At 40.3% G+C, this 65222-nt stretch overlaps 3 protein-coding genes across 5 annotated transcripts in view; all 3 read right to left on the bottom strand.

Moving 5' to 3' along the window:
* The window catches only part of LOC126487847 (interferon-inducible GTPase 1-like), a 16010-nt gene extending 12705 nt beyond the window's left edge, over positions 1-3305 (bottom strand). For both annotated transcript variants that reach the window (XM_050120880.1, XM_050120879.1), the window contains exon 1: positions 3212-3305. The gene's annotated coding sequence lies outside the window, so the exon portion shown is untranslated. The remainder of the gene's footprint in view (positions 1-3211) is intronic.
* An 8668-nt stretch (positions 3306-11973) lies between these two features.
* LOC126487850 (interferon-inducible GTPase 1-like) lies at positions 11974-38664 on the bottom strand. 2 transcript variants are annotated; one of them, XM_050120883.1, is made up of 2 exons: positions 38564-38664; positions 11974-15798 (listed from the first exon to the last, which is right to left on the bottom strand). In XM_050120883.1, the coding sequence occupies exon 2, from the start codon at positions 15776-15778 to the stop codon at positions 14522-14524; it is 1257 nt and encodes a 418-aa protein (XP_049976840.1). In that variant the 5' UTR covers positions 15779-15798; positions 38564-38664; the 3' UTR covers positions 11974-14521. The 2 variants fall into 2 exon arrangements, with proteins under 2 accessions (XP_049976840.1, XP_049976839.1); XM_050120882.1 differs by lacking the exon at positions 38564-38664 and adding an exon at positions 21330-21815.
* On the bottom strand, positions 28436-38688 carry LOC126487849 (interferon-inducible GTPase 1-like). Its single transcript, XM_050120881.1, has 2 exons — positions 38564-38688; positions 28436-31561 (listed from the first exon to the last, which is right to left on the bottom strand). The coding sequence occupies exon 2, from the start codon at positions 31538-31540 to the stop codon at positions 30281-30283; it is 1260 nt and encodes a 419-aa protein (XP_049976838.1). The 5' UTR covers positions 31541-31561; positions 38564-38688; the 3' UTR covers positions 28436-30280.
* Between the last annotated feature and the right edge of the window lie 26534 nt (positions 38689-65222).

Raw genomic sequence — 65222 nt, forward strand, 5'->3', positions numbered from 1 at the left:
GGATTTATATTTGTTTGTTGAATATACAAAGTTATTTGCTTTCCTATGACGTGTCACAGCTCAAACTATCATGATTAACTCTTGATAAGATAAAGTTTCTAAAACAGACAATGGCGGTTCTAGCTTAACTAACAAAAACTCCGACCTCAGCACAGTCACTGCTCAGAATGGCATCCACAGATTTGTTTCAGTCTCTTAAGGCCAATAAATGGTTTGAGTTAGAATTTCACTACTTTCTAATTTAAATGCAAACAACCATTCTGTTTGTCTTCTTGGGTATGAGCTGTGTAGCCTCTAGTTTAAAGAATCTGTGTGTTCTGTTTTCTGTCCCCTTCAGAGCTCTGACTGTTGTATTGGGGGACATAATCTCACGTATGGTAACAGTTCCTAGAGCCTGTTCTGTCAAATTGGTGTGATTAAGCTTAGGACCCTATGAAAAAGCAATCAGTTTGCATCCGTCCCAGTTTGACAGGGCAACAAATACCATTTCCATCTAAAAGTTGTTTATTTATAACATCATGTTTCACAATATTAAAAAAAAAGTAAAGCATCATCCAATAAGTAGGAGATAAATATTTAAAAGCTTATACATATGCTGATATGTATTTTTAGAAATGATGAAAAAAGAGTTTCAATTGGTTTTGTTTTAATGCAGAGTATGTCTGAAGATTTTTAAAAAAAGTATATGGGTATGACTGAGTCAGCTATAGTTAAAGGTTATTAAAATACCTAAAGCCAAACTTCACTACAATGATACAAATCTAAAATTAATCTTATTTATATCAACAAGGTTCTTGTAAGATGCTGATTTTCTTTGGGTAACATTTACAAAAATAGACTTTAACCAAAATAATATTCATCAGAACCATAAGAAAAATGTTGTCGTAATTCACAAAACATCGTGTCCATGTTCATGGCTAGTACATAATACATTTTTATACACATTTATGGGATTAGATGTTTCAATACCTAAATTTGTATGCACATTTTTTGTATAAATTTCTTAACTTTATGTTTCCTTAAGGCGGTAACTGTTCCTGTTTCCTGCTGACGGCCTGACTGCTGACAGGGCCAGGCCCTCAGCCCCAGCACCACTAGCAGCACAGCAGAGCACTGTCCACAACAGCCACAGAGCCAGACCCTCTTCCCCACACTCAGAAAAATGATGACTCTACAGGGTAGAGGGTTGCCGCTCAGCTCCTCTCCTCTTGGCTAGGCAAGTCCTGTTATAAAGCCAGGGCCCCTCTGAGTTTTGTTACTTGTCTGTCAAGCTGGACAGACACCCAGGTTCAACTCTCAGGCAGCCTCACTAAATCTAAAGGAGGTGGTCAGGGGTGGGTGCAGTGGGTGGTAAGGTGGGGTATAAGATTTAAGCTATTCTGATAGTGACTAAAATTAACTAGTTGGTAATAATTTGGCCACTCACAAAAGCTTACTGGACCCGGATGAAATTGAAAGTAGTTGGATCTATCAGGGCAACCATGAGCCTGTATCCTCTGCATTTATCCTGGGGGAAAGTTCTAAGAAAAATGTTGCTGGGGATCTTTTACAAAAGCCTCCCATCCTTTAGGTCCCCATGTCTTGGTCTACACATGCACACTCTAAAACTGTCTCGGGCCAGCTAAATGACTGAGCAGGCAAGGGTACTTGTCTCTATGACAGATGATCTGAGTTCAAATCCCAAGACTCACATAGAAGACAGAACTGACTTCCACACCTTGTCTTTTGACCTCCACAAGCATACTCTAGCATGTGAGCACCTAGCCCTGGTGTATGAGGACACAGAGTATGAATACGTAAATGAAATAAAACATAAATTAAACGCACTGTACAAAACTCTCAAAGAACTTCAAAAACAAGAAAAAGAAAAATAAACAAGAAAAATTTGTGTTAAATGTCTTACACAGAGTATGACTAGTGCAAAAGATAGTGCCATGAAATATTAATCAGTACCAAAGGATGCCTTTCTTCACTGGTGCCCCAACTTCATGATAAAAGCCACCAAGATAAAGAGGATTCCCTCATTAAAAATGGCCCTCAGCATCAAGCGCTGCTGTTTTGATAAATGGGCCAATTTCCTTCTAAATATTTTGGACTATACCATAGATTACTGATGATCTCAGCCTTGCTCAGACAAGGATTTTGTGGTTGTTGCTTACTCCCCATTTGGTTTTTCGTCTGGTTTTTAAATTTTTATTTATTTCTTTGAAGTGGGTAGTGTTCTAATGCACAGTCTCATAACTGGTCAAAGTGGTGAGAATAAGTGATGGTTGAGGGCTTCTTCTTAAGTAAAACAGCGAAATCTATTAATCCCCCACCCTAACCAGGTTTAGAAAACACCACAGAAAAACCAGAGGATGGGGCAAGGGGAGTGGCGTGAAGTAATTTTTTTCTGACTACGACATGGCACTTGCAGGCGTAAACTCCTGGCATCTTGGGTTACTGCAGGAGAGTTACATAAGATTTAGCTTGTTCTCATTTCAGCAGGAACAATATCAGAGGCACATGATGCCTTATCCTTCGCTTAGGATTAGAAACTGGTCGGGGGCGATTGATTCATTTTTCTTTAAACGTATGATGACTAGACAGTTGAGCATGATCAAGTAAATAACCCCACACCAGAACAAGCAAGTGATCCTGATTAAAATCAGTGAGTATTAAAAAAAAGTGAAAAAGACAAGAAAACATAGGGACATCCATGGGAAGAGGAAGGATCCCAGAGAGAATAAGAATATGAAAATTCTAAAACTGTTCCCCAGCAAGTTATAGCAGAAGCATCTTACAGAGGGCATCTTTCACCCGAGTCTAGCTTCCACCAGAGTTTAAAATAAATATGCTGACCTGGGTAGAAAGGGAAAAGAAAAGAAAAGAATAACCAGATTGACACCACAATTTTCATATGTTCTATAGTTATAATTCACAACACATATACACCAAAAGGCTCATTTTCCTCTAACAAACAAACAAAACCCGAAACTAAAGCAACTGGGTAAATTTTAATTAACTTGGTTATTTGCTTTAGGTCTATCTAAACTTGAATAATTACCTAAGAACATCGTTAAGTCAATCCTGCCTGCCTCCAGTCAAAGACCCCCAAGCTTTCAAACTGAGGATCCCAGCTCTGAGGATTCCTCTCTAAATGTCTTGTTATTCAGAGGCTCCCATTAAGAGACAGAGGAGGGTGAAAATTCAGATCTGAATGCCTAGTTACCAGGATATCCTGTATCCAGGGGATGCTCTCACTGCTCAGGACAGGAATAGCTCTCAGCTGTGCTGGAATCTTTGCAGCAGAAACAAGGAATTTGGGTAGCTTCTTTGTCTTGACTTTTGTCCTACCTTCAGAGTGCGCTAGCCAATCACATAGGAGAGTGGGCCCAGTTTTTTTTTTCTGAATTTCCTGCATTTTTAAGAACAGGAAAGTGAAACTAAACTAGCTTTTATTTTTTTCTCATTGATTTCACAATTGAAGGAAGTAGAAATCTCCGTAATAACAAAGGTGCATTTTAGCCTAAGGTTTAGCCAGTTTGAGGAGCCCCAGAATCAATTATTAACGAAGTTAGAATATCTTCCATGACCCATTAGAGTTTATTTTCTCTTGATCCCTGTTTGCTGGATAGTTTTGTCTACTTGACATAAGTCATAGTCATCTGAGAGGAGGGAACCTCCGAAAAAGAAAATTTCCTTCAGAAGTGTGAGTTGCAGAAAAACCTGTACAACATTTTGTAAATTAGTGATGTATGGTGGAGGACCCAGCCCCTGTGGATGATGATTCCTTGGGTTGGTACTCTTGGAGTCTAAAAGGAAAGCAGGTAAAAAACCATAGCAGCAAGCTAGTGAGCAGTATCCAGGGTCTCTGCATCAACAACTGATTCCAAGTTTCCTGCCCTCTTTGTGTTCCAGTGCTGGGTTCTTTGATAACAAACAGTGATATGGAAGTGTAAGCCAAATAAACCCTTTCTTCTCCAGCTGATTTTTTGGTCATGGTGTTTCATCACAGAAATAGAAACCTCAAAATAACATGGTAACAGGATCATGGGCTATGGTGAGAGATCTGACATGTTGTTTTGAGAAAGACTGTGCAAAGACCTTGGAACTTTGGTCTAGAAATCCATTAGGAGTTCAAAACTTGATGACATTTTCTTTGGTAGCATGGAAGATAAGAATGTTGAGAGTAAAGCAAATAGTGGAGGCCTAACTTGTGAAGTTCAAGAGGGAGTTTGTGATTCACTTCAGGACCAAAGATGAGATCTGAGTATGGTGAGCTGGGACTGAACAATTAGCTGTAATTAACAAGAACAGAGATAGTGAAGTAAGTCTTTGCTTTACTGGGACAATAGATGCTGGTCAACTGGAGCTAAGAAATTAGCAATGATTAAGAAGTGGCCAACATCACTTAGGCAAAGACACTTAGGAGAAGTGGTTTTTCAGAGTCGGTGCATAGAAACTGTGTTCCAGAGCCCATCAAAGTTTTATATCTTACTAGCAGCCTAACCTGGTAATTTATAAGACTCTCTCAGGTGGTTTGAAGGCATGAAGGGGTCATGGAGAGCAGCTGTGGTTTGGCACTGTGAGAGGCCCGGATAGGCGATTGGAGAAGAGGCAGCCTCAGTATTAGTGAAGCCCTAGGATAGAAGGGCTCATGGAGAGAAGTGGAAGCTTGGTTGGCACCATGAAGAGAGTCCTGGTGTAGCTATTGGTGGCAGCCTCATTGTACCAAGGGCCCCCGTCATTTTTTGAGATGTCAGACCATGGGATGACCAGGAAGGACAGTAGCAGCAGTGGGTTGGAGCCAGTCCTATCAATGCTGCAGAGGGTGAAACCAGAGAAGGGACCTAATCTCTGGAGCAAAACAGAAGATTGTGAGTGGATTCTAGACATTGGATATTGAGTTATTATAAGGACATGTTAAAATTTTAAGGAACTTTTTATTTGCTTAATAGCTAATTAAGGAACTGTGTTCAAATGCAAGGCTTCTAGGGCTGGTTGAAAACAGGATGTCTAGCTAGGGCACAGGGCTAACCACAAAGTACTTCTGCATCCTGGCCACAGACCAGCCGTTAACTCCTAGCTCTGTGGTCTATCAGTAAGCAGAAATTTGGGTAGGGCTCTGGGGAGGGCTGCCCTGCTAGACAGAACCGGTACTTGTAAGACATAACCACTTTGGGGAGGGGGCTTGTTAGAGATAAGGCACACCTGTTGTTATGTAAGACTAACCCCTTTGACCCAAAATGAACCTGGCTTGTGGTTTTTGCCTATATATTGTCAACCCCAAATGATGAGTGGGCTCTCTTCCCTACAGCTCTGTGACCAGTATGGGTGGAGACCTCAGCCTGCCTGAATAGAACTCCGAATAAACCTTGCTTTTTTATTCTGGACTTGAATGGATCCTGGTGGTCTCTGGGGGTTGCTACTTGGACACAACATTTAGTGCATTGGCCAGGAACTTCGGAGCCCCCAGCCGGGAACCCCAAGGTCTAGATGTTCGTTCTAATACCGGTAAGGTGAATATGTATGTATGTGCTGACTGTCTGATATATATGCTCCTCTAAGCTCTTCAGCAGAGGGAAGGAAAGGCTCTCAGGGGGAGAGTAACTCTCTGATTGATAGAACAAACTCTGGCTCTCTAGGTGAGAGCAGAACCATGAACTTGGGCTCTCTGGGAGAGAGAGAAGACCAAGTGTTAACCAGGCCCTCACTGGACAGATGTGTCCCGACAGTGATCCTGGAGCGATTGAAAGAAGTCTTCGACCGTGTTGAGGTTGTAGCCAGTGAGACTGGCTGCTGCAAGCCTTGAGATAGCTGAAGTCAGGTTTCAGCCAACTCTGGCAGGGATAGATCAGGAACATCTTTGTGGAAGTCCGGTTCCCAGTCAGGACTGTTTTTGGGGTTCTTCCCTTGCCAAGAAAAGAGGAAGTATCTTGTTCTTTGTCCGGGACATTGTCAAGGTCTGGTTTTGTTCCTTGTTTGCTTTGATCAGAGTCTGTGTCTTTGTTGCTCTGTTCATTCTAAGCCATTCCACCTCTCCCTCTACTACTATGGGAAAAAACCCCTTCCACCCCTCTGGATCTAACTCTTGCGCACTGGCAGGACCTTAAGGATACAGCCAACCACAGACTGTTTGTCCAAAAGCAGAAATGGTTCACCTTCTTCTCTGTCTACTGGCCCTCAATCAATGTTGGATGGCAAGCAGCAAGGACAGGGGGTGAACCTTCGACCTGTAGACTATTGATAGAGTGGCATCCATGGTCTACCTCCCTGTGCTGGTCTACCTGACCAGATCCCTTACATTGAGGTGATTTGTGCAGAAACACTGCCCCCTGACATATCAGCCCAGAGGCCAAGCTAATAGCCCTGGTAAAGGCCTTGGACTTGGGAAAGGACAGAAGAATTAACAGTTATGCAGATAGCAGCTAAGCTTTTGCTACCTTATATATCCATGGAGAGAGGCTTTCTCATGGTACAAGGAAAGACTATCAAATATAAACAGGAAATCTTAAACCTGTTGCAGGCCCTATGGCTCCCCCCAAAACTGGCTGTGCTGCATTGTCTGGGCCATCAAAAGGGAAACGACTTGGCCACCCGAGGAAACAATCTGGCAGGCAGGACAGCTAAGGAAGTGTCAGTAAGTAAAGCATACCACACCCTACCAGCCCAGAAACACCCGGGCCATGCTCTCTTTCCCCCACCCTCTTGTTACAAGCAAGAGGAAACTGCCTGGGACACACAAGTTGAAGGGGCTCAAAAAGAAAACCACTGGTGGTACCTTCCTAATGGGAAAATTCTTCTCCCACAATTCATGGGGCATCATTTATTGTATTGGCTCCTTTGCTCTTCCCACATGGGGGCTAAAAAACTTAAGGATTTACTCCAAAGGTCATCCTTATGGATTAGGCATGCCAGTCAGCTAATTGACCAAAATATTCTTATTATTAAAAAATGCGAGGCATGTCAATTGGTAAATGCTTACCAAACAAAAGGAGAAAAAGGTACCCGAGGAACAGAAATTTGCCCTAAATACATTGGGAAACAGACTTCACTGAAGCGAAACTGAGGAAATATAGATATAAATACTTGCTAGTCTTTGTAGATACTTTCTCAGGATGGACGGAGGCATTTCCGTCTAAACATGAGACCACACACACTGTAGCCAAGAAGAATCTAGAATAAGTTCTTCCCAGTTTGGTGTCCCACACATGATAGGGTCAGATAATGGACCTGTATTCATTTCTCAGGTTAGTCAGGGACTAGCCACTGCACTGGGAGCCAAATGGAAATTACATTGTGCATACAGGCCCCAGAGTTCAGGACAGGCTGAACAGATGAATCGAACCCTAAAAGAGACCCTCACCAAATTAGCCTTGGAGATTGGGGAGTAATGGGTGGCCCTCCTTGCCTATACTTTATTTAGGGTTAGGAATTCCCACTACCAATTGTGTTTAACTCCCTTCAAGATTATGTTTGGACACCCAACCCCTCTAATCCCCAGTCTGTAGTCTGAACTCATTGCATAGGACAGTAAAATAGACTTAACCCAAAGCTTGAGAGCACTCTCCCAAATTAGGGTGGAAATCTTGCCAAGACTATAAGATATTTACTCTACTGCTTACCTCCCTAAGACCAATAGCTTCCAACCCAGAGACTGGGTTCTCATCCGGCCACATCAACATTGCAGTCTTGAGCCACGCTGGAAAGGCAATTCCTGTAATTCCTGGTAATTCTCATGACTCCCACCCCACTCAAAGTAGACAGATTTGCATTCTGGCTTTACCACACCCACTTCCACCAGTTGCAGGTAGAGGAGACCTGGAAATCTCACCCAGATCATAGCATCCCCTTGCGATTAAAATTTCACTGCAATGACAACCCTTCTTCTACAGTCGATTTCGCTCCTGCCCTGGACACCGATGAGGAGCCACGTGCTTTTAGAGGATCCAATTCTACATCAGCCTATGAACCTCACTTGGGCACTATTTTATGGCCACTGGCAAGGTCCACCACAGGACATCAAAGACAGCACCTCCAGGGTCTTGGTTTCCAGATATAACTCTTGACCCTTGCAACATATACACCCAACACATACAACCAAGTGATCATGGGCCCTTATTTTATGTCTGCCCAGAATATCATATAAAGGGGAGGCTTAATGCTTGTGGGGGGGCATGATTACTATATCAGACTTAGAGCTGTGGCTCCATGGGGCAGTTGCACTGTCACATAGAAACTACAGGGGACTGCATCAAGGTAAGCCAGGAAAAATGCCCCTATTGTGCCTGGCCCAACCTCAACACTGCTGCTACCATTGATCTCTGCATTTACCCCACTTATAGCCCTAGTAAGATCCAATTTACCAAAGAAGGCAAAGAGGCCACTGTCTGGAAAGCCAGCTATAGCTGGAGAATGTGGATGCTCTCCAAACTCAGATGGTTTTTCAAGGGGACGGACCCAGAAGTTCTTTGTGCCATCTGGCTAGATGAATCAGAACCTCAGACAGCAAGTCCACTAGTGGCTATAGGACCAAATGCTATTATTAAGAATTTCCAGCAACCGGTGAAAATGCCCCATCAGAAACTGCTTGCCACAGCCAGACAGTATAAGAAGCACAGACCTCACCCCCGTGTTCCCACTGACTTTCTCCCAACCTCACAGTCCACATTAGATATGAAAAGTTCCATGTTACAGGTCCTACAACAATTCTTTTTCTTAATTCAACCAACCCCAGTGTTACTAAAGATGGCTAGCTATGTCACGACATAGCCCCTCTCTTCCTTTTGGAGATTGCAGTTGGGGTAGCTATTCAAGCCAGACAAATGGCTCTGCATGTCTATGGCGATCTGGCCGCAGGCTCACACTTAGCCAAATAAAGGGCAGAGGACTATGCATAGGGTCAATCCCATTGTCCCACCAACATCTTTTTTTTATTTTTATTTATTTATTTATTTATTTATTTATTTATTTATTTATTTATTTATTTATTTATTTATTTATTTAAGATTTCTGTCTCTTCCCCACCGCTGCCTCCCCTTTCCCTCCCCCTTCCCCAATCAAGTTCCCCTCCCTCGTCAGCCCAAAGAGCAATCAGGGTTCCCTGCCCTGTGGGAAGTCCAAGGACCACCCACCTCCATCCAGGTCTAGTAAGGTGAGCATCCATGAAACTGCCTAGGCTCCCACGAAACCAATATCCCACCAACATCTTTGCAAGAAAACTGACTCTGTCCCTGTCCAGGACTCCCACAGTTATATATTTCTTCATGATGACACTTGGGGCACCTGGGTTTATGTTCTTATACTTCTTGAATTCTTTGATGAAGTTTGTGATTGTTCTTATAAATATCCCGAGTTCACCTAGGTCATTTCCATTGGCAAACATTTCTATAGGGCGGGTGGGTTTTTGAGAGAAGAGACTAACTTTGTATTTTTTAAAATTGTTTTATTGTGCTATACATTTTTCTCTGCTGCCCTCCCTTCCTCCCCTGTTCCCTTATACCCTCTCCTGTGACCCACACCCCCAATTTACTCTTTTACATTGTGAAGAAAAGAAAGTCATGTCAACATACACTGAACAAATGATGCTATTCAGACATGCCTTCTCTGTGAGGACTTCATGTTGTTATCATTTGCTGTGTTTAAAGACAAACAATTTGGAGGACACTTCATTAGAATTAGGGATGGAGCCTGAAAGAATGAGCGAGGAAAGCATGCAGTCTGATGGAGAGGAGCAAGCATCCCTTCAGCACTCTGTATGTCTGGCGGGAGTCCACGTCTTTTCTCAGTGGCCCATGATGCACTGTTTATTTTGTGGTCACTTTCAGGCTTGACTCCTCTTTCCTGCACTCATATCATCTATGTGCTCTTGGTTAAAATTGAGTGATATTCTTGCCATTGGACTTTTGTGGATGATTACAATCAAGTAGTGTTACACTAGCTCAGAATGGCGTATAATAAAGTGTTCTTTGTTTAGGGGTAGACTTACAGTCCAGCAGCCAAGACAAAGGGGGGGGAGAGTGCCCACACAAGCTTTGCATATTTATTTATAGTACAATAGCCCACACAAGGTATTTAGGGGCATCTTAAACTACTATATTAAAGGCTATTGGCTAAAGGAGTTCCCACAATAGACTTTGGGAACATTGTATATGATTGTATATGAATATTACCTTCACACTTGGCTCCTCCATGCCCAGTGTTTTCATATGCTTAGAGACTGGATCCAGCCTTTGAAGGTTACACAGCCTACTGGATTCCCATAAACAAGCAGTACAAGTAGCATCGAGGTAAAAGATGTTGGGCGGCCTCTCCTATGTTTTTGTGGGCATCCCCAGCATCTAGTCTTCTCTGGGTACTGTTATGAGTAAAATCCTCCTGTGGCCATCAGCAGTGTAAGTATATCCCTCAGGGTTTGCAGTGACCCTTCTCTCTGTACTCCAGCACACTGAGTGTCCTTCACATTTCAGGGTATGTGTTTTTAACTAAGTGATTGGTGCCTCTATTAATGATGTCTGCTGCAGGAGGCATGCCCTGGCAGGTCACATGTCCTGGAGAGGAGACAAGGAGTAGTCAAGGGACGAATTGAGCCAGGCCAAGTTGATGGGGACAGTCATGTAGCCTGACAGATTAGTAGTCAGAGTGCTTCTCTCGTTATACAGAATTCAGTAAGCAGCAATAGATACAGGTTTTTTCAAAATGTAGATCTTTTCATGTTTCTTGAAAGACACATGTTTAACTTTTTCTCTTTAATATCTGGAGTCATATATTTAGTTATTTTGATAAACTCTGACAGAATAACATTATCTTATATAATCCCTTCCCCTCAATTTAAGTCATCATTGATAAACAGAATCCTCTTTTTCAATTATTTCTGCTCATCAACCCCATAACCCCAGTTCTTTTTCTTTTTTCTTTTTTTTTTCTTAGCAATATGGGTTTTTTATTTGAAATCCAATGATATCATGCTCCCTGCTTCCCTCCCCTCAGTCTCTTCTGGGAAGCCTTCTTCAAGACCCTTTACCCATTCCTCCCCCACTCTCAACTTGATAGCATTCTTATTATTACTATTATTGTGACATATAAATATGTTTACGACTATATGTGTATATGTTAAAACCTACTGAGTCTATTTTTGTTGTTCCTATCTGTAGGGTATCAAGTCAGACCACTCAACACTGAATAACTAATAAGTTATTATTATAATAACTAATAATTAGCATTTCTTTGGGAAATGCTAATTCTTCTTCCTTCAGCAGTCCCTAGTTGCCTATTCAGTTTTTCAAGATTTCTTTTTTGACATGTAGTACTATAAATATGTGTTTTAGCAGAGCATCTGAAAGTTCATTAAGTTGCCTATAATTGTACATGCAGAATTACTTTTCTATTTTCTATATTTGGCCTCTGACCTCCAAATGCTGTGGCAAGTGCTCTTTTGCTTGCATCTCTAATACCATAAACCCTATGCCCATGAATATACACAATAATAAATAGTTTTTAATTGTGAAGCAACAATGTTTTTTTATTCTTGGTCCTTCTTACAATATTTTGTCTTCCATAGTTTCTACTGCCCTTAATTTCTTGTGTCTCTTTTCCACTGCTGTAAGAACAGTAACTGGTGTTGCTCAGAAATGCCACCAAATATCACTGATTCTATGGGCTCTTAAAACAATTTAAGTGGAAAGAGATCATATTTAAATACAGTTTGTTATTTTACCTTTTTTGAAAGGTGGTACGATCGACATTATTCCTAAGTCTGCACAGATTTCTTGTATGTTTGCCAATTTATTTATTTTTTAAGTATAAATTTCTTTTTATTATTATTATTTATTAAAGATTTCTGTCTCCTCCCCTTTCCCTCCCCTCTTTTTATTTTTTTCTATGTGTCTTTTTATGATGAATCTTGATCCCAGTAATTTCCCCATTCCTTTGCATCTGTGCTCCATACCTGGACACCACCCCCCAAATGAAACAACATGTAAGAGAAAAAAATAGACAAGAGCCAACAATAATATTTTTTTAAAAGGAAAAAATTAGAAATCTTGTCATGGAAGCTGTTATGTGACACAGTGAGGCACACAGTAAACCCCGTTGTTCATGTATCTTTACTTGCAAGTCTTCATTGCAAAGAGTCATTGGTATGGCTACTCCACTACTGATGCTGGGCCTTCACTAGGACACTTCTTGGATATCATATTGTTGTCCTGTACTGTGGAGATCCTGCAGCTTTGGGTCTGTGAGTCAGGTTCCTTCATGTGATCTAGCAGATCATGGCTGGGGTTGAAGTTGGGGCAGGCCAAGTCATAACCGTGGTTCTGCGCATGAACAGCTGCAGGGTTTGTCTGCCCACCAGTGCTCTCCTATCCTCATTACAGGGAGAGCTCTCCATCATTTCCCTGGCTAATTCACATCTTGTAGCCATGTTGTGTGTATTCGGACCAGTTTTTCTGCATTCATGCTTTGAGGATCAGCTCTTCCACACCTACACCATCAAGGCCAGCCCTATTGTGTTATCCCTGCAAGGTACAGGTGCTACTCTTTTGAGTGCTGCAGCTGGTGAGGAGTACGGACTGCTCTCCTGCTCTTATGACCCTAGGGCCAGATCCTTCACCTATCTCAGGGTTGATTGGCATGGAGTATGAGATGGGCACCTCTCCTCTGTCCATACCACGACATGTCAGATGAGTAATAAGGACTGCCCTCCCTTGCTCATAACATCGGGGGTGGGTTACCTCACTTCCAGATAACATAAATTTACAAGTGTAAGATGGAATCTCAGAGTTGTTTTGATTTACATTTCTCTGATGACTAAGGATGTTGAACATTTCCTTAAGTGTCTTTTAGCCATTTTAAATTCCTCTGTTGAGAGTTCTCTGTTTAGGTCTGTACTCCATTTTTTTTTATTGGATTATGTGATCTTTGGATGTCAGTGTGGTGATTTCTCAGAAAATTTGGAAACAACCTCAAGACCCAATAAAATGACTTTTGGGTATATATCCAAAGGATGCTCAATTGTGCCACAAGAACATGTGCTCAACCATGTTTGTCATAGTCAGAACCTGGAAACAACCTAAATGTCTCTCGATCGAAGAATGGATAAGATAAATATGGTACATTTGCAGAATGGAGTAACCACAACATTAAAAAGCCTATGAATATAAAGTAGGAAATCCCTTCATCATCACTGGTACAGAATTAAAGAGCTTCCTTAATATTTTCTCAAAGATTCTGACTAAATGGGATTTTTAGAATTTGGTTATTGGAGGACTTTTATGGTTATTGCCTCCCTCTCTCTTGCAGTCCTTTTTCAAACACGTATCTCTTACATTTTTCTTTAATTTTATTGTATGAATATTTGTCTTGCATGTGTTATCATCTATTAACCACACGTGTTCCTAGTCAGGAGAGAATATCGGATCCCCTGGAACTGGAGTTATAGGCTACTGTGTGCTACTATGTGGGTTCTATTATATGGGGACTGAACCCTGGGCCTCTGCAAGAGCAGCCAGCATTCTTAACCTCTGAGCCATCTCTCCACTTTACCTTTTACCCTGTTTCTAGGGTGCTAGGGCTTTAACCCGAGGTCACATGTGTGTGTGTATTATACCACTGAGTTACCACCTCACACTTTCCTTGTTAGTTTTAAAGAAAATATTTTTTGTGCGAGTGCATTTGCATATGTGATGACTATGACATGGCATATATACAGAGCTCACTGGATTTTGCTTTTTACCTTCCATTTGCTTGTGTCAGGGTCTCTTTTTAACATCTGCATGTGTCAGGTTAGCTGGCCCTACAGCTTCCAGGATTCTCTGTCTCTGCCTCCTGTCTTTCCAGGAGTTAATGGATTTCAGGTGCCTAGATGGCTTTATGTGGTCTCTGTGCGTCTGAACTGAGGTCTTCAGACTTGCAAGGCAATGGAGCCATCTCTCCAGCCCAGTTATGTCTTTTCCTGTGGTTATACTATGAAGAGAGGACATAAGTGTGAAACTCAAAGTTATAGAGGAGTCGCAGCAGCAGCTGGGGGCAGCTAGTCCTCCTCCACCCACAGTAAGAAAGCAGAGAGCAATTCATGAGTGCAAGTGTTCTGCGGCTTGGCCTCCCTTTCCATATACACAGTCAGGGATCAGTAGCTATGGAATGTGCCCACCCACAGTGGGGAGCGCTTCCTACCTCAATTAATGTAAGCAAAATAGTTTCCCAAATACAAATCCAGAGGTTCATCTCCCATGTGATCCTAAAGTCTGTCGATTGTATCACCCATCACAATGTTAAACCTAAAAGTCGATGTGGACTTATATGAAATAAACTTGTATAAAAGTGCAATGACACAATCTGATGGGTTATTCAAAGTGAGTAGATATTTTAGCACCAGATTATTTACACACATCTTATCCCCTTGCTCCAGCAAATCGGATGTATGATTTCTAAGTATGGATAAAGCCTCCATGCTTTGAATAACCCAGTATGTTGCTTTGCAATATTAGTGTCCAATTTTTCTGTCATTGATTCTGATTTTTGACAGCTACAAAATTTCAGCCTAATCAGAAACCAAGTTATTTTTTACACATATCTCTCTGAGAAGAGCATTAGCATCATCTGTCACCATATCAAGGAAATAAAATTTCAGGTAAAACAATTTTTTAACATAAACATTTTTAGGTAATACGTCCCCCTTAGCCAAATGAAACACTTCATAAAATATTGAAAGCCTTTCTTGTATTGTTTCTTCCTTTGTAGTTTCAAACACATGAGGAGATTTCATCTTTGCCTGGAGCTGATCCACCGACACTTGCCATTCCTCAGCCAAACCCTGTAAGGATGCATCATCCACCCCAAACACAGCTCGATAGTGGTTTATGCTGTTCCTAAGATCCTCCACATCTTTGTCCATTAAGATGGTTTGTGAAGGATTCACAATGAGTAGGCCAAATGCAAAAGCTTGAATCCAAATTTTCTGCTCCAGGAAATGCCGCTTCATTTCAATGGCCGCATGTGTAATTCTTGGCAAGGAGAGCATAAAATTGTGTCGTTTGTATACAGAGAGATCATTCACCACCTTGTCCATCAGGATTTGGAAATCATAGTCAGATAAGATGTTATTAGAGATCAAGAAGATGGGTGGTTCTTCAATGTTATTCTCCTGAAAGGTCCTCACACAGCTGCTGCGGATCTGCTGCAGGACCTTTTCTCTGTCAAAGGTTCGTGGTTTGAATTCCTTTTCATTTTTCACATCAGAGTCCACCTTGGTTCTCACTAAATAGAAATCTTTCTTCATCCTGCGGATTGCTTTGACAAGGTCTATATAATTTTTCTTAAAGCGTGTGGCAGAAAGAATGATGAAGAATTCATACTCGTTGAATTTCATTTTCTTCAGATAATCTTTGGGTGGGAACTTTGTGGTTCCAATCCCAGGCAGGTCCCAAAAAACCACATTGGGAATCTTTGGGTGGTTGTAGGGATGCCTCTCCATGGTAGTTTCTACCACACCTATTTTAGCTGCACCTTCCTCTTCAGGCCCAATCCCCCTCAGGGCATTGATGAAGCTGGACTTCCCTGTTCCAGACTCTCCAATCACAGCAACATTGAGTGGGGTGCTGTCAATTTCTTTTAATGCATTAGTGATCAAAGAGTTTGCCACCTGAATGTTTCCTTGTGAGAGACTTACCTCAATTGAAGCTAAGGTTTCTTGAGGAATGATTTTGTTTTCTACTGTAAACTTCTTAAAAATTTCTTTAAAGGTGGAGGCCAAATCTTGGTGGCGCTCATTCCTAGATGAAGAGAACCGCTGACCCATGACTGTGAGCAAGTAATGCACTGAAAGAAAGAAGGAAGAGTCAAGAGGATGTTTATGAAGTTTAAGATCTGTATTTTAACAAATGAACACGGATGACATGTGCAGGAGACAGAAGAAAGAGAAGCCAGGACGCTGAATTGATAAAGATAACAGCAACTCCTGAAACCTGAATTTCTTGATATGTATTGGCTTTTGGGTTATTTTTATAAGCTTGACATCGTAGATGGCACTGTAGGAAAGAGTGATCTGGCAGGCACTAGGTCAGTTACTGTAGGTACAACAGTAGATGGACATGTATACCTGAGTTCTACAGCACTGATTTCAGCTGGAAGATTTTCATGCATCATTCCATAGCCCACAGAGTCCTGGAAACCAGGAAGCAGAGGCCATGAGCAAAGAGGGCTACTAACCTTCAGGTTCCACAAGACTATCTCTATTCTTTGGATTCATGGAAAATCTGGACACAAGAAGCAATCATGAGATGAAAAACAGGTAAAGCTACTGGCCTTCCTATGAAATTATTTGGGTTCTCTGAATGCTGTACAGCCATGTGAGATTAGCCTCCATGTGTGGATGCTCAGGTAGGACAAGGACATCTATCATTCTGTTATTCACTAATCAAGGCAGGTACCTTCATGGACAGATTTCTTCCTGCATTCAGTTTCTTCAAACTATCATTTTCTTTATTTTCAGCAGAATATTATTGTGGAAGTAGGCGAATCTGAGAGGCATTTTTGTCCATCACTTAAAAATTAGCATGCTGAGGTAATGTAATTTTAAAAAGAGCATGCTTAAAATCAGGCCTACACCTATATGAATATGTATGGACCCAGTGATTAAAATTGCTATGCTCTTTTTGCTGTGTTGTGAGTTAAAGTATCACTTTAGAAATAGCTACGTGCCTGCTTTGCCTAACTTAGGTAATAAGTATTTACTGAATCTGTTAAATTTTGCTTGTATAATTTTGCCCTGTGTGCACTAAGGTGTGGATTAAATGCAATGAATTTCTATTGTTGGTTAAACTAAAGTGGCCTGTCTCAGCAAGGACCCTTTTCCATTGCCAGAGATAAAGCCGGGAAGGGAGACATCTCATGGACCGAGATTTCAGCCGGGAAGGGAGACATCTCAGGGACCTAGATTTCAGCTCAGGGACCTAGGTCCTGAGTAAGCTTTGTGGCCTTTCTGATTCTTCACTTTTTTTTTTCCAATCTGGCCAGTATTGTAGGACTCCTGTGCCAACACTTCAAAAGAGGTCTAAGAAGATTTGAAGAAGCCCTGGGCCTAAATTCTAGATATCAAAAGTGCTAACCAGGGGCACCTCGTTTTGTAAAGCAATCCCATTTTGGTTGGTGATCATATCAGAAATGATAGTACTTTGGTTTATATGACTAAAACCACTTTTTTCCTTAGGATCCTTGCTTTTGTATCCATTGAGTCATTGACTGCAAGCATCCATTATATGCTTCTCATCAATCACATGGCACAGGTCTGTAAGAAAGGATTCCCTGTTCGGCTACATGGGACTGATCTCAAGTCTCTGCCATGATGCTGTGTGCCTGTCTTTCTATGGCATTCACAACCCTTTTAACAAATCTCCTACTCAAACAACAATCTTCTCCAGTGTGCTTCTAGAAATCCAGATTTTCCTAATGTATAAAAATGGAATTTCTCATTCTATAGACATGTGTCTCAGGGGGAAAGACTAGGATCCGTGTTTGTTTTCCTGATTAGAGCATTTGTGCTTTCTATGTTTCAGAAACTTCCAGATGTGTGATTTTACAACTTAGTTCTGTAAGCAGCCAAGTCAAAATTTCAGTTGATTAAAGAAAATAGTTTTCATGTTGACTGATTTGTTTTCCACCTTCACCAACATTCTGTTTAGTCATCCTGTTTAAGGAACTATAAACTGAGACAGAAGTTTTCTAATTTGCTTCAATAGAAAATTAAAAATTTTTAAAGATCAGCTTTAAGATTAAAGCTCACCTAGAGATACGGAAAAGACAATCAGAGCTGAAGACTTTAAAAAAAACCTGTAGGATAAATTTCACAAATATTCCTTGGCTGTGTTAACATGTATTTGATATAGATTTATTTTATGTATATATTGTGTTATATCTACATCCATGCTTATGCTCATATACTGCTTCCATGGCACCAAATTGCCTTATAGAGGGGATTAAGCTAAATTGAAACTATTAGATGAGACTAAATCTTTTTTTAGTGCACATAAATTAAATAAATCTTTGGCAAAAGATTTGTTGGTGAAAGCTGAGTTTACCTTATGTATTGTTAGTGCATATTTTTCCTGAGCTCCTGGCCAACTGGGTTTATATTTGTTTGTTGAATATACGAGGTCTTTGCTTTTCTATGACACGTCATAGCTCATACTATCATGATTAACTCTCGATAAGACAAAGTTTCCACTAAGAGACAATGGAGGTTCTAGTTTAGCTGACAAAATCTCAGACCTGAGCACAGTCACTGCTCAGAATGGCATCCACAGATTTGTTTCAGTCTCTTAAGGCCAATAATTGGCTAGAGTTAGGATTTCACAACTTTCTAATTTGAATGCACACAACCATTCTGTTTGTCTTCTGGGGTATGAGCTGTGCATCTCTAGTTTAAGGAATCTGTGTGTTCTGTTTTCTGTTCCCTTCAGAGCTCTGACTGTTATACTGGGGGACATAATCTCACTTATGGTAACAGTTCCTAGGACCTGTTCAGTCAAATTGGTGTGATTAAGCTTAGGACCCTATGAAAAAGCAACAGTTCACATCCTTCGAAGTTTCACACGGCAACAAATACCATTTCCATCTAAAAGTGGTTTATTTACAACATCAATTTTCACAATATTAAAAAAGTAAAGCCTCATTGAAGAAGTAGGAAATAAATATTTAAAATGTTATACATATGCTTATATGTATTTTTAGAAATGATGAAGGAAAGGAGTTTTAATTGCTTTCTTTTTAATGCAGAGTATGGCTGAAGATTTCTCAAAAAAGTATATGGGTATGACTGAGTCAGCTAAAGTTAAAGGCTATTAAAATTTTTAAAGCAAAACCTAACTAAACTGATAAAATCTAAAATTAATCTCATTTATATCAACAAGGTTTTCTTAAGATACTGATTTTGTTTTGGTAAAATTTACAAAATTAAACTTTAATTAAAATAACGTTCATCAGAACCATAAGATAAAGGTTGTGATAAGTCACAAAACATTGTGTCCAATAGCAGTTCATGGCTATTACATAATACATTTTTATACACATTTATGTGATTAGGTGGTACAATACCTAAATTGGCACGTACATTTTTTTTGTATAAATTTCTAACCTTCATGTTTCCTTAAGGCGGTAACTGTTCCTGTTTCCTGCTGAAGGCCTGACTGCTGACAGGGCCAGGCCCTCAGCCCCAGCACCGCTAGCAGCACAGCAGAGCACTGTCCACAACAGCCACAGAGCCAGACCCTCTCCCCACACTCAGAAAAATGATGACTCTACAGGTTGCTGGGGTGCCGCTCAGCTCCTGGCGTGTTGGCTAGACAAGTCCTATTATAAAGCCAGGGTCCCCTCTGAGTTTTGTTACTTGTCTCTCAAGCTGGACAGACATCAAGGTTCAATTCCTAGTCAGCCTCACTAAACCTATTGGAGGCAGTCAGGGGTGGGTGCAGAGGGTGGTAAGTTGGTGTATCAGATTTAAGTTATTCTGATAGTTACTGAAATTAACTATTTGGTAAAAAGTTTGACCAATTACAAAAGCTTACTGGACCCGGATGAAAATGAAAGTAGTTGGATCTATCAGGGCAGCCATGAGCCTAGATTCTCTTCATTTAGCCTGCAGAAAAGTTATTAAGACAAAAGTTGCTGGGATCTTTGACAAAAGCCTCCCATTTTTTTTTTGGTCCCCATGCTTTGGTCTACGTATGCACACTCTAAAACTGTCTAGGGCCAGCTAAATGACTGAGCAGGCAAGGGTATTTGTTTCTATAACAGATGATCTGAGTTCTAATCCCAAGACTCACATAGCAACAGAACTGACTTCCACACCTTGTCTTTTGACCTCCACAAGCATACTCTAGCATGCGAGCACCTAGCCTTGGTTTATGAGGACACAGAGAATGAATACTTAAATATTATTAAAAAACAAATAAATACAAAATTCTCCAAGAACTACCGAACAAGAAAATAAACAAGAAAAAATTGCATTAAATGTCTTGGACAGAGCATGACCTCAACAAAAGATAGTGCCGTAAAATATTAATCAGTACAAAAGGATGCATTTCTTCACTAATGCCCCAACTTCACAATAAAAACCAAGAAGTTAAAGAGGATTCCCTCATTAAAAATGTCCCTCAGCATCTACTGCTGCTGGTTTTCTAAATGGGAAAATTTCCTTTTAAGTATTTTGGACTATACCAGAGATTAGTGATGCTCCTGGCGTTGCACAGACAACTGTTTTGTTGTTTTTGCTTATTTCCCATTTTTTTTTGCATTGAGTAGTGTTTTAATGCACAGTCTCATAACTGGTCAAAACTGGTGAGAATATGTAATGGTTGAGTGTTCATTATTAGATAAAACAGTGACATCTTTATCAATCTTCCACCCTAACCAAGTTCAGAAAACACCACAGAAGAGCCAGAGGCTGGAGCCGGGGGAATGACATAAAATAATGTCTTTTAAATATGACATGGCATCTGGGGTTACCCAGAGGAGACACACGTAAGATTTAGGTTTTTCTCATTTCAGCATGAATGAGATCTGGTGCACATGAAGCTTTATTCTTATTTTAAAATTAGAGGCTGGTAGGGGGAGAGAGAGCCATTTTTCTTCAGATATAGACCACTAGAAAGGAGCAAATGATCAAGTAAATAACCTCACACCAGAACAAGCAAATGATCCTGATTAAAATCAGTTGAGTATTAAAACAAAAAAGAAAACATAGGGGTAACAATGGAAAGAGGAAGGATCCCAGAGAGACCGAGAATGGAAAGAGAGAGGAATAGTGAGTGAAGATGATAAAAATGCTACAGAGATGCATGAATTTGTTGTACAGCAAATACAAATTTTTTCAAACAAAAACTATCCTAAAATTGTTCCCCAGCAAGTAAGGAGAAACATCTTACAGAGGGCATCCTCACCCAAGTCGAGCTTCCACTGTCGTGTAAAACAAATATGCTGAACTGGGTAGAAAGGGACAGAAAAGAATACTGGGCAATAACAAGATTGACACCACAATTTTCATATATTCTATACTTAAAATTCACAACACATATATACCAAAAGACTCATTTTCATCTAACAAACAAACAAAATCCAAATCTAAAGCAACTGGGTAAATTTTAAATAACTTGGTTATTTGCTTTAGGTCTATCTAAAAATGAATAATTACCTAAGAACATCTTAAGTCAGTCCTGCCTGCCTCTAATCAAAGACCACTAGCTTCCAAACTGAGAATCCCAGCTCTGAGGATTACTCTCTAAATGTCATGTTACTCACAGCTCCCTAGGAAGAGACAGAGGAGGGTGAGAAGTCAGATCTGAATGCCTAGTTACCAGAAACTCCTGTGTCCAGGGGATGCTCTCACTGCTCAGGACAGGAACAGCCCTCAGCTGTGCTGGAGTCTTTGCAGCAGAAACAAGAAAGTTGGGTAGCTCCTTTGTCTTGACTTTTGTCCCACCTTCAGAGTGTGCTAGCCAATCACATAAGGATAGTGGGTCCAGTTTTTTTTTCTGAATTTCCTGCACTTTAAGAACAGAAAAATGAAACTAAACTAGCTTTTATTTTTTTCTCATTGATTCCACAATTGAAGGAAGTAGAAATCTCTGTATTAACAAAGGAGCATTTTAGCCTAAGGGTTAGCCAGTGTGAGGAGCTCAGGATCAGCAGACTAACAAGGTTAGAAGTTCTTCCATGACCCATTAGAGTTCATTTTCTCTTGATCCTGTGTATCAACTTGTTTTTATATCAAACTGACAAAGTCATAGTCATCTGACAGGAGGGAACCTCCAAAAAGAAAATCTCCTTCCTAAGAGTGAGCTTCAGGCACCCTGTACAACAATGTATAAATTAGTGATCAATGGGGGAAGGAGTAGCCCCTTGTGGATGGTGTCTGCCTTGGGTTGGTGGCTTTGGGGTCTAAAAGGAAGCAGGTGGAACAAGACATGGGGAGCAACCACTAAGCAGTATCCATGGTCTCTTCATCAACAACTGTTTCCAATTTCCCTGCCCTGTTTGTGTTCAAGTCCTGGCTTCCTTTGATGGCAAACAGAGATATGGAAGTGTAAGCCAAATAAACCCTTTCCCCTCCAGCTTATTTTTTGGTCATGGTGTTTCATCATAGAAATAGAAACCTTAAAATAACATGGTAACAGGATCATGGGCTACAGTGAGAAATCTGACATGTTGTTTTGAGAAAGACTGTGAAAAGACCTTGGAACTTTGGTCTAGAAATCCATTGCAAGTTCAAAACTTTATTTTATTTCCTTTGGTAGCTTGGAAAATAAGAATGTTGAGAGTAAAGCAAACAGTGGAGGCCTAACTTGTGAAGTTCCAGAGGGAGTTTGTGATTCACTTCAAGACCAAAGATGAGATCTGAGTTGGTGAGCTGGGACTGAAGTATTAGCTGTAATTAACAAGAACAAAGCCAGTGAAGTCAGTCTTTGCTTTACTGGGACAATAGATTCTGGTCAACTGGAGCTAAGAAATTAGCAATGATAAAGAAGAGGACAACATCACTTAGGCAAAAACACTTATGTGAAGGGTTTCCTCAGAGTCTGTGCATAGAAACTGTGTTCCAGAGCCCATCAAAGTTTTATATCTTACTAGAAGCCTAACCTGGTAATGTATAAGAGTCTCCCAGGTGGTTTGAAGGCATGAAGGGGTCATGGAGAGCAGCTGTGGTTTGGCACTGTGAGAGGCCCAGATAGGCCCTTGGAGAAGTTGCAGCCTCAGTATTAGTGGGAGCCCCAGGATAGAAGGGCTCTTGGAGAGAAGTGGAAGCTTGGTTGTCTCCAAGAAGAGAGTCCCAGAGTGGCTATTGGTGATAGCCTCATGGTATCAAGGGACCCCATCAGATTTGGAGATGCCAGTAACAGGGACAGCAACAGCCTTAGGGTGGAGCCAGTGGAAGTCAGTGCTGCAGAGGTGAAGCCAGAGAAGGGACATAATCTCTTTGGAGCAGAACAGAACATTGTGCGTGGATTCTAGTTACTGTATGGATTTTGAGTTACTGTATGGACAGGAAAGATTTAAGGAACTTTCTATTTGCTAAATATCTAATTAGGGCATTGTGTTTAAATGCAGGACATCGAGGGCTTTTTAGCTAGGGCGCTGAGCTCACCACAGAGTGCTCCTGCATCCTGGCAGCAGGCCACCTCTTAACTCCTAGGTCTGTGGTCCATCAGGGAGCAGAAATTCGGGTAGGGCTCTGGGGAGGGCTCTTGGGAGGGGTACCCTGCTAGACATAACCCGTACTTGCTAGACATAACCACTATGAGGACGGGGCTTTTTAGAGATAAGACACACCTGCTCTTATGTAAGACTAACATGAACCTTGCTTGCAGTTTTTACCTATATAACGTCAACTCCAAATGATTAAGGGGGGGGGCTCTCCTCCATACGTGACCAGCAGGGGGAGACCTCAGCCTGCCTGAATAGAACTCAGAATAAACCTTGCTTTTTTATTCTGGACTTGACTGGATCCTGGTGGTTTCTCTGGGGGTTGCGACTTGGACACAACATTTAGTGCATTGGCCAGGAACTGTGGAGACCTCTGTCGGAACCCCAAGGTCTAGAGGTTTGTACTAATACCAGTAAGGTATGTTTGTATGTGCTGACTGTCTGATATATATGCTCCTCTAAGCTCTTCAGCAGAGGGAAGGAAAGGCTCTCCTGGGGAGAGCCACTCTCAGAGAGAAAGAGAGAGAGAGAGCAAACCAAGTGTTTTCCAGGCCCTCACTGGGACAGTGATCCTGGAGGGGTTGAGGAAAGTCTCAATTGTGTGGAGGTTGTAGCCAGTGACTGGCTGCTGCAAGCCTCGAGATAGCTGAAGTCAGGTTTCAGCCGACTCTGGCAGGGAGCGATCAGGAACATCTTTGTGGAAGTCTGCTTCCCAGTCAGGAGTGTTTTTCGGTTTCTTCCCTCGCCAAGAGAAGAGGAAGTATTTTGTTCTTTGTCCTGAAACATTGTTAAGGTATGGACTTGTTCCTTGTTTGCTTTGATCAGAGTCTGTGTCTTTGTTGCTCTGTTCATTCTAAGCCGTTCCACTTCTCCCTTTACTACTATGGAAAAAAAAAAAAAAACCTTTCACCCCTCTGGATCTAACTCTTGCTCACTGGCAGGACCTTAAGGATACAGCCAACAACAACAGAGTGTCGGTCCAGAAGAGCAAATGGGTCACCTTCTGCTCAGTAGACTGGCCCTTGCTCAATATTTGATGGCCAGCAGGGGGAAACCTTCGACCTGGAGACTATGGATAGAGTGGCATGGATGGTCTACTGCACCATGCCGGTCATCCTGATAAGATCCCTTACATTGAGGTGATTTGTGCAGAAACACTGCCCCTTGACCACTGCCCCTTGACACATCAGCCCAAAGGGCCAAGCTAAAAGCCCTGGTAAAGGCCTTGGACTTGGGAAAGGACAAAAGAATTAACAGTTATGCAGATAGCAGCTAAGCTTTTGCTACTTTATATATCCATGGAGAGAGGCTTGCTGACGGCACAAGGAAAGACTATCAAATATAAACAGGAAATCCTAAACCTGTTGCAGGCCCTATGGCTCCCCCCAAAACTGGCTGTGCTGCATTGTCTGGCCATCAAAAGGGAAACGACTTGGCCACCCGAGGAAACAATCTGGCAGGCAGGACAGCTAAGGAAGTGGCACTAAGTAAAGCATTCCACACCCTATCAGCCCAGACACACCCGGGGCCATCCTCTGTTCCCCCCCACCCTCTTGTTACAAGCAAGAGGAAACTGCCTGGTACATGTGTCTTTATTGCCAATGTTCATTGCAAAGAGTCATCGGTCTGGCTCAGGGTCTCTGGTTTCTGCTACACTCCTGATGCTGGGTAATGGGGACTGCTCTCCCTTGGTCCTAACATCAGGAGTGGGTTACCTCACCTCCAAACAACCCAGATTTTAACAATCTAGAAGTATATAATTGCCTGTTCTCAGTCTGGCAGCTCTGTGACTTCAAGGATGCTAGACAGAGAGAAAATCTACAAGCCAGCCTAGGCAAAGTTTATTGTTAACTCTTGATTGTTAGAGTGCCCAAAAAAATCCTCAGCCAATGTTGCTGTATTTATTATTGAATTTCTGTCTTAATACAATGTTTGTATTATATATCTCTATAGGATTATTTTTATATCTAATCCTGGCATTCTTTTGATCCTTGGTCATATGACATCCTAGTTGCCTTACATATGTTAACTTCTCTATGAAAATGAGGTCCTGATACCTCATTCTCTTATTATCTTTCTGCGCCATTCTTTGTCCATCAATATAAGTCCCTGTGGAGGGCAGAAGTAACTTCAACTAATCTCACTTTGTTGCTGTATATGTCATGTAATCGCCTGAGCCTATAGTGGGAAGAGACTTGCAATCTGATCTGCAACCAGTTCCCCTCGCCTATGGAATCTTGTTGACTTTTTAAAGTTTACTTTGTTCTGATTTTCTTGTTCCTAAGTACAGTGCAGATGTTCAAGAATATCTCGTGACTTATAAAGAGATCTCCGGCTTCTTTATGTATACTATAACCTCCAAGGTGTAAGGAAGACCTTCAAGTAGATAAGGATATCTCCCTAAAAGTGGGATGGGTAGTATGCTTAGGACTTTTCTGGAGAAGCTTAGAAGCAGTACTCCTGGGAGAAGTCATAAATGATTCAAAAGAAATTTCCCGTCAATCCAATATCCCCAAATTATACAAATATTAAATGTTTCCCCAGACATACAACACACAGAGATCCAAACCAAAAGTGGTACTGTGGCCATTATGTGGCTCAACATTTCTGGATCTTCATCAAGCAGGTGTGCTGGCTTTATGACCTTTGTCATTCCCTTCAGATATGGCTTCACCAGTCTGCCAGTGAGACCTCTGTGAATTAGATAGGCCAGGGTTACCAGGGATTAGTGACCACAGAAATAAACAATACATAAAGCAGGACAAATGGGATCACTGAATATTTCCATGGCCCAAGTTTCCTGAAAAGTTTTGTGTCAAAGGTTTAGTAACTGAGGGGTATGATAAGACTTTAAGGGTACTTATGAGAGCACTGAATGGTACTGAGAAGGGAAGTTTCCATATTTTGCATTTAACAGTATCCCTAGTCTCTGCACATGAAATGCTCCTGCCATCTCCCCTCCCAGTTGTGAGAATCACTAATGTTTCCAGGATTTGTTCAGTGTCTCAGGCGGCCACAATCACTCAAAACATTGTGGCAAGTACTTAGAGTTCTACATACTGACTTCACAGTTATTACTGGATATATCATGTGTCTTGCAGTGTTGATGCCCTCTCTTAAATGCCTTTTCTGTTACTTTGTATTGATATGATTCTACAAGCCATACTACACTATTAGTCAATATTCCAGTATCCAGATGGCTAAACTTACCTGTAAGTCAGTGGGCACTTCCTACTTCCTACCACAGTGTTTGGCTTTTTTCTTTCTACTAAAACCCTGTTCTTTGAATCATGGGCTTACTGTCATATTTATCTGGTTATGCATTTGCTATGTAGCTCAGAGTGGCCCCAGATTTACTATCCTCCTGTCTCTGCCTTCCAAGTGCTAGGATTAGAGGTGTGAGGTTCCACACCCAACTAGATTTTCTTCTTCTGATTTGTGTGAATTTTGTGCATATCTGAGCACTAGAAATGTGTTATTACTTTTTAGCTTTTCAGATTGCCCTTTCATTTATTTAGTGTATATATAGTTTTATAAAATGGTAGGTACCATTATGATACTTTCACACATGAATACAATATACTTTGATTGTATTACACTCCTACACTATCCTGTTTTCCTCTCTCCACCTGCTCCATTCCTCTCCCCTCAAAGTCTGCTTTTTTTTTTCTCTATTCTCTCTGGATTGTACTTGAGAGAAAATGTGGCGCTTGCTTCTCTGAGTCTGTTTATTTTATTTAAATTTATGATCTTCAGTTCCATTTGTTTGATATGCAAATGACATGATTGTTTTTTATGAATAAGTAACATATACACTGTTTTGAATATCATGACTTCCTTATTAATTAGTTTGTTGATGACTACCCAAACTAGTAAGACCACTGAGCACAGAACTGGGTGTAGTGGTGCACACCTTTAATTCCAGCACTTGGGAGACAGAGGCAAATTAAAGAAGACTCTAGACCAATGTTTCCACCTATTGATTTATGATGGTGAACTTATCAACATAGGGAAACCCCAGAAGATATGGGTGTAGTGTTTGAAATGACATTTGACCCCAATGGGTTCATATTAATGAGTACTAGATGCTTAATTGGTGGAACTGTTGGAGAGGTATTAGGAAGTGTGTCTCATTGGAGGAGGTGTATCATTGAAGGTGGACTTTGAGGACACACTATCTCAAAATATATTGGGAAAGTTAGCTTTATTGGGTTGTCCATGTGGGTAATTCATTTTCACCATCATGTCAGTCTCAATTGTGTTTCTCATCACCCATCTCCTGGATGTGCTACCCATCCTCCCCAGCTCAACTGTGGTTCTGTTAGTTCTTGTTCAGGTTCCAATGTGATTGTGTGGCTTTTCCTGGTGTGATGGTTTAGTTCAGTTACCCACTTGCTGAGGCCTAGAACCAGCTAGAAGATCAGCCTCTGGGCATTTCATGCGGGATTTCTGGACTCTGGTAATTGAGGTGGAAAGAACCACAATAAACATGAGTGGTGCCCTTCCTTTGGATGGAATTCTGGACTGTATAAATTGAGAATGAGGATGGAATTCTGGACTGTATAAATTGATAATGAGGATGGAATTCTGGACTGTATAAATTGAGAATGAGGATGGAATTCTGGACTGTATAAATTGAGAATGAATGTTCACTATTATCTGCTTCTCCCTTTCTGATGCAATGTGACCAGCTGCCTCCAAGATTTCCACAAAGGCCAAGGCATTGAACTGTAGACCCAAAAAAAACTCTTCCTCTAACATTCCTTTTGATAGGGTATGTTAATAAAACCACAGGATAAGTAACAGAGAAAAAAAATTGGCATCAAGCTGCGGGGCTGTTACTGTCATGAACCTAACTATGATTAAAAAATCTCTTGGTCTTGCACATTACCCTTTGATATGATATCGCATTCCATTTGCTAAAAATACTGTCTACTATTTTTTTTCAGATTCATCTTTATTATTGTGTATGTACATGTATATGGGAGAGTGTATGCCATGTGTGCGGGTGCCACACGAATCCAGAAAAAGGTACTGGATCCTTGGAACTGGAGTTACTGACGGTTGTACAGTGTCTACTGTGGGTGCTCAGAAATGAGCACTGACTCAATAAAGGAGCAGCAAGTGCTTTAGACCATCAAACCATCTTTCCAGCCCATGCTTAGGCCTCTTGCATCACGATTTATTAGAAATATTGTTCGTGATTTTATTTTCGTGTAATATCTTTTGGTTTTGTGTCAAAGCAATGACAGTCTAAGAATGAATTTGTAATTATTTATTATTCTTTAATTTGGTAAATTTTTTATACGATTTTTATTCCTCTGTAAATATAGTTTGGTACAGTTCACAAGTGACATCAAATGGGCCTGAAATTATTTTAGTATTAGGTTAAAACATTAAAAAAGTTAAATGTGTGAATGTTTGTGTGTATGTGTAAGTATGTGCTGTGGTACATGTGTGGAGGTCAGATGAAAACCATCAGGAGTCAATTCTCTCTTTCTATCCTGTGAGTTCTGGGAATTGATCTCAGGTTGTAAGACTTAGTGGTAGTTAGTGGTAGGCATCTTTACCCATAGATTCATCTTACTGGCTCTAGTAGGTTTAAACTATGAATCTGACAAAATTGATATATAGGATCCAGTAAGATGACTCATGTGTTCAGTGTACAGAGCAGTTTCGGACAAGAACTTTATACATTAATCTTAATGTGTGTTAAATTACCAGATAATATATAGATAAAAGAGAAATATTAACAGAAAATGTACTCTATGCTCTACTTGTGCTAATTTATAAGGAAGAATATTCATAGCATGAGTCAAGAAAGTTTTCTTTAATTGACAAAAATCTCATTTCTCGTTGATCTAGGCATAAATTCAAGACAATCTAGATTCAATACCAAAGTCTCTAATACATTGATTGTGAATGTAAAGAATAAAAGGGAAACTAGATCAAAATACACCAAGTTCAAGACCTAGAGTTCTTTAAAAAGTCCAGGTTAGTTTATATCACTTGAAATAGAAGATAATAGATCAACTTCATTTGCTCTACTCAATCCATTTTACTATATTTATATAAGTCTCATATATAGCTTGAATAGGACTGTTAGAAAGGCGTACTGGCTGTGGTCCAGCTAGTTCAACAAAAGCTGTCTACCAATGCAAGTTCCAAGAATCCAGTTGGATGTCTCAGCTGGTCTTCTGTATACACTGGAATCCTGAAGAAGTAGGCTCTAATGCCAGAGAAGGGATAGACTTGCCAGTGAGAGCAAGAAGGTGAATAGAAGAAATTTACTTTCTTTATATCCTTTAAATTGGCTGGCAACAGAAGGTGTAGTCCAGATTAAACACATACCTTCCAACTTCAAGAGATCTAGGTTAAAATTGGATCTTCACACTTCAAATGATTTAGTTAATTAAAAAAATCCATCACTAATGTACCCAGCCACTTGAGTTTTTGTTAATTCCTGACATAGTCAACTTTTCAACCAAGAATATCTACCAATGATGCTCATCGTCCTACAAATATAGCCATTTTAAAGAAGGGAAACAGAAAGTCAGCATGACCCCAGGATAGCATATCCTATATTTCTGATGTGGTAAGTGAATAACGACAGTTGAACATTCTCAATGATATTTCTGACAACTCATCCCACAAACCTCACACCCCAGACCAGTTAGAACATAATTCAGAAGCCAGAGAGCATAAGTGTCTGTAAATACCACTGTCTTTCAGGAAAAAAATCTAATTCTAATGTAAGCAAAATAGTTTCCCAAGTACAAGTCCAGAGGTTCATCTCCCATGTGATTCTATAATCTGCCGATCAAACCACCCACCACAATGTTAAACCTAAAAATTGGTGTTGATTTATATGACATAAATTCAGATAAAAAGGCAATTCATATATCTTAGCGTTTATTCAAAGTGAGTAGATGTTTTTAGCTTTAAGCATATTTGATCCCCTTGCTACAGCTAATGTGGATATATGATCACTAAGTGTGAATAAAGCTTAGAAGGCCTGAATAACCAACCCATTATGTTGTTTTGCAATATCAGTGTTTTTTTTTCTGTCATTGATTCTGATTTTTGACAGCTACAAGATTTTAGCCTAATCAGAAACCAAGTTATTTTTTACACATATCTCTCTAAGGAGAACATTAGCATCATCTGTCACCATGTCAAGGAAACAAAATTTCAGGTAAAACAATTCTTTAACATAAACATTCTTAGCAAATAGGTGCCCGTTAGTCAAACAGAACTCCTCATAAAGTCTTGAAAGCCTTTCTTGTATGGTTGTTTCTTCCTTTGTAGTTTCAAACACATGAGGAGATTTCATCTTTGCCTTGAGCTGATCCACCAACACTCGCCATTCCTCAGCCAAAACCTCCAAGGATGCATCATCCACTCCAAAGACAGTTCGATAATAGTTCATACTTTTCCTAAGATTCTCCACATCGTTGCCCATTAAGAGGGTCAGTGAAGGGATCATATTGAGTATGCCAGTCGCAAAGGCTTCGAGGTAAATCCTCTGCTTCAGGAGCTGCCGCTTCCTTTCAATGGCCGCATCTGTAATATTAGGCAATGAGAGCATAAAATTGTGTCGTTTGTGTACAGGGAGAGCATTCATAATCTTGTCCATCAGGATTTGGAAATCATAGTCAGATAAGACTTTACTAGAGATCAAGAAGATGGGTGGTACTTCAACTTTATTCTCCTCAAAGGTCTTCACACAGCTGCTGCGGATCTGCTGCAGGACCTTTTCTCTGTCAAAGGTTCGTGGTTTGAATTCCTTCTCATTTTTTAAGTCAGAGTCCACCTTGGTTCTCACGAAGTAGAAGTCCTTCTTCATCATGCTGACTGCTTTGGCGAGGTCTATATCATTTTTCTTAAAGCGTGTGGCAGAAACAATGATGAAGAAATCATACTCATTGAATTTCATTTTCTCCAGATAATCTTTGGGTGGGAAATTTGTGGTTCCAATCCCAGGCAGGTCCCAAAAAACCACATTGGGAATCTTGGGGTGGGTGTAGGTATGTCTCTCCATGGTTGTTTCCACCACACCTATTTTAGCTGCACCTTCCTCTTCATGCCCAGTCCCCCTTAGGGCATTGATGAAGCTGGACTTTCCTGATCCAGACTCTCCGGTCACAGCAACATTGAGTGGGGTGCTATCAATTTCTTTTAATGCATTAGTGATCGAAGAGTTTGCCCCCTGCATGTTTCCTTGCGACAGGCTTAACTCAATTGAAGCTATGGTTTCCTGAGAGATGATTTTGCTTCCTACCTTGAACTTCTTAAAATATTCTTTAAAGCTGGTGGCCAAATCTTCGTGGCTCACATCCTTAGATGAAGAGAACAGTTGACCCATGACTGTGACCAACTAATGGCACTGAAGGAAAGAAGGAAGAGTCAGGAAGATGTTTATGAAATTTAAGATCTATATTTTATCAAATTTCAAGTATATTGCCACACGCCATCCTTAATGATTGCAGTCCTGCATCTGATCTCCCACTGTGTTCATTATACACATCTGAGACTTTGTGTCCTTTGACCAACATCATCCTATTTCCCTCTCCCACAGCTTTGCCTATCACCCCGCCTTCCACCTCTATGAGTTTGGCTTCTTTAGAGTTCACCTGTAAATGACACAGTAGGGCCATTCTTTCTGCAGGATCTGAGACCATCACATGAGACTTTAATGTTTTAGTCTCCATTGTGTCTTTGAGGATCCATCTTAATATTCAGTCTGCTCTGTGCCTCTGTCCCATGTAGACTTCATGACCAGAGGCCCTTCACATTACAGATTCCAGTACAAATCAGCTGTATTTGGTCATGGCCTCCATGTTGGTTTGCATTTCTGACTGTATCTGCTTCTTTCATTCTTTATCATCTGTGCTACTTGGCCTTTGTGAACTGTTCAGTACCCATGGTATTTTCAAGAAAAATATTTTCTTCTTATTCCTCTACTTAGATCTGCTAATGGCCTCTCACACTTTCAAGCCTCTGGTTTCACACAGTTCCTTATTTATCTGCTCGGCATGTCTAACTTTCTAAATTTGCTCTTTAAGTGAATGAAGTCTTTTTATTTGAACATTTATTCATGAACCCTTCCTGATCTATAAATATAACACTTTTCCAATAAAGAGTTGGATTGAAGGCCAATGGACAAGCTTCTTTCTAAGGTGAAATGGGACCAAACTTTGCAAAATATAATGCATATTTATATGGGGTGTAGTGCTTGCCAGTCCAGTCACCATGCCACACAGATATGTCCTAGGACCAATTTCTTTTGAAGAGACTTAGCCTCCCTGAATAATTGAATCAACAGCCAAGCTGGAAAAATTCTGTTAGGGACATCACCCATCCTAATGGTTGCTTGGTACACATAGATAGTACAAGCAGGGCACCTGCTGCATTACAAATGAACACGGACAACATGTGCAGGAGACAGGAAGCTGAGTTGATATAGACAAGAGCAACTCCTGGAACCTGAATTTGCCAATCTGTATTGGTGCTTGGGTTATATACATAGGCTTGACTTCATAGATGGTCCAGTGGGAAAGGGAGAACTGGCAGGTACTAAGTCAGTTACTGTAGGAACAACAGGTGTAGATGGACATGTATAACTCAGTTCTACAGCATTCAGATTCCATGGCAGATTTTCATGCATCATTCCATAGCCTATAGAGTCCTGGAAACCAGAAAGCAGAGGTCATGAGCAAAGAGGGCTATCAACCTTCAGGTTCCACTAGACTCTCTCTATTCATTGGATTCATGTTAAATCTGGACACAAGAAGCTATCATGAGATGGAAAACAAGTAAAGCTACTGGCTTTCCCATAAAAATATTTGGGTACTCTGAATGCTTTACAGCCATGTGAGATTAGCCTCCATGTGTGGATGCTCAGATAGGACAAGAACATGTGCCAATCTGTTATTGACTAAGCAAAGCAGGTACCTTCATGGACAGATTTCTTCCTGCATTCAAAATAACATTTTCTTTATTGTCAGCAAAATGTTATTGTGGAAGCTGGGGATTCTGAGAGGCATTTCTGTCCATCAATTTAATATTAAGCATGCTCAGGGAATGTAATTCTAAAAAGAGCATGCTTAAAAGCTGGCCTACACCTATATGAATATCTATGGGCCGCATGAAGAAAACAGCTATGCTTCCTTTGCTAGGCAGTGAGTTAAAGCATCACTTTGGAAATAGCTCAATGTCTGCTTTGCCTAACTTATATAATAAGTATTTATCCAATGTGTTATATTTTGCCTGTTTATTTTGGCTTAAGCTCACTACAAGGTGGATTAAATGCAATGAATTTCTATTGTTGGTTAAACTGAAGAAGCCTGTCTCAGTGAGTATCTCAGACAGAGATAAAGCCAAAGATAAAGCCAAGAAGGGAGACGTCTCAGGAACCCATATCAGCTCTTTTTTTTTCTTTTTTTCTTTTTTATTTTTTTTAATTTATTTATTTATTTATTTATTAAGATTTCTGTCTCTTCCCCACCGCCGCCTCCCCTTTCCCTCCCCTTCCCCCAATCAAATCCCCCTCCCTCGTCAGCCCAAAAAGCAATCAGGGTTCTCTGCCCTGTGGGAAGTCCAAGGACCACCCACCTCCATCCAGGTCTAGTAAGGTGAGCATCCACGAAACTGCCTAGGCTCCCACGAAACCAATAGGTCCAGTAGAATCAAAAACCCATTGCCATTGTTCTTGAGGTCTCAGTAGTCCTCCTTGTCTGCTATGTTCACCGAGACCAGTTTTGACCCAGGCTCCATATCAGCTCTTGATTAGCCTGATGGTCCTGAGATTTCTAAATCGTCAGATGTTTTTCCTATCCGGCCAGTGTTGTAGGACCCTTGAACCAACTCTTCAAAAGAGGTCTTAGAAGATTGAAAGAAACACTGGGTGTAATTTATAGCTGTCTAAATTGCTAACCAGGGGCACCTCAGCTTGTAAAGCAACCCCATTTTGGTTGGTGATCATTACAGAAATTATAGTGGTTTGGTTTCCATGACTGAAACCACTTTTATCCCTAGATTCTTGCTCCCAACCCATAGAGTTCTTGACTACAAGCATGCACTGTAGGCTTCTCATCAATCACGTGGCGCAGACCCATAAGAAAGGATTCCCTCTTCTGCCACATGGGCCTGATCTCAGAGCCTGTGTCAAGCTGTTCTCTGCCTGTCTGTTTATGACATTCACAACCCTTTTAACAAATCTCTTACTCAAACAACAATCTTCCTCAGTGTGCTTCTAGAATTCCAGACCTGGGATCTTTCCTAGTGGTAAGGAGGTGGAGTTTCTCATCCTATAAAGCTACATAAAGGCATCTCAGGGGGAAAAGGATGGGATCTGTGTTTGTTTTACTGATTAGATCATTTGTGTTTCCATGTTCCAAAAACTTCCAGATGTGTGATTTTACAACTTAGTTCTGTAAGCATCCAAGTCAAAATTTCAGGTGAGTAAAGAAAATAGTTTTCATGTTGACTGATTGTTTTCCACCTTCACCAACATTCTGTTTAGTCATCCTGTTTAAGGAACTATAAACTGAGACAGAAGTTTTCTAATTTGCTTCAACAGAAAATTAAAACTTTTAAAGAAGAGAGTTAAGATTGAAGCTCACTTAGAGATACTGAAAAGATAATCAGAACAGAAGACCTCCAGGTCTTTAAAAATAACCTCCAGGATACATTTCACAAATATTCTTTGGCTGTGTTAAAATGTATTTGATATAGATTTTATGTATGTATATATTGTGTTATATCTACATCCAAGCTTATGCTCATACACTGCTTCTATGGCACCAAATTGCCTGGTAGAGGGGATTAAGCTAAATTGAAATTATTAGATGAGACTAAATGCTTTTTAGTGCACATAAATTCAAAAAGTCTTTGGCAAATAACTTAGATTTGCTGGTGAAAGGCGATTTTACCTTCAGAATTATTAACATGTGTTCTTCCTGAGCTTCTGACTAATTGGGTTAATAATTGTCTGTTGACTATTACAATGACCTTTGCTTTCCTAAGACACATTGTGGCTGGAACTATCATAGTTAACTCTCGATAAGATAAAGTTTCTACTAAGAGACAACAGAGGCCCTAGCATAACAAACGAAAACTCAGACCTGAGCACAGTCACTGCTCAGAATGGCATCTACAGATTTGTTTTAGTGGCTTAACGCCAATAAATGGTTTGAGTTAGGATTCCACTGCTTTCTAATTTAAAAGCACACAACCATTCTGTTTTGTCTTCCTGGGGTGCGAGCTGTGTAACCTCTAGTTAAAGGAATCTCTGTATTCTGTTCTCTGTCCCCTTTCAGAGCTCTGACTATTACACTGGGGGACATAACCTCACTTTTGGTAACAGTTTCTAGGGCTGTTCTGACAAATTGGTGTGATTAAGCTTAGGGCCCTATGAAAATCAATCATTTAACATCCCTTCTAGTTTGTCAGGGCAACAAATACCATTACTATCTAAAAGTTGTTTATTTATAACATCATGTCCACAATATTAAAAAAGGTAAAAAGTATCCAATAAGGAGAAAAATGTTTAAAAGGTCATACATATACTGATATATATTTAGAAATACTGAAGTAAAGAATTTTTAATTAATTTTGTTCTAAGACAGAGGATTGCTGTAGATTTTAAAAAAGGATATGGGCATAACTGAGTCAGCCATAGTTAAAAGTTATTAAAATTCCTAAGGCCAAAACTCACTACACTGACACAAATCTAAAATTAATCTTATTTATATCAGTAAGTTTCTCTTAAGATACTGATTTTCTTTTGGTAACATTTACAAAAGTAGACTTTAACCAAAATAATATTCATCAGAACCATAAGGTAAAAGTTGTGATAAGTCACAAAGCATTGTGTCCAATAGCGGTTCATGGCTAGTACATAATACATTTTTATACACATTTATGGGATTAGATGTTTCAATACCTAAATTGGCACGTACATTTTTTTTGTATAAATTTCTAAACTTAAGTTTCCTTAAGGCAGTAACTGTTCCTGTTTCCTGCTGATGGCCTGACTGCTGACAGGGCCAGGCCCTCAGCCCCAGCACCGCTAGCAGCACAGCAGAGCACTGTCCACAACAGCCACAGAGCCAGACCCTCTTCCCCAACTCAGAAAAGGGATGACTCTACAGGGTGCTGGGGTGCCGCTCAGCTCCTGGCCTGCTGGCTAGGCAAGTCCTGTTATAAAGCCAGGGTCCCCTCTGAGTTTTGTTACTGTCTCTCAAGCTGGACAGACATCTAGGTTCAACTCTCAGTCAGCCTCACTAAACCTAATGGAGGCAGTGAGGGGTGGAGTGGTGGAGCGGGGGATGGAAGGGGTGTCAGATTTAAGCTATTGTGATGGTGACTGAAATGAAGTATTTGGTAATAAATTTGGCCACTCACAAAAGCTGACTGAACCTGGATGAAAATGAAAGTAGTTGGATCTATCAGGGCAACCATGAGCCTGAATCCTTTGCATTTAGCCTGGGGGAAAGTTACTAAGACAAAAGTTGCTAGGGATCTTTTTTATAAAAGCCTCCCATCCTTTTGGTTCCCAAGTCTTGGTCTACTTATGCACACTCTAAGACTGTCTTGGGCCAGCAAGACTGAGCAGACAACGGTACCTGTCCCTAAATCAGATGATGTGAGTTCTAATCCTAAGACTCACATAGCAGACAGAACTGACTTCCACACCTTGTCTTTTGACCTCCACAAGCATACTCTAGCATGTGAGCACCTAGCTTTGGTGTATGAGGACACAGAGAATGAATACATAAATGTTATAAAAAACAAATAAAATGCATTGTACAAAATTCTCAAAGAACTACCGAACAAGAAAAAGAAAATATACAAGAAAAATTTGTGTTAAATGTCTTACACAGAGTATGACCACAACAAACTATAGTGGCATGAAATATTAATCAGTACAAAAGAATGCCTTTCTTCACTAGTGCCCCAACTTCATGATAAAATCCACCAAGTCAAAGAGGATTTCCTCATTAAAAATGGCCCTCAGCATCAAGTGCTGCTGTTTTGATAAATGAGCCTGTTTCCTTCTAAATATTTTGGATTATACCAGAGATTTCTGATGCTCTCAGCCTTGCTGAGACAAAGATTTTGTGGTTGTTTTTGCTTATTCCCCATTTGTTTTTTTTTTTTGGTCTGGTTTTTAAATTTTTATTTATTTCTTTTCAGTGGGTAGTGTTTTGATGCTACCCAGTGGATAGTCTCATAACTGGTCAAAGTGGTGAGAGTAAGTGACGGTTGAGTGCTCATTCTTACATGAAATAGTGAAATCTTTATCAATCCCCCACCCTAACCAGGTTTAGAGAACACCAAAGAAAACAGAGGATGGGGCAGGGGGAGTGGTATGAAATGATTTCTTCTGACTATGACATGGAACTTGCAGGTGTAAACTCCTGGCACCTGAGGTTACCTGCAGCAGAGTTACATAAAGTTTAGCTTGTTCACATTTCAGTAGGAACAAGATCAGAGGCACATGATACATGATGCCTTATCCTTAGCTTAGGATTACAAATTGGTGGGGAGAGAGTCATTTTTCTATAGAGATATGACAACTAGAAAGTTGAGCATGATCAAGTAAATAATCCCACACCAGAACAAGCAAGTGATCCTGATTAAAATCAATGGAGTATTTTTTTTAATTTCAAGTGTGAACACATAAATTCTATAATTTATTAAATCTGGAAAGGCCAAATCAATGGAGTATTATAAAAATGTGAAAAAGATAAAACATAGGGGCATGCATGGGAAGAGGAAGGATCCCAGAGAGAATAAGAATGGGAAAAGACAGAGAAATCGTGGGTGAAGATGATCAAAATATTACAGAGATGAATTAATTTGTCATACAACAAATACAAATATTTTTAAAACAAAAACAAACCCTAAAATTGTTCCCCAGCAAAGTTACAGCAGAAGCATCCTACAGAGGGCATCTTTTACCCGAATCTAGTTTCCACTGGGGTTTAAAATAAATATCCTGAACTGGGTAGAATGGAACAAGAAACAAATACTGGGCAATAACAAGATTTAGACACAACAATTTTCATATATTCTATAGTTATAATTCACAACACATATATACCGAAAGGCTCATTTTCATCTAACAAACAAACAAAACCCAAATCTAAAACAACTGGGTAAATTTTAAATAATAACCTTGTTATTTGCTTTAGGTCTATCTAAACTTGAATAATTACCTAAGAACATCTTAAGTCAGTCCTGCCTGCCTCTAATCAAAGACCCCTAGCTTCCAAACTGAGAATCCCAGCTCTGAGGATTCCTCTCTAAATGTCTTGTTATTCACAGGCTTTCTAGGAAAGAGACAGAGGAGGGTGAGAAGTCAGATTGAATGCCTAGTTACCAGAAACTCCTGTGTCCAGGGGATGCTCTCACTGCTCAGGACAGGAATAGCACTCAGCTGTGCTGGAGGTCCCTCACTGGAACTCCCTCTGCTTCCTCAGCAGAAGCCAGGAAGATGGGTAGCTCTTTTGTCTTGACTTTTGTCCCACCTTCAGAGTGTGCTAGCCAATCACATAGGAGAGGGGGTCCAGTTTCTTTCCAGAATCTCCTACATTTCCGAGAACATGAAAGTGAAACCCAACGTGCTTTTTTTTTTTTCATTGATTCCACAATTCAAGGAAATGGAAATTGCAATCACAAAGTTGCATTTAAACCTAATGTTTAGCCCTTGAGAGGAGCTCCAAAACCAACTTACTAATGAGGTTAGAAGATTTTCCATGACCCATTAGAGTTTATTTTCTCTTGACCCCTGTGTGCTGGATAGTTTATGTCAACTTGACACAAGTCGTAGTAGTCTTAGAAGAGGGAACCTCAAAAAAGAAAATTTTCTTCATAAGATTGAGCTTCAGGCAAACCTGTACAACACTGTGTAAATTAGTGATTGTTGGAGGAGGGCCCAGCTCCTTGTGGATGGTGCCAGCCTTGGGTTGGTGGTCTTGGGTTCTAAAAAGGTGCAGCTGGAACAAGCCATGGGGAGCAAGCCAGTAAGCAGTATCCAGAGTCTCTACATCAACAACTACTTCCAGGTTCCCCTCCTTCTCCATGGTGTTTCATCACAGAAATAGAAACCTTAAAATAACATGGTAATAGGATTATGGGCTATGGTGAGAGATCTGGCATGTTATTTTGAGAAAGACTGTGAAAGGACCTTGGAAACAGAAATCCATTAGGAGTTCAAAGCTTAATGACATTTTCTTTTGTAGCTTGGAAGTTAAGAATGTTGAGAGTAAAGCAAACAGTGGAGGCCTAACTTGAGAAGTTCCAGAGGGAAGTTTGCAAGTCACTTAAAGACTAAAAATGAGATCTGTGGTTATGGTTAGCTGGGACTGAAGAATTAGCTGTAATTAACAAGAGCAAAGCTAATGAAGTCAGTCTTTGTTTTACAGGGACAATAGATGCTGGTCAATTGGAGCTAAGAAATTAGTGGTGATTAAGAAGAAGCCAACATCACTGAGACAAAATCACTCTGGGGAAGTGTGCCCATGCTGGAGATTTTGATTGGGATTGCACTGAATCTGTAAGTCTGTTTTGGTAAAATAGTCATTTTAAAAATACAAATTCTCAGGGTTGTTTTGATTTGTATTTCTCTGATGACTAAGGATGTTGAACATTTCCTTAAGTGACTTTCAGCCATTTTAGATTCCTCTGTTGAGAGTTCTCTGTTTAGGTCTGTACTCCATTTTTTTTTATTGGATTATGTGATCTTTTGGTGTCCAATTTCATGAGTTCTTTGTATATTTTGGAGATCAGACCTCTGTCTGATGTGGGGTTAGTGAAGATCTTTTCCCATTCTGTAGGCTGTCATTTTGTCTTGTTGACCGTGTCCTTTGCTTTACAGAAGCTTTTCAGTTTCAGGAGTCCCATTTATTCATTGTTTCTCTCAGTGTCTGTGCTGCTCGGGTTCTATTTAGGAAGTGGTTCCCTGTGCCAATGCATTCAAGTGAACTTCCCACTTTCTCTTCTATAAGGTTCAGTGTGGCTGGCTTTCTGTTAAGGTCTTTGATCCATTTGAACTTGAGTTTTGCATGGTGATAGGTATGGGTCTATTTTCATTCTTCTACATGTTGATATCCAGTTATGCCAGCACCTCTTGTTAAATATGCTTCCTTTTTTCCATGTGATATTTTTTGCTTCTTTATCAAAGATCAGGTGTTTGAAGATATGTGGATTGATATCCAGGTCTTCTATTCAGTTCCATTTGGATCCTCCTGTCTGTTCTTATGCCAATACCAGGCTGTTTTCAGTACTGTAACTCTGTAGTAGAGTTTGAAGTCAGAAATTGTGATGCCTCCAGAAGTTCTTTTATTGTACAGAATTGTTTTGGCTATCCTGGGTTTATTGCTTTTCCATATGAAGTTGAGTACCGTTCTTTCGAGGTCTTTGTAGAACTTTGCTGGGATTTTGATGGGCATTGAGTTGAATCAGTAGATTGCTTTCTGTACGATTGCCCCCTTCCTCCATCTCAACCATCCCACTCCCCCAAGCTCTCCCTAAACCCCCCCTCTTCTCCCTTCTCTCTCCCTGTCACGCCTTTACCCCACCCCACCTCCACTCCCATGCTCCCAACTTTTGCCTATCGATCTTGTCTGCTTCCAATTTCCAGGAGGATCTATATATATTTCCTTTGTGTTCACCTTATTATTTAGCTGTTCTAGGATCATGAACTATAGGCTCAATGTCCTATGTTTATGGCTAGAATCCACTAATGAATGAATGTTTAGAATTGGCAGTGTCAAACAGCTAATGAAGTTATTGTGTGTCCTGAGATCAGATGCCCTTTTATAATCAACTGATGACATTTAAATTCCTCAAAATTTCTAACGAAGAAAGTAAGCAAGCAAGTCATTCTGAAACTGCTAATCCTAAGTAAGGCAGTTAGGTCTCCTTTGAGTACACTACAGTGCTACAGAGGATGTCACTGGTTCTGTTTCCAGCTGTTACTGATAAACATACAACAGTGAATTCATCCTGCAAATAAGAAGCATTTCAAATAACTGACATCTGTAGCAAACAACAAAACGAGATTACTTAAAGAGTATATGCATCGTTATTTTCCATCAGTTGGGTAAGGCTTAAATCAGACTCAGAAGATGGGAATCATTTTCTGTTCATGTCTTAGCTAGAAATGGGTTTTTAATTTTTAATATATTTTACAAAAAACTTTTTAGCACTTTTAGAATTCAAATTTGACTTTTGTGTTTGTGCTGTATACTCATATGTGTGTGTTTGTGTGTGTGTGTGTATGAATATGTGTGCCCTCAACAATACATGTACATTTGTGGAGGCTGTGGGGAAGCAGTCAATGTATGATGTCCTTCATCACTTTCCACCTACGTTTTTAAGTCGGAGTCTTTCATTGATCCTAGTAACCACTGATGGATAGAAGACTGCACAGTGATCCTGCCTCACCATGCTTGGCGTTAGTGGGTGTGGCAAACCTAAGTGAGGTCCTCATGCATGCACAGCAAGTGCTTTACCACTGAGGCATCGCTCCAACCCTCAACCCTCAATATTTCACTTTGAGATGAATGGTCCTACAGAGGTAGCACATGCTTTTAATCCCATATGTTTACATATATACATATATAATTTAAAAAAAATGACAAAGAGTAAGACTGGGGACATAGTTCAGTTGGTAGAGTTCAGAAAGCCCTGGTTTAACCCGCATCATGACATAAATCCTCTGATACCAGCACTGGGGAGCTAGAGATAAAACAAACAGAAATTCAAGCTCATCAATTGTTCCACTGCATCGCAAGGCCAGCCTAGCTGCATAAGAACGTTTGCAAAATACAAAAGAGGGTGGTGAATGTACTGTGGTGAGGAGGAAGGATGGGTGCGTGGGTGAGAAAGGGAAAGACAGGAGAGACGGTGAGGGATCTAAGTGGAACAGGGAGGCTCACCCAAACTCCTCTCTATGGCTTCCCCATCTTCCTACATTCCTTGTGTGCACTGTTTATGACTTGCAAGCAGCACAGAGAAGCAGTTTCAGTTTCCCATTCCCAGAAATGACTGGAAATGCAGCTCTCCTTGCTATTGTGGGTGAGAGTTCATTGAAGGACCTGCATTCCTTCCACTGTCAGAATGGCTTTCATTTTCTCTAAGAACTGTGAGCAGACAGGGCTTTTAGGCCTATTGGCAGGGAAGTAGGTGGAATAAATAACAGTATAGGGTTTTCATAATGTTACATGTATCCTACTAATGTAGAGACTTCTTAAATATTTGTATACACACATAAGAAAGAAGATGAAGTTGCTCTCCACTGGAGCAACAATAATTCCTGCTAGATACCACAGGGTAACAATTGAAAAGCCCAGACCCAGGAATTATTTAGCTTTTTTGGACTTGTTGGCCATGGATGACCCTGATACTTACAGGCCATGGTCAGTGTTCTTAGGTACCTTCCAGAACTTGATGTAAGGTCCTGTTAGTGAAAACACCACGTTCCTGAGTTATAGATCGTAACTGATACGGACCTAGATGATCCTACTGGTTATCTTTCATAGTTCTTTAGCCATAGAGGCAGAGGAGAAAATGAAATATTAATCATATCCAGGTATGACCTCTGTGAGCTACAATACTGACTGTCCATATAAGCCATAACCACCAATTCAAGAGTTACAACAATGTCAGGGTAGTGAGCAACTCCTTCCTGATTGGATTTAATATTACTCCGCAGGATGGTACCCGTACTTGGAACCATACCTGGACAACAACCTAAGTTTATGCTGGTCCTACACCCTGGTGAGAACCTACTACTGTTCTGCTAAAAGATATAACATTAAAATAGCTCCTAATGATTTTCCATGATACTCATAGATTAAGGTATGCTTAAGCCTTATCATGAAAGCTCTTGTTTGCAGTAGATTATAACCAATAGAGATATCCACAGCTGGCCAACATACATAGAATAAAATATTGATAAATATCTAGAACCAAATAGAATACACATATTTCTAGTTTCAAAAAGAATGTTGTGGAAGAAGGGCGAGAAGACTGGAAGAGTCAGAGTTGGCGGATGACTTCAAGGAAACAGTATCTTCTGGACACTGTTGGACAGCTACACATTTAACCTGGCAGTGATTGTGTACAACAGATGTAAGACCTGTCAAGCTCAAGCTGGACCAAATATCTGCATTAAACGGGGAGTTGATTATGACAAGAATTAAGGAAAATGAATCTACAATAACGAATAAATAATATTATAGTCAGAAGAGGTCAAATGTGTTTTGTCTTGGGTGAAGCTAAAATTGGCATCTGCACAGGACCTCAGACAATGTGTTGTGTGACTTTAGTTCAGGCTGCGTTTGTGGAGTCATGGGCCAGGAAATTTATTTTAAGTGTCCAGCATAGTCAGTAAGCTGCTTTTCCTTATTCCCTGGCTTTTTCCAAGCCCCGTTCCCACATTGCTATTTTTGGAATGCCCATCTTTTTTCTGCCAGAAAGGAAGTGCTGGTACAATGAAAAACAACGGTTTGTTTTATTTCACTTTAATATTCTTGGAAATGCAGGTGATTCTGAAAACCAAGTAGATCCATGCTTCTCACTGATTGGCCAACACACACTGAGAGGCACGGGGCAGAAAACAGAAGAGTGTGTAAATACTGCTGAACTGATAACCCTGCTCCTTGCCACAGATGAGGCAGGGGTGGTTTTAAGTGAAGAGCCTAGAGCACGCTGGACAGTGGCTCCTGTAAGCTGAACTACAGTGAGAGCATACACTGGACTCAGGGTTTTCTGAAAAGTGGACAGGGGCATTCAGATATAACTTCTAACCCTCACCACCTCTCTTCTCTAAAGAGATGATAGGTAATAAGATATTTAGGAACATGCCTTTATAATGGAGATACTCAGCTTAGAAGCTGGGGTGCTTTGGTGGGAGGTGGACAGGACTGCATCTTTGCCAGTCCTTCAAGCTGGGGTAAACCTAAAGGAAATGATCTGGATGTAGTTTTTGGTAAAGGTATCCAATTGTTTTTACTTGCCTTATTCATTTTCATAGCAGGGGTGTAGTTGAATGTTTCAGGTGATGGAATATCTCTGCAGTGTGCATGAGCGTGCTCTCTATCACTCTCATCTTGCTTCCTAGTTCATGGTCAACTATTTAATTCCTTACACCCTGAGGCCTTTGGCGTGTGGAGAAGTCTCTCTGGATGCTGCTTCTGCTGTTGATGGCTATGGAAAACTGTGCCTGAAGAATCTTCGTCACTGGTTTTCTTTATTGTAAAGCAGGGGTGTTAAGGAGCTTCTCTCCATCTATGAGGAATATGAGCTGCGTCAGGATGTGGTGACAACTGTCATTTAGGCAGGCGTCCTTTTCTCATGCCTGCTGCGTCACAGCCTTCTCGTTCCCTGTGTTCATGTTCGGTGGAAAGACCTTGCAGACAACTGTCACACTGAGTTTGTGCCACAGGGACATTGTCTCTGTGCCCTATGGGTGTCTGTCCCCTTCAACAGTAAATCAACCCATGGTGTTTATTTAACCAGGTTTAGCTTCTCTGTTTGGACATTCTCTTTATCCATCCCTACTGACCTTTGTCTTCATTCAGTTTGAACAAAGTTCTGCAGCTCTGGCTTCCTGCACAGCTGTCCCCGTTTCTCTGGTAGATTTCACAGGTGCTGTTTGTGCCGCGAGTCTGTCTATGCTTATGCCCATACACAGTATGATTCTAGGATACTTCTGTTTTGTATTTGACTGTTTTGTGGTCTTGCCTAACTCTTAGACCAATGCTCTATTGATTTAGTAGGACTTCAATTTCATACACACCAGGTATATCTATAGAGTAGACACAATAAAGTCCAGGTGCATTCCTTATGTTCCCCGTTTACTCCTTGATAACAAACCACCATACTGTGTGCTGATGGTGAAGAAGTGAGCAAGGCGAAAGCACATTCTGCTACCTGAGGTTCGTTATGCTGGGGGAGGCTGACAGAAAATGAACCCAGACAGAAACATATCATGTAGCAGCGAGCGTTGTGGAGAGACAGAAGCATAGTGAGAGGGTGGTGGATGGGAGAAGCGGGTGCAATTTTACAACCCAAGGGGGATACAAAAGCTAAAGCCTGCCTACCTGAAGGAGAACCTAGAGAAAAGTGATGAAATTAATAGCCATGTGGCTACTGGGGAGAGCTATAAGTACACTAATTCACTAAGTATGAAATCCCGAGATGAGAAGATAGCCTAAGATACCAGGGTGGCTGGACGACATCAGCGGCTCCAGAAGTAAAATGAATATATTCAAGGATATGTTGTATTTACTGCGTGCACTGTACATGTAGTGAACTTTCCGTGAGGGAAATGGGAATTCTTATCTTGCCTCTCAGAAGTGATGCAGCATGATATGACTTCCGTGCCAATAAGACATCTCTGGCTGTTTGATTATCCATATTGTTGCAAGAACAATAACAGGAAATATAGTGATGTCAGTGACATGATCAAAGCTGGAATTGAGGAGGTCATAAAAAAGATAATGTAGGAATAACGATCAGTTGTGATTGGATTTGGAAACAGAGATTAAGTCTGAGAACTGATCTGATATGGGTGAGACAGAAAGAGGAGGCTCCACGGTGACAGTGGCATTTGCTGCCTCCTTAACCGACGGTGAAGCTCATTGTGCTGCCATGGGAGGTCTTGCAGGCAGGTTTGTGGAGAATAAAGAGCAGAAATATGAGATCTGAGCTAATTAAATATCCCCAAATCAAAGTCAGGTCCTTAAGCCTGCCAGCAATTGTATTTACCTGCGGAGTCTTCTTGCTGAACTTGATATTCTTTTTGTTGTTGTTTTTCTTGAAATGGGGTCTCAAGTAGCCCAGGCCGTTCTCTAACTCACTCTGTGCCAAGGATGACATGGAAGTATTGACCCTCTTACCTCTACTTCAAGAGTAAATGAATTTCAGGGATCTACAAGCATCTACATTTGATGAGGTGCTGGGGATTGAGCCCAAGGCCTTATTCATGTTGGGAAAGTTCTCTACCAATTGACCTACATCTCCAGTGCACAGTTAGATGTCTTTCATAAAATAAAAGAGTTAAAAGAAAACAGTGACTCTAAAAGATGACCTGAGTAACTGAGATTATGTACTGAATAAATGGATTTTTAACATGGATTTTAATCGTAGAAAGTGTTATATTATTGTGAGCTTATATCAGGTTCTGAAAAAGACAGGAGGAAAGTAAATATAAGCAAATTAAGAATTATTTCAACCAAATAAAATAGCTGGACTTCCTGACATCTTTTGAAAACAAAAATAAAACAGATATGGTGGTGGTGGCACACACCTTTAATATCAGCACTTCGGAGGCACACGTAGGACAGGCTCTGTGAGATCATCGCCAGTTTAGTCTACAAATAGAGTTCCAGTATGACTAGGATTGTTACACAGACCAACTCTGTCTTGAAAACCAAAATCAAACAAGCAAGCAAGTAAAAAAATAAAGGTAAATAAATAGATAAAAGTAACACACATAATAGATTTGTGTGATCATTAGAGATTTGGGATTATACATTGATGTCAGTTATCATTCATTATTATTTATTTTTCAGCTTGAGAAACTAGACGCATGTTATGTTCCAAGCATTTGAAAGCACACAGTGAAGGAAGTGTGTACAGAGGGAAAAGATATTTTGGATTTGATACAGAGTATTCTTGTCAGGTTCATGTTATTATAGTTGCTGATGCTGACCTAAAGAATCATGTGGATTTCAATGTTATTTTCCTTAAGTTTTAATTTTTCAGTAATTAAAGTTTTAAGTGAGAGCTGCTGAAAATTTGTTCTATTTTCCTTTCTATTGTTTTTATAAACACCTGGACCAAAAGCTTAGACATTCTTCTCACAGTCCATCACTGGGAAAACTCAGGACAGAAACTCTACAGTAATAGAGGTGGAAACTATGGGAGAATGCTGCTTGCTAGCTTGTTCCGCATAGTTCGAGCATGCTTTCTTAAATTACACACTGCCACCCACAGCACAGTGAGCTGGGACCTCCCACACAAATTCTCAATATAGAAAATGCCCCAAAGGTATCCCCCAGGTTAATCTGATGGGGTCAACTCCTTAACTGAGGTTTCCACCTCTAGAAGGACTATATCTTGTATCTTGCTGACAAAAAATAGCCAACACTAATTATATGCGAACTATCCAACTAGTTCTTAGAATTCTCCTGTGTTTGTTGTAAAAAAGAAATCTGGTAAATGGAGAATGGTGACAGATCTAAGGGCTATCCACGAGGTAATTCAACCTATGGGCCCTCTACAGTCTGGAATTCCTCTGCCTTGTCTGTTACCAAAAGTATGTTCTCTTATAGTTATTGATTTAAAGGATTGCTTCTTCACTATACCATTTTTTCATTTATTCTTTTGTTCTTTCTTTTTTAAATTAATTTATTTTTTATTGAAAATTTCCACCTCCTTCCCTCCTCCCACTTCCCTTTCCCACTCCCCCCCCCCCACTTCCTCTCCACTTCCTTCTCCAGTCCAAGGTGCATTCACTATACCATTTTAGGGTTGGCAAGAGACTTGGCTCTGGAGGGGTTCCCAGGTGTCCATGGGGATGTCCCCAGCTAGGTCCTTGGGCAATAGAGGAGAAGGTTCCTGAATTGGCCTTGTCTTATAGTCACACTGATTAATATCCTGAATATCACCATAGAACCTTCCTCTGGTGACAGATGGAGACAGAGACAGAGACCCACATTGGAGCACTGGACTGAGCTCCCAAGGTTCAGTTGAAGAGCAGAAGGAGGGAAAATATGAGCAAGGAAGTCAGGACCATGAGGGTTTGGTCCACCCACTGAGACAGTGTGCCTGATCTAATGGGAGCTCACCAAATCCAGCCGGACTGGGACGGAATAAGCATGGGATCAAACTGGACCCTCTTAATGTGGCTGACAATTGGGGCCAACTAAGAAGCCAATGATAATGGCACTGGGATTTGTCTCTACTGCATGTACTGGCTTTTTGGGATCCTAGTCTATATGGATGTAAACCTTCCTAAGCCTGGATGGAGTGGGGAGGGCCTTGGACTTCCCACAGGGCAGAATATCCTGCCTTCTCTTAGGACTGGAGGGGGAAGGGTGAGTGGGGTAGCAGGAGGGAAACGGGAGGAGGGGGGGAAGTGGAAATTTTGAATGGTATTATTTATAAAACAATAAAAATTAAAAAAGAAGCTCCTATGTGAATTCCTTTAGTGACAATAACTTGGATGCACCAGAGATTTTCTTGATTTCTAACCACAACCCACCTGACTATGATTTTCTAGTCCTGATGGACACCCTGATAAAGGATCTTTCTAATCAAAAACCCCACAAATTTGTGCTTTCCTTGCCTAATGTTACAGAGACAGTCATTGAAAGAAAATGCAATGTTATGGAGGAAGTTATTTGGTTACAACTCTCCAGGCTTGGATATTTCAGTTTTCTTTATTTAATGGTCAAAGACTGTGACATGGATTTGTTGGCGGTAAGTTTAAACGAGTTTCGAGTCCTCTTTGGAGTGAATGATGTATCCATGGAATTCGTTGCTAAGGATTCCCAAGTACCTGTAGAACAACTGAAAATAATGATTAAACCATCTTATTTGTTGAAACTAAGAGTGGTGAAACATTAGAAGAAAAGATTTTCAAATGTGCGGACAGATTTGCCTCCGCTAGTGTTAGGTTCCTTGCTAGAGGTCATTCCATTGGGAAAGTGTTTTGCTTTCAACTTTTCCTTGACACAGTGACTGAAGACGCCAAAGTTCTCCTTAGAGAGACTTTCAAAAACTAGCTCTAATTCAACCTATCTACTGCTGCTGACTGTGACAATATCAAATGCTTAATACCAGGGAGTCGTTAGATAAATCGCCCCCTCTGACACCTTCTCTTTACACTACCCGGTCCACTACCAGCAAGGGAAAACGTAAGGATAAGGCTTATGAGTGTTAACATGTCAGAACCTGACAATCCCTAATCAGTCTTCAGCTCTGCATATTCCCTAATGTGTTTCTCTATGTCTTTTAACTTTACATGTACGCTTAAATACATATACCCATACATACCCCGACATGCACAAGTGCACACACAAAACATTTGAATAGGTTTTTTTTTTAATAGCCATTTCTTCCTAATCAAAACATCCTAACAGAGATGCAGGGACTTGAGGGTTTTATCCCCAGTGCATAAAGCACTTGGCATGCATATTTGAGGATCAGAGTTTATTTTCCATAAATAGACAATGCAACCACGAACTAAGCTGTATATGTCTGCAAATTTTGGGTTCAATTGGGAGACCCTTCCTTGGTGACAAAGGAAGAAAGCAATTGAGGAGGCCCAACATAAGTCTGAAATGCCCAAACACATGTAAATACGCACGCAGCAAAACAAGACATATTTTAAATATAAAATAAAATAAGACTCAGAAAAGAAATCACAAGCCTCAGAAATACAAAAGATTCGTGAAACTCGCCTCAGTGTTATCTAAGCAGTATGTATTTGGGGGTGATGGGGATGCAGTTTGGAGCAACTGAGGATTCTGCAAATCCTACCGGGACCTCTATGTCTGCACCTGTGTGTGGACCATTGCTCTGCTGGGGTCTGCTTTTTATTGATGCAGCTGCCATTGAATGACCATTGCTCCTGTAAGTAATCCTCACCCGAATAAACTCACTTATTCATGATGCTAGATTCAGAAGACTTTGTTTCTTTGGTCTTTCGTGGTTGCCTAGATGGGGTGAAGAGGCATTTGTTTGTGTCTCTCCCACAAAATTATATAACACAATAGATGTTTTGAACAGGGATCTGAAGAACCAAAGATGAGTTGAGGAAGACTGACTGTCTCATCCTTACAATGGGTGCTGATATATGGAAGTGTGGTTGACCATGTTCATCAGACGTGTCTAAATAGACACTGGACACACAAGGTTGGACTGTGATGGGTTGTTGGGACAGAGAATCCTGTTCATTGTCTGTAGTATGATGCACATGGAGCCCAGCTAGGGTTGGGTAATGTCCTAGGATGGTAGGCACAGTGTTAAGATAGGGATTTGCAAGCATAATACCTGTAGATGAAGGTCCTAGCTTGTCTAGCGCATTGTTAGAACATGAGTGTATGTAAAACCCAAAACAAGGGGCATCCCAGATTTCTAAGTCATCCTCGTGTGCTTGTCTGCCTGCAGGGGATGACAGGGGGCAATAAGAAGTTCTAATAAAACCCTAAGAAACTCACTGGTTTTTTTCTTTCAGTTTATTTATATGACGGATTACATTGATAGATTTTTGTATGTTGAGCCAGCCCTGCATCTCTGGGATGAAGCCTACTTGATCATAATTTTTTTCTTCATTTGTGGTTGTTGGTTTTTTTGATCTTGCTTTAATAAAGAACATGGATAATACATTTCAGAAAAAAAAGGAAAAAAATTCTTACATAATTTTTCTGGGAGTGGGGTGAATATGGATTTTAAGTGCAATGAAAATGAGCTTTTGAAGACTCACTTCAAGACACGGCTATTTGGGAAGGGTCCAGGTATATGGTTCACTGGAAACCATAGCAGCATGCCAGCTAGAGCAGGTGCAGGTATGTTTGGAGCTTCTGTAAAGTGAGGGTCCTGAGTTCACGATCTGTAGAACGTAGGACTTAGGCTCATATTCACTCGTAAGGCTCAGCAGGGTACAGATCTCTGTCTCTGTCTGTCTGTCTGTCTCTCTCTCTCACACACACATATTAATACACATTTGTGACTGAGATTTGGCTCAATAGCAGGGATGTGGCAGTATCTGAGCCCCTAGGTAACAGATCACAGCTCTGGCACAGCTCTAGCAGAAAAGGGATGCTCCAGAGTCTCATGCTTGGTAGAACAGGACACAGTATGTGACTCTGAACTCTGGGATAAAGGAACATGGCAGTGACTAGGCTCTTTAAAGCTAGCTGATAAGGTAGGCAGAAATAAGCTAGAAATATCAGGGCATAGCTGGGCCTTGGGTCTTGAGGTCATAGGGCAGTAGGCAAGGTTTAGATGCCAAGATTCCTGTAGAAAAGGAAGGTAAGTGTTCTTCCTATGGGCATTGGGGAAAAAGGCACAGGTTCAGTCAGGTAAGACTGTTGATGACTGTTCCCCTTTGGGAGCCCTCACAGCACCCTCTAATTCTGTGAAAGCTAGCCAGAAGGCTGGGAGGTTTCTTCTCAATACCAACCATTTTTTTATGTCCTGTAAACAGTGTATGGTGTCTTCACAGATAGACCCTTACCACCAGGTGTATCATTTTGGGGACTATGGAACCTTCCCAAACAACAACTCGAGGATAGAGTTCATACCCCTGGCACAGAACTTTGTTTGATAAGCTAGATCTTCTTGAATGAGCACTAATTGCTCACTCCTGCACACGGTAACTTCAGTTAAACTCCTTAAGTACACATATGAAGGCATCTTTTCAACTGAGGCTTCTTGCTTTCTATTGGCTCCACCTAGTGTCAAATTGTCATAAAAGCTAGCTGACACACTCCTAGGAAGAAAGACTGTTCCATGCTAATATAATTTTTTTTTGTAATTTCAAATTAAGTTTGGAGACTAAATTTAAGCTATTTTAACTGCTAAAATTGGTTTTATTTTATCTTTATTATTTTAGGGTAGATAGATAGATAGATTGATTGATAGATAGATAGATAGAATATATATTATGCATGTGTATGAACATCAGAAGGCAACTTGAAGGAGCCCATTCTCTCTGTCCACCATGTGGGTTTTTTTGGAATTGAATTCAAGTCATCATGGTTAAAGGTTAGTTCTTTTATCCCCTGGGTCATCACACTGATCCTAAAGTAATTTTAGAAGCAAATCATTATGAAACTCCATACGTATGCTTTAAATACTGGAAATAAGTTTCTGTCCTAATGATGCCGTTGACAGTGCCTTGTTCCCATTCGACACACCCTGGAACACAACCTGGAAACTAGGGACAGTGAATCAATTCAGGTTAGACTGGTTTCGGGTGTATGCACAGAAAGGTGAAACATGTCCTCAAGTGAACTTTTCGGAAGGCCCCTCTATCTACAGCCTTATGCAGAAGTAGGTGTGCATGTGATTAAGTCAGGTGCATTATGGAAAGGGACAGGTGTAGTGAACAAGGCTTACGTAGTCCAAGCTTGTCCATCAAAATGGAGACTCACCCAAATTGTGCCTCTGTAACTGCGCTGGCTGGTTTTATGTCAACCTGTCACAAGCTAGAGAGAAGGAAGGACCTAAGCTAGAGGAAGGAGCCTCAAATGAGAAAACGCCTCCATAAGATTCAGCTCCAAGGCAGTGGGGGTGGGTCCAGCCCATTGTGGGTGATGCCATCGCTGGACTGGAGGTCCTGTGGTCTAAAAGAAAGCAGGCTGGTCAAGCCAGGGGAAGCAAGCCAGTAAGCACCACTCTTCTATAGCCTCTGCACCGGATCCTGCCTCCAGGTTCCTACCCTGTTTGAGATTCAGTACTGACTTTCTCGAAGATGAACAGTCATAAGGAAGTATGAGCCAAATAAACCCTTCCCTCTCCAACTTGCTTTTTGGTTATGATGCTTCATTGCAGCAATAGAAACCCTAACTAAGATATTAACCAAACCTTTCTGTATCTTGATCACTGTAAGAGTAAGCCCAAACAGTAATGAATTTCCTTGAATACCTCCTTTCATATGGCTTGTTGTGAATTCTGATAGTGCCCTGCTCTCTAATCGTCACTATTACTCTGAATAGTTTTTGAGTAGTTTTCTTGCTACAATGAACATTCTTATATAAGAGGCCAAGAACCTGAAAGGTCCCTCTTCAGGCTCCAACCACTGGTAATAGTTGCCTAAAATAAAAATTTTATTTCCTAGCCTGCTTTTCATCTTGGTATGGCTACACGAGTAGATGATGGACATCAGGTTATAATCTTGGGGAACTTTCAAAGACAGATGCCTTATACTCTTGTCATCCTTTTTCTTTCCATACCTGATTCTTGCAGCATGAGCAACTCCTAAACTATAAGGTTGAGTATCAGCCCTTATCTTATAATAACTGAGTATCTAGGATGTCCTGGGACAGAGTCACTGTAGCAACCTGTACGAATGCATGAGAAAGGAACTTTTGGATCATTTGAGTCATGTGGTCTGCAGGTGATTCTAAACTATCTGGAAGTTTTGGATCTCGTGGTTGAATGGAGCTCACACAAGTTCTGTTAGTGACTGTTTATATGTTTCTAATGGTCTGTGCACAAGCTTCTCTCCACCGTCTATATTAGTATCTTAAATATTCTGCAGTGACAGATGTTTAATCATTCTCTTTTTGAGCTCCTGCCTCCTTTACCCTTGTCGTATCTTCCCTCCATTTCTATTCCTGTTTTCCTTTGAAAGTCTCTGATGTTGTTTCTGCCTTTGCTCTGATGTTTTGCATTCTGATTATTTTTCCGAAGGGTGGATTTGAATATTATTTTTCTTCTTTTATGGGTACTGAATCATGGAATCTTTTCACCTGAGCTGATTCTGGATGCCATAAAATTTGAAAAAGGCACAGGCACCTTTTTTGTTTTTCCAGAAAAAAAATGTATTTAGGTGTATGAGTGTGTTACCACATTTGCCTGGTTCCCATGGAGACCAGAGGAGAGCATCAGATCCCCTGAAACTGAAGTTACAAGTGGTTGTGAGCTAATATTGGAAACTGAACCTGGGTCATCTGGATGAGCAGCAAGTATTCTTAACCACGGAACAGCCTCTCTAGCTCCTAGGACAAGCATTCTTCATAGCTGTGTTCTTGCTGAAGTACGAACCACAATCAGTATAGTATTTATGCTTCTCTTTCCAATTTCCTAAATTAAGATTGTTTGTAAAAAAAACACATAGAAGAAGAAAGATAAAGTCATCTACAGTTTGCTTCCACTAGTTAGAATATAATGAGCTTTTGTGAGAAATGCTACTTTTTTAAATTTATTTTTTTTAATTTTTGAGAATTTCATACATGAGTACTATAACTACATCATTTCCTTCCCTGTCTCTCCTGCTCCAACTCCTTTCATGTCCCCTTCACTCTCTCTCAAATTTATGACCACTTCCTCCTTTAATTACTATTGTTTTACACACACACACACACATACACACACACACACACACGTGCAGACACACAGGCTACCGAGTCTACTTAATGTTGCTCATATGTACAGGTGTTTAGGGCTGACCACTTGGGATAGGACAGCCTATCAGGGAGCTCACGTTCAGAGGAAACTGTTTCTCCCGCAGCAGCCATTGGTGGAGTGTAGTTCTCCATTTAGGAATAGAGCCTTGTGACATTTTTTCCTGTCCACATTGACATGCTGACAGGTCTTGTTTATCTGACGACATTTTTGAGATGAAATGCCATTTTTAAGAGAAAACCTCGTAACTCTTCTGTAATTGTAATTTTGGTGGTTAATCTTGATTGCTGTGTTGATTAGATCTGGATTTAACCACAAGACATGTTTCTGGGTAGACCTGGGAAGGGGAAAGTATTTTCATGAAAAATTCACTGATGTGGAAGGAGGGTGGCGGGAAGACCCTTCCTCAGAGTGGGTGGCACCTTCCAATGGTGGCCAGATAGAAAGAGGCCTTCAGAAAAGCAGCTTGCTTGCCTTGCTTTTGTTTCTTGCTGGTACGGGTGTCTGTCCCACTGCTCCTGCTCCTGCTGCTGCTGCCGCTTCTGTCACCGTCGTTCTCTGCATCAGAACTCATCCTGTTTGGCTTTTCAGTGTGAGCTGATGACCAATGGCTTTCCAGGAACCTTCTAGAACTTCTGGCCTGACGAGCTGAAGAGCTACCAGGTTCTTGGCCTCTCCAGTGTGAGGCAACTATTGCTAAATAAATCTATACCACATAGGCAAATTTAATAAGTCCTCTCTCATAATACATATAATTTTATTTTTTTCATATAATTTTATTTATGTTCCTTTAGAGAACTCTAACACAGCAGCTGCTAGTAATTGTGTCTCTCACAGTCTGTTACAGTGAAAGAAACTTCAGATTGTATCCTTTATCTTGCTCTTCCTCATAGTAAGTCTTCAGATGTTGTTAATATCTAATCTTCTAAATCCCAATCTGTCAGAACCAGATTCTGTTCTTAAGAAACCATTTATATGCAACCTCTTACCTACAGGCTACCTTTCTTTGTCTTCCTAAGACTATGTGGTCATATGTGTGTCTTTTTTTTTGTTTGTTTTTTTCTTAGCTCTAAGGCAGTAGTAAATATACTTGATATGGTCTCTGTAGTGAGCTGGCTCATGCTTTTTAAAGGTGGTCATAAACATATTACACATTTGCATTTCCTTTTTAAAGTCTGAATCACAGGTGTTTCACAGAGGGGCAAGATAGAAAAAGGGTATCAAGGGAGTGTGCATAAAAACACAACCCATAGAAGGAAACATAGGAGAAATGGATGGACATTGCTTACCATGATAGAAGAAGGAGTGAGATATTGGACCATCAAAGGACAGAGAGGGAGATAGGCTACCACAGGTGTATCAGAGTGCAAACACTAAATAAGATGGCTGTGAATCTGGATAAGACACTGGACCTTCTACGACAGGAAAAGATTGCAGACCTCCAAGAGTCCAGCTGTGCCTCTTCAAAGTGCTTGCTGTCTGCGTCATCTTCTCCCTTTGTAGTTACAGTAAGTTTTACTGTGTGAGATAAATTGCTGTGTGTGTCATTCTTGTAATTTAAGGATGCCTAAAAATACTCCATTAGTGACTTTTCTTGTCGCTGTAACAAAATACCAGACAAAAGCAAGTTAAAAATGGACTTGAGGATGCTGTCCACCGTGGCAGGGAAAGCACAGCTGCAGGAGCATGGGGTGTCTGGTCACATTGTGTTCACTGCACGGAACCAGAGAACGATGAATGGTGGTCCTTCATTAGCTTTCTCTTGTGTTGTTTAGTCTGGAACCCCAGCCTATTGCATGGCCTATTGATATTCATGATGAGTCTTCCCACTCCAGTTAAGCCTCTCTGGAGGCTTCACAGTTAAGTCCAGAGATGTGTCTCCTGGGTGAGTCTAAACCCTTTCAACCTGACAAGACCATCACACACACCTTTTAAATCTCTGTTTTTATTGTTGCCATACTTCATTAAATGTATTTCTAGACTCCTCTGGTAATTCTGCAGGACTGTCAATGAAAAGTTTTTATACTCCTGAGATCCTGGGCATTGATCCTCTATCCCTCAGATTTGTCTTTTGAAAGAATTGCTAATAAGTGAATAGACAAACCGCTTGTGCTAAATTGTCATAAAGCTTGTAGTTACTTACAGATTTTGTCTGAATTTATTTGTCTTAAATTCCTACATGATTTTTATTTTCATGGATTACTGTGGTCAGTTTGTAAATGCAATTCATGGATTACCATTGGTCAGCTTATAAATGCAACTTCTCCTATTTGAACAAAACCCTTCCTCTTGAACCTTTTGTTAGCACTATTACCGTCTCCTTCTGGTTCTCTTTGCAAATTGAAAAGGTTATCTGTTTTCATTGCTTTGATTCTCTTTTCATCCCCTGCAAACCCACTCTACTCCATGTTTTCGTGTTCCCATTGCTCTGATGTGTATAAGGCTGACAGTAACTCCCACATTGCTGACCCCAGTGATTCATTTTCAATCTGTATCATAGTTGTCTCTGCAGCAGCCCGTGCCAGAGTTGACCACTCCTCTCCAGTTTGACACACACAGCTCACTTGATTTTGGCAAACACGAAATTTATCTGTTTTCTTCCCTACTTTGTCAGATGACCTGATTTCTCCCTTTCTTGAAAACGCTTTGCACTTGGGAAGGTGCAGTTTTGAGGTCTCCTCTTTGGCAAAGAGAGGACAGAGTTCTAGCGTGGCAAAGATGCCATGTGAATAAATTCAGTTTTCCTCAAACAGCATGTTAGAATCAACACTAGAATGTAAGTGCTCCTTATTCTTAAACTGTGTCCATGAACTTGGCTGTGTGATAAGACATTCTCCACAGCTCTACCAACAAAATATAAAAAGCCCCTTTAGTGCATGGTAAATGGGACCTCACAGTTCTCCATTCCTCTGTGTGAGTTTATCATAATTTATGGAGAGAACTGATTTTTAAATTGTTCCCATTTTGTTATATAGTGTGGTGTTGTTATATATAATTGATCTCATAAAGGCAGCTTATGAATATATATAAGCATATGTGTGTGATATGAATTAATAGGCATAGTTGAGAGCTCAAAACCACACATGTAACCTTTTCTACTCCCATATTTGTATCTTTATCCACTTTTAAAATTTAGGGTTTTGCTGAATACTGCCACACCACAGCTAGCGTTCTTCCAGTTCTCACCGCCATTTGTTGATATGACCCAGTAACTAAACGTTTCAATTGCTTGATGTGCTTATTCCCAGCTGAGATTAAACAAGGTGACCCTTCCTTCTCCCTTCTTTTTTTCTTTTTTTCCGGTTTTTCGAGACAGGGTTTCTCTGTGGCTTTGGAGCCTGTCCTGGAACTAGCTCTTGTAGACCAGGCTGGTCTTGAACTCACAGAGATCCGCCTGCCTCTGCCTCCCGAGTGCTGGGATTAAAGGCGTGCGCCACCACCGCCCGGCTTCTTCTCCCTTCTTGTTTCAGGTCCAATAATGCAAGCAAGCATCTGTCTCACGCTTTATTTAGTGTCACATCTTCCTCAGTTTTGTAGGTGAAGAAGTTTTGCTCATTAAAATGGCTTTGCAGCCTCATTCTGAAGTGCTGTGTAGTGTGTTTACTACAGGAGGATGGGTAACCCTAATGGGGAAATTACTTACGTTAGATGACCCTTGCTCAGGCATGAGATGCAGTTTTTTTGTTGGTGTTGAGTTGAATATTAACAAAGGAGTACTCTGTGTTAAATACACCACACACCATGTCTTGAAATAGAAGCATAGTTTTACAAAGGTTATATGTGTGTTAACCAACTGGTGCAAGTGTCATGCCCAAAAGCTTGCAAATATTTAGTTTTGTGCCTTTGCTAGAAGCTAGGATTCAGCACTCACCAAAACAGTGCTTCTGGTGCCTTCACAGACTAGTAACTACTACAGTTGAGGACCACTGTACCTGCGATTTTGATAGGAACACTTGGTTTCTGAGGAGTCTGTGATAATTAATAAATGTAATCAATAAATACATGATGGTTACCCAATCACGCTTTTGTATATAATGAATAGCCAAGAGTTTGAAATTTTGGTATGATAGGTTAAAAATAGTACTTTCCTATTACTGACTTATACATCTCTAATCATACATCTTTTATCTATCTATCTCTATCTACCTATATCTATCTACCTATCTACCTATCTACCTATCTACCTATCTATCTATCTATCTATCTATCTATCTATCTATCTATCTATCTATCATCTATCTATCTATCTATCTATCTATCTATCTATCTATCTATCTATCTATACCTACATCTATCTATCTATCTATCTATCTATCTATCTATCTATCTATCTATCCATCTATCTATGGTTTTTCTCTACCCTTTCTCTGCCATGCTGGTGCTAGTGATTGTGATTGACAAGCTCCACAGCTGAGTAGGACTCTCATTGCTTTTCTCTCCAGCAGCAGCATAGCACCTTCAGTTACTGTAAAACTAATCTCAGAGGCTCCTATGTCATTTCCAGCTGGGCTGTTCCAAGTCCTATGTCTGAAGTGCAGCAATAGAGTCATACCTTCAAGTTCTGGGAGGCAAGGGTAACAGCGACAGCCTATATTATCTTTGTAATATCTTGGATTCCCCTTACCAACAACTTGAAAGGGAAGTTTCCTATGCCTGACACTGTTTTTTTTAAACTAAATATAGTGTTTCCCTAAGTTGATTTTCAAACACTCTTAGTAGATATTTATCTGTCCCTCTTCCCCCCACTTTGGCACTGGCCTTCTATCTACCCAGTTACAGTCTCTCCCCTGTCCCCACCTCCCTATTTCTAGCACCTGCGTCTGACTATTTCCTTTCTAGTGCTCCTGCTCTTCCCCCCTCCATCTATGGTCCTTTGTCATTTTCCTGATTTTTGCAATTATTCTGGGTCATATAATATTGTATATTATGGAATATACATATTATGTATAGACCGATTTGGGTCTATGATTCACAAATGAGAGAGAAAATGAGGGATTTGCCTTTCTGGGTCTAGGTTACTTTATTAACTCAGTGTAATATTTTTCACAGCACATCCCAGATTTTGTTGTGTTGTGCTTTCATTTTGATATTGTTCCAAGTAAAATTTTTTTCCAGTTTTTTTTTTGGGGGGGGTTTCTTCTTTGACCCACTCATCATTAAGTGTTATGTTTGTTATCTAATTTCCATGTTTGTCTGTCTTAAATTCTGTTTTATTGTAATATGCTCAAATAGGATACACAGAGTTATTCAGATTTTTTTGTACTTGCTAAGATATGTTTTGTTGGGGCCTGGAGAGATAGATGACTCAGTCGTTGAGAGCACTGGCTGCTCTTCTAGAAGTCCCAAATTCAATTACCAGCAACCAAAGGCATTTATAGTGGGATCTGATGCCCTCTTCTGGCACAGGGTTGATAGAGCACTCATATGTATTAAATATATAAATACATCTAAAAAAGATATGTTTTGTGTTCCAGTACATTATCTATTTTAGGGAAAGTTCCACGAGATGCTGAGTAGAATGTATATTCTTTAGTGTTTGGGTAGAATATCCTAGCTATCTTTTTGATTGTTTGATCTATGATCCCATTTAATTCTGGAGTTTGTTAATTTTTTTGGTCCAGATGATATGTCTACTGGAACACTATTGAATTAATCTACTGTTACTGAATTGGATTTAATCTGTATTTAAGGGCAATAGTACACTCTTTATGAAGTTGGGTGCACCAGAGTTTGGAGTATAAATGTTCAGGATTGTAAAGTCTTCTTGGTTAATTATTACTTCCTTTGATTAGAATGAAGTGTCCTTTTTATTTCATCTGATTTGTTTTAGTTTGAATTCTATTTTTCCAGGTGATAGGCTAGTACTACCTGATGACTTCGTGTTCCCATTCGCCATGCTTCCTTTCTCTAAAACGTGGCTTCCATTTTTGAAGTTACAGTGAGTTCCTTGCTGGCAACAGAGATGTGGATTTTATTTCTTAGCACAATCACCTTATCTATGTGTTTTGATTGGAGAGTTGGGACCATTAGTATTTAAAAGTATTGATTACTGTATTTTTTGATGTTTGTCTTCTAATGCTTATTTTGTGTTTCAATAAATATATTTATTCTCTCTGTAGTCTTTCTTTCTTTAGTCTGGACTATTGCTTTTGGTATTTTCTCTAGTACTTATTTGGTGGAACATGGATCTTTTTTCCCTGTTTATATCATGGAAATTTTTTCTTCTTCCCTCAATGATGACAGTTTTTCTGGGTACTAGGTTGTCATCCATAATTGTTAAGAACTTGAATTGAAGTACAGTTCTATATGCTCTTCTGGCTTTTAAAGCCTAGATAGAGTGGGCATGGCCTTGGTCCTGCCTCAAAGCAATGTGCTAGACTTTGGTGACTTGCCATGGAAAGCCTCACCCTCTCTGAGGAGTGAATTGGGGGGGAGGATAAAGGGGAAGGTGGAGGGAGTGGGAGCAGGGGAGGGAGTGGGAACTGGGATTGGTATATAAAATGAGAAAAGATAATTTTTATATTTTTAAATAAATAAATAAAATTTTCATTGAAAAATCAGATGTTATTCTGATGCCCTTTCCTTTATATATGACTTGTGATTTTTTTCTCTTGCTACTCTCACTATCCCCCTTTTTGTTCTATTTATTTAATATTTTAACTATAATTTGTGGGGTATTTCTGATCTCATCTGTTTGGTGTTCTGTGTGCTTCTTGCATCTCTATGGGTATCTCCTTACTGTCAGGACTTTTCTTCTATGATCTTGTTGAAGATCTAGTCTAGGCCTAAGATCTGGTATTCTTCTACATATATTTGCATCTTATCTCTTATGGCATCCTACAGTTCTTGCATGTTCCTTTTATGTATTTAGTTTTTTCATATTCTTTGCTTGTATGGTCCTCATGTTCCATCTTCTATTTTTAAATTTAAATTGTGAAACTTATCTCTGAATCATTTAATGAGTTATGGTGCTTTAAAATTCCTTTTTATTTTTAGCTTGAGTTTTCTTCAATATTTCTAATTTGTTACTGAATTCAGTTTTAAAATCATTTCATTCAGTCATATATTTCTATAGTCTTCGACATAACTCACACACTTATTTGTCTCTTTAAGTTAATTGTTTTTTTTTTCAAATTTTCCTTAAGCTTGAATTTTTTGATAAAATTTAGATTGTTAGTTTAAATTCTGATTTCTAGAGTTTAACTAAGTAATTCTTACGAGAGAACATTTGTATAGGACTACTGGGTCTGGAGAGGAAGTATTGTCCTGATGTTTTATAATGTTTGTGCTTTTGTGATATGACCTAGCATGTAGAGTTCTTTCCTTGGTTGTGTATCTAATGTGAAATTGTAACCTGCCTGAGGATAGGCTAGTGCAGGAGCCAGGTGACCAAAACTGTGCCTGTGAGAATGAGAAGAGCATGGGATTTTATGGATACACTGGACAAATCTGGTTACTCCATCTGCATACCCTGAAGTACGTCTGGGAGTATGTAGATAGTGGCAGGGTTGTCTCGGAGGGAATGACCACATGTGATGGCTTGAAAGAGAACGGTACCAATAGGCTCTCATATGTTTGAATACTTGGTCGCCAGTTGGTGGAACTGTTTGGGAAGGATTAGGAGGTGTGGCCTTGTTGGAGGAGATATGTCTGAGGTGGGATTTGAGGTTTCAAAAGTCCACAGCATTCTCAGTTAGCTGTCTCTCTCTGCCTTGTGTTTGTAGTTCAGTTGTGAGCTCTCAGCTACTGCTCCAGCAACATGTCTGCCTTCCTGCTGTCATGCTTTTCTCAATGATGGTCATGGATTCTAATTCTCCAGAACTGTGAGTCCCCAGATTAAATATTTTCTTTTGTAAGTTGCCTTAGTTATGGAGTTTTGTCATGACAAAAGAAAAGTAACCAGGATACCAAGGAAAGTCAGTGTAGAAGCTGTGCAACTGGGCCAGGCTTGGGACTGTGGGGATGTGCTGGTGGGTTCTATGGAGCTGATTAGGTAAATCTTGTGTGAAACCTACGGATCCAGAAGTAGGTCTGGGAGTGTGGAGATGGCACTAGCAGGCTTGGTTATGGGTGACTCTCCAGGGAAGGCTAATGTAGGAACTGTGTGACTGAGGGTAGGATTGGGAGTAGGGTGTTGACAGTCCTAAGGGGTTTCTTTGACCACTAAAACTCAGTGTTTGCGCAGTAAAGCCTATCACTATTTCCTATTTTCCTCTGTCATTGGGTTTTGCTTGAGAAAGACCTTCCTCAAATGCTAAAGTAAATTTAATAGAATACTCCATGATTTCTAAAATTTCTCTTTCTTTCTTTCTTTCTTTCTTTCTTTCTTTCTTTCTTTCTTTCTTTCTTTCTTTCTTTCATGGTTTTTCAAGACAACATTTCTCTGTAGCTTTGGAGCCTGTCCTGGAACTAGCTCTTGAAGACCAGGTTGGCCTCAAACTCACAGAGATGCACCTGCCTCTGCCTCCTGAGTGCTAGGATTAAAGGTGTGTGCCACCACCAGCTGGCATAAATTTTGTTTCTTAATACTTAAACATTTTATTTACTCAGAAATTGTTGACTGATTTTTTTCCCCAAAACTAGTTGTTTAAAATAACAATGTAAAAATCTAATGTTTATTCATTAGATTAAGCCATTCTACATTGTGTACCCATTTCAAAACAGGCTATGTGTGTGTATGTGTGTATACATATTTATACATATACATACATATACATATATACACATATATGTATATTTAAGAAAGAAAAGAAACCATTTTTAATGCTTTGAAGTCTTGAAATGCCATCCCATGAATAGCCATCCCTGGTATTTCTGTTCAGCATTTCCAATTTGAGAAGGAATACCTGTGAATACCTGCTTAGAAAAGACAGTATAAGGAGAAATAGATCAAAATGTTAATATCAGATGAATTGCAGTCAAGCTGGTTCTGGTGGCCACAGATCTATCATCTCAACCACTCAGAATATTGAAATAGGAGTATCTCCAGTTCATGGCCATTCTGGAAAACCCAGTGAAGAAAAATAAAGTTAGAAGGGCTGGACATATGCACATCAATGGTACAGGACTTACCTAGATATTTAAGATCTTAAATTCAACACCAAAAAGCCCAACAAAAAATAAGTAAATGACAAAATAAAGTAAAATAAAGTGTAGTGTAAATAATGGAGCTAAGCAGACTGGTCTCTATTGTTTCCCAAACATTTTAGTGTGCCTTTTCTGTCACAGATTTTGAAACCAGTGTAAAATTTTGAACAGATGGCGATTCATTCACTTCTTAGCTTTCATAGTTGAAAAGAAAACCAGCAACGTCTTAGATTTATTGGTGTGGATTTTGTAAGTCCTTGGAATGTTGTCACTTCTATCAGGCAAGCAGATAGTGAAATGATTCAACATGACACTCTTATTGGGATGTTCAGGGTGACTGACAGAAATGGATTCACTTTCCCAGTTAAATCTCACACCGTTTGGAAAGGCTTAATTAATTCTTAAAAAAAAAACATGTTAGCCTACAAGGCAAATAATAACCCACTAAATATAACAAACCACACACATCCCTATAATTCTACAAATTAATGGTTGTATACATAGCGAACCCCTACCATGGTCAAGAAACCCAAATTAGTTATTTCTGCAAGCCTTTCTAAAACCAAGTACTCAAGGAGGTGCTACAGATCGGAGATGGTAGGGACTAATAGTACTTATCTTGCTGACAATCCTCCAATTTTAGAAATAATTGGGTCCTTCTTATTGAGTTTTCTGTGTGGCATTAAAGGCTCACAGTTCCTTAAATTGTAATGTGACACTATTCTTGAAGGACCTTCAACAGTTGCCCTCCCCACTCCTCAGATCTCAGCACCAAACCACAAAGAAACAGCAAAAGCAGTGAGGTCAGGGTTTTTCTGAGTTTTTGGCTTCCTTAGGATTGAGGTTAGGTAATATTCTAACTCTTTCTTTTTCTTTCTTTCTTTCTTTCTTTCTTTCTTTCTTTCTTTCTTTTCTTTCTTTTTCTTTCTTCCTTTTCTGAGTAGCTATGGTTTTTGAGGCGACTCATAGTCTCCAAATGCTTAGTGATCTCTCTTTTTACTAGTAAATACAGCAAAACCAAGAGCAGACCACCAACTTCAGTGGCCTCCTGTGATGAACCCGTTAGCTAGTGCTTGAGTCATTGACCAGGTTTATTTTCACACACCAAACAACCCCTATTTTGGAAATGTGAATTCATACAGTCAATCTTGGTGACTTTTAAAACTGATTTTCCTGGGGCTGGAAATTTGGCTTGTGGTTAAGGGTACTGTCTGCTCATCCACAGGAAAAGAGTTCAGTTCCCAGTATCCACACTCCAGCTCCAGGGGCTTTGGTGCCCTCTCCAGGTCTCCAAGGACACTGCACTCATGTGCATGCCTCTTGCCCCACATATACATATGCTTAAAAATAAAATAAGTATATATTAATGCGTTATTGATTTACTTGCATGTGTCTGTGAGTGAATGCTCATGTGTCAAAGCCATGGAGGTGCCAGATATCATCCTCTGTAGTTTTGACCTATTCTTTTGAGGTGGCGTCTCTACCTGAACATAGGGCTTGTGTATTCTAAGCCAGGTTGGAGGTCAGCAGGTCTCAGGAATCCTCCTGTCTCTGCCTGGCATGGAACTGAGGTTAGAGATGTGAATAGGATGGCTGGTTTGTTACATGGATATTGGCACACCAAGCCCTCTCTTCTTCGCAGCAGGGATTTTATAGGTTGCTGTTTTTTTTTCTTTTTTTTTTCTTTTAAAATAAATTAATTTTTTTATTGAGAATAAGAAAAAAAAAGTTTCCGCCTCCTCCCAGCCTCCCCTTTCCCCCCCCCCCCCGCCCCCCCCACCTCCCCCCACCAACGCCCCCCT

This window comes from Alexandromys fortis, unplaced genomic scaffold (assembly GCF_014885135.2).
Source record: "Alexandromys fortis isolate MF-2015 unplaced genomic scaffold, M_Fortis_MF-2015_v1.1 scaffold_181, whole genome shotgun sequence".
In the NCBI taxonomy this organism is placed as follows: domain Eukaryota; kingdom Metazoa; phylum Chordata; class Mammalia; order Rodentia; family Cricetidae; genus Alexandromys; species Alexandromys fortis.

Bases quoted from the DNA above. Each gene is read 5' to 3' on its own strand.
- LOC126487850 (XM_050120883.1), bottom strand. From the start codon at position 15,778: ATGGGTCAGCGGTTCTCTTCATCTAGGAATGAGCGCCACCAAGATTTG.
- LOC126487849 (XM_050120881.1), bottom strand. From the start codon at position 31,540: ATGGGTCAACTGTTCTCTTCATCTAAGGATGTGAGCCACGAAGATTTG.